This window comes from Papaver somniferum, chromosome 11 (genome assembly GCF_003573695.1).
Source record: "Papaver somniferum cultivar HN1 chromosome 11, ASM357369v1, whole genome shotgun sequence".
NCBI classification, from domain to species: Eukaryota; Viridiplantae; Streptophyta; class Magnoliopsida; order Ranunculales; family Papaveraceae; genus Papaver; species Papaver somniferum.
In genome coordinates, this window is record NC_039368.1 from 58,994,986 (window position 1) to 59,067,074 (window position 72,089).

General features: G+C 36.2%; 4 protein-coding genes across 4 annotated transcripts; 1 reads left to right on the forward strand and 3 right to left on the reverse strand.

Moving 5' to 3' along the window:
• The first annotated feature begins 27,519 nt into the window (after positions 1 to 27,519).
• On the forward strand, positions 27,520 to 30,422 carry LOC113320465 (transcription factor Pur-alpha 1-like). The gene is made up of 5 exons (XM_026568375.1): positions 27,520 to 28,001; positions 28,118 to 28,165; positions 29,301 to 29,441; positions 29,540 to 29,785; positions 29,919 to 30,422. The coding sequence occupies exons 1-5, from the start codon at positions 27,747 to 27,749 to the stop codon at positions 30,072 to 30,074; spliced, it is 846 nt and encodes a 281-aa protein (XP_026424160.1). The 5' UTR covers positions 27,520 to 27,746; the 3' UTR covers positions 30,075 to 30,422.
• Positions 30,423 to 30,864: 442 nt separating this feature from the next.
• LOC113320466 (thioredoxin-like 1-2, chloroplastic) lies at positions 30,865 to 32,394 on the reverse strand. The gene is made up of 4 exons (XM_026568376.1): positions 32,046 to 32,394; positions 31,758 to 31,952; positions 31,458 to 31,622; positions 30,865 to 31,341 (listed from the first exon to the last, which is right to left on the reverse strand). The coding sequence occupies exons 1-4, from the start codon at positions 32,244 to 32,246 to the stop codon at positions 31,078 to 31,080; spliced, it is 825 nt and encodes a 274-aa protein (XP_026424161.1). The 5' UTR covers positions 32,247 to 32,394; the 3' UTR covers positions 30,865 to 31,077.
• A 100-nt stretch (positions 32,395 to 32,494) lies between these two features.
• On the reverse strand, positions 32,495 to 34,238 carry LOC113320464 (pentatricopeptide repeat-containing protein At1g09220, mitochondrial-like). Its single transcript, XM_026568374.1, has one exon. It carries the CDS (start codon positions 33,779 to 33,781, stop codon positions 32,735 to 32,737), a length of 1,047 nt encoding a protein of 348 aa, XP_026424159.1. The 5' UTR covers positions 33,782 to 34,238; the 3' UTR covers positions 32,495 to 32,734.
• A 425-nt stretch (positions 34,239 to 34,663) lies between these two features.
• On the reverse strand, positions 34,664 to 39,726 carry LOC113320467 (U11/U12 small nuclear ribonucleoprotein 65 kDa protein-like). Its single transcript, XM_026568377.1, has 12 exons — positions 39,350 to 39,726; positions 39,176 to 39,247; positions 38,785 to 39,024; positions 38,566 to 38,647; positions 37,757 to 37,939; positions 37,134 to 37,301; positions 36,858 to 37,031; positions 36,503 to 36,590; positions 35,966 to 36,024; positions 35,535 to 35,600; positions 35,235 to 35,359; positions 34,664 to 35,097 (listed from the first exon to the last, which is right to left on the reverse strand). The coding sequence occupies exons 1-11, from the start codon at positions 39,568 to 39,570 to the stop codon at positions 35,276 to 35,278; spliced, it is 1,437 nt and encodes a 478-aa protein (XP_026424162.1). The 5' UTR covers positions 39,571 to 39,726; the 3' UTR covers positions 34,664 to 35,097; positions 35,235 to 35,275.
• Between the last annotated feature and the right edge of the window lie 32,363 nt (positions 39,727 to 72,089).

Sequence of the window (72,089 nt, forward strand, 5' to 3'; positions counted from 1 at the left end):
CCAACTTCGTATAGTTGAGACCAAGCAACTAAACCTATAGTTCACCTAGTTTCGTCTGTATTCCCACGCCTCAGACCTATGAATAAGTCATGTACTTGGAACAATTCTTTTGGTTCGCATTCCAAACAGTAAAGGAACAACAAATCCGTTTGGTATCAACTCTCTTCAACCAAGTGATGTGAGTTCGACAAAGGCTCTTCTGTTTATCTCAATAAACTCCTTCGTCAGGTTCTTAGATCTATCTTATTCTCAACTGCCGAAGATTTTGCAATCAATACTTTTAATCACAAAGAATTATATTGATGCCGATCTACACAACTAATCAATCCAATCTACCACAAGGATAAACCGATTATAGTTGGATCCTCTATAACGAAAAAAGTATTGTACACACCAAAGATTATGAACCCCAAATCAGAAATCTTCAATATCTTCTTTGTCTTCAAATCTTCTTAGATCTTCAATAAACACCTGCACATAACAACTTGAATCTCTTATGATCAATCACGCACCAGAAGGGAGTCTGTTAACAATGGGTTATCACAAGATCGTCTTTAGCACTAACAACAGTCTAAAGATCCCTGTCGAAACTTCGATCTAGTTTGAGTGAATCTTATATCAGAAGAGAAGATTCTCAAGCATAAATAAACTAGGTGCAATCAAAGTTCAACCACGTTAGTCAATCAAATCAATCGAAAACACAAGATAAACCGCAATTATCTAGTTTCCCACCAACGGTACTAATAGAGCTTCTCAATCCCAAATATGACTTTAAACTGAGCAGTCGTAAGAGATTTCTCCTAATTAGGTTATTCTCCTTTCCGAATAGGCGGATACACCAATAAAAACACAACCGAGGAAGTTTGCTGTCACGAAGGATTTGTTTGTTAGAAATGCAAACTTCAAGTATTTATAGACAAGGAAGTTTGGACACCAAGGAATTTCCAAAACCGAAAATATTCTCAAGATATTCATTAAAGCACAAATTCGGTTTCTATAATTCCTGGAAATGCTCTGTCCAAAATGATGACCAAAAATCTCTTTAACTAGTAAATGCACATTACTAATTCTCATTTTCCTAAAATAAAATTAAGACCTTAATTAAAAGATTTCTAACTTATTTATGTTTCGATCCTGGGATTTTCTTCCTTTAGCTATTAAGGAATAACTTTGAACAATTAAAGATAAACATTATTGTACGTGTTCAAAGTATGTCGACATCCTTACTTTGTAAGTCCTCTTTCATACTTACAACCTTGAAACCGATTTTCCACACTTCCAAACAAGTTTAGAATTGGTTCATCTGACTTTCAAGAACTATGTGATTGATCAAGAACACCCAATCACAAATCATGGGTTTAGCGGTTCTACCAAAACAAGTTTCAGTTCTACCTCCATGTGAGTATTGTGCATAGTCACACTAGCTTTCCAAAATTTGGTTGACTAGGTACTAAGATCGGTTCCCCACATATATATGGTATCTAACTTAGATGTGTTGCACATGTCCATAGGATCGGTTCCCCTTTGCCTAAAAACGTGTTGCACATTTCCACATGATCGGTTCCCCTTTCTGCTACAAACTTGATGCACCTCATACAAGGATCGATTCCCCTTTGTGATGTGTTGCACCTCTTACTAGGACCGGTTCCCCTTTACCCAGATTCGGTCATACACAAATCACAAACTCGATCATACCATCTCAGGTGATTACTTAAGATCGGTTTCACTAATAAAAGTCAGGCCTTTGTGAATAGTTTTCCCAACAACACAAACAAGTCATGAGCGGTTATACTAAATCACACATACTGGATGTTCACAAGATATGCAATGAATAACAATCCCAATAACGCCTGGTGATTTCCTTTTCGATTCATAAATAAGTTTATGAACTTACTTTCTTAAAACACATGTAAAAACATTGTTTCCTATGATGAAATCCTCACCTCATACCCATACATAATCACAATAGCATTTAAACGATTATGTTGATGTCTTATCCACAAAGTTTAGTGGTTAAGCAATAAACCTCGTATTGTATTCCTTAATACTATGTCTATCTAGAGTGTTCATGCTTCGCAATTTTGTTTTCAGTATGTACGACTTGAAAGATACGTTAGGGAATGAAACAGTTCAAGTAAAATATCACTAACCTCAAAAGAAAGGATGATGTTGTCGTTGTAGCTTCTTACTTCTTCAAGTCTTCGCAATACTTGTAATGTCTAATATCCTAATACTTCCAAGCTAACCTATACGAAGTTGACTCTGGTACATAATCAAGCGACTCTTAAAATGAGTTTTTATTCACTAAAATATGACAACCAAACTTGACATACCAGCGCTTGGTGGGTTCAACTGAGCTATGCTCTAACAATCTCCCCCTTTGTCAATTTTAGTGACAAAACTCTTATAATCATATTGATAAACAAATTACAAGAATTTATTACACATACGCTTGATTCCCGAATTCAACAGCACAATAACCTGCATACATTCAATCCTTAAATGTCGTTGTTGACATTATAATAACAAAGCTAATACTCCTCCTAAAGGTGAGATAGGTAGATTTCATCAATCCGCACGTCTTTGTTATACCAATTAATATGAAATGCTACTCCCCCTTAGTCTATGATTTCACTCTTTCGTTGGATAAACGTTTAAGCACAATTGTCCTTTTCCTTAGTGATACCAATAAATATAAAATCAATGCCAGTATCACTTGTTTACTCCATATATTTCTCACCATTTTTGTCACAAAATGACAAAGAAACCAAAAAATAAAGTACAACACGAAAAGAATCTTACAAATCTCAAAATAGACTTGCATAATTATCAAGCTAACCAATATCAAAACCGAAACTACAAAGTAATTTGTTTTGATATGTTATCAAGGAAATAATTTCCTGAAGAAATTTTCCCAATTTAGTTTAGCAAACCAAAAATCAACTAAGCACCTTAGTCCCTTTGCTAAACCAATTGTACAAATACAATCGCTTCGTTCGATAAGACCAAAATAAAAATAACTCTATTTTTCTCATTAGGTTCTAATTATCCATATAACTTAGACCTTTAAATTTTAAACAAGACAAGTACTAGGTTAGTTAACTAGCATTTCTTGTTAAGGCATTCGATTAGACTTGAATAACCGAAACCTCCACTTTGATAAGTCTAACTAAGATAACTTAGCTTCTCTTATCTGGAATCGAATTGGACTAAACAATCCATACCATAAACCTTTTCTTTCGATAAGCCATAAAAAATTCATACAAACCAAAATAAATCAACTTGCATAATTATTCACCTCAACCGGAAGCAATTGAAACAACATAGACATTACAGCACTGCAATTGCACCGAAATTTTATAAGCCTAAACAATTGATATCACACAATAAAGCAAGATAACAATAGTTTTTCTTAACCGGAACCAATTGAATCACATACACATCCATACACACAACATGGAATAAAACATCAATTGTACCAAAATTTTGTTAAGCAAAAGCAAAATATATATATGAAATAAAATCAGGTTTTTCTTAAACAGGAAAACAATTAACTAACAAAATTGTTACCTCAAGTTTCGCATCTACTTCTCCAATATGTTTGCATCTTCTTCCAGGGAAAATTGATATTTAAATATCATTATGTTGCCATCTTTATGCAAAACAAAAGAATAACAACAACCAACCTTTACCGGAGAAAGGTTGAAAACCGGTTTTTAACTATTGCAAGCAAAAGTTGAAAAACCACAGAAACACATATGCTTTTATGCTAAACTAAAACCGATTCAACATATTGTGACTTTTCACATATTGTTTCTACCAGAACCCCTCATGATCCTTTGATAAATCTACCAACATGGGCTAGAACTTAATCCTGCTAAAGCAAAAAGTCACCCTGTTTGAGGGTAAAAACTGGTTCTCCCGTTTTAAGTAATTTTGGGTGTGTTGATGAGGCATAAATTCAAACCCTAAACAACACACTGCACGGGAGTACTTTCAGATTCGAGAGATCAATCTATAAGACTCTGTCCTAAACCAAGAAATGGTCGTTCCAGACTCAATTTGGTCACAAAGTGAAGGAAATGGGGTTGATCTTAGGGAGGGAAGCGAAGAAGGTGTTTGACATCAAAATATTGGATTATAAAGGTTTGGCTTTTTATGACTTGTATCAGAATGTGGAACTGGCTTGCATAATGTAAGCTATCAGTTCTGGATTTTTTCTGGATCCTAGGATGACAACACTTGTTTTTTCGTCGAAATAGGTTGAAAAACCTATTTATACAAGTCACTTGAGTGCAGCCCTGATCTCGTATGAAGTGGGGGAGGCTAAGTAATGGATTTGTGTAAGGGGTAGTGATCGTTGCGTGGTCACACCTTCACCCACTACTCCATTATTGTTAACCATCCGTCCTTTCCTGACACGTTCTCGTAATGGGCGCGTTGCACGCCGCACGGTGTAAACCGCCAGACCAATACCCCAGTAAGTATCCCCAGTTTGTGACATGCTTGATGTCTTGAATAGGTGGGTCAAGTCGTGGGACTTGCCGCAAAGAATAACACATGGAGCTATTAGGTTAAATAACTAAGTTATTTATGAAGCCGATATTTATAAAACATCGTATGTGTTCGTTGCATGTAAAGCATCATTTTTAAACAAGCATCTCAAAGAAAATCCACGTGCATGAAAGATCATTGTCCTAGATATTATTAAATAAGTCTCGGATTGAGCTTCTTAAAATGGCAGCATGTCCGACCACCTCTGGGTGATTGTTTGAAGGCCGCCTGGATGAGACACCACTTGTCCGATTGCTCTCTATGACAGAGTGGCGGCCAGTGATCATTGAGGAACCTCATTGATTACCTAATATCTAATCCAAACTGTCCGGCTAAGATGGTGAAGTTGGAAGGATGAGATGGTTTGCGACAGATGTTTTCCGCTGTTGATATAATTTAGGGTTTGAAAAACGTGTGATCCACCACCCTTTGGGCGTGCGCTTCGAGGCATCGAGCTCTAGTTTGCATAGGTCGGCCCGTCACGTGTAAAGATGGGTCGATGGTGGTCACGTTAACACCTTTGGGACCACTTGAATCTAGATCTACACCGTCCGTTTAGGCTGGCGAAGATGGATGGTTGTGATCAATTTACGACAGAAGTATGTTGCCGTAAACCCAATTAGGGTTTTGAAACAGCCGCGACTTCTCTAGTTCGATCGATCAATTCGATGCATCATTGACTTCCCATGGGTAAATCTTTAGAACAGGAATAGTATTGGGTCGATGGTGAACTCGTGCGCACCTCCCTGACTGTCCAAAACGCGATCTAAGCCATCCAAACAGGATGGCTAAGTTGGATGGTTGTGATCGATTTAATACACTAATACACTTCCGCGACTCAAATTAGGGTTTAAAAGCATCGTGTTTGCCATCGTTTGGGCAAACTATTCATTTCCTTACAGACTTTTCGTGGACAGACCGATCGAGTGGGGGGAAGGCTTGGCCATCGGTGTGCATGCTGGCACTTCCTTAATCACTCGTAGGAAAATCCAAGTCATCCAACATGGCTGGCAAAGTTGGACGGTTGTAACACTTTTGAGACTGTTTTAGACAGTTTAGCTCATTCGAGCTTCATTAAATAACGCAACCACCCTGTTTAGGGTTGGCGTTTGACAACGCTAGGATGCGTTTAGGCAAGGTCTGGTTGGTTGGGACGTTGGTGGGCCCACCGGTGGTCAATACGGTAATTACCTAGTTCTGCCAGGAGTGGTCTAGGTTTGTTGAATTGCGCGGCCAAATTGTGTGGTCGTGATCGTTTCCGAGACTGACATTATCGGTCTAGATTTCCCTTAAGGAATTTAAACATGTTCGATCGAGATGACTTAAAAATGCGTCGATACGAGATTCTCGTTCTCAGAGAGTGACGTAGCCTGTGTGGGTATTTTCATGCAGATCTCAATACTGGCACTTTGGAAGATTCATGTTACTCTGCTGAGAGTGAACACTTAATCGTCATGTCATGTCAATAATGAGAGTTCGTCTGAGAACATAGCACGGAAAAAAATACTAGGAAAATCATGCACTAATTAATAATTCTGGTATAAAATAGAAATCACAGAATATTTGGGATTGCTACTACGCGCACCATTCTGGGTGCATTTCATATATATTAAATTTCTCAATGAGCGAGGAGGTTTTTTGCACTCATCACTTCCTAAATGGATTTACCCCTTGCAGAGTGGCAGCGCATTAAATATAGGTTTTAAAATTTTAGCCCTAAACTAAAAACCATCATCAACATTAAGTCCCCTGCTTAGAACATAATTATAATGCCATTGCGGGATAAGCACTAGATGGTGACAATAAAATAAATTCACAGGAAGAGTTTCGTATTACCAGGATAGAGTCTGGATTGTCTCTTGAGCAAGATACATTTCCTCTTAGCGCACGGCAGCTGTCTTCAAATATTCAGATAGATAAGCATCTATTTGATTGATATCCCGCATGTGGAGCCTTTATACTCGACCAGTAGAGACTCCTTTTCTTCCCAGGATCTTGCTGGTTTGTGAAATATAAAGAAGACGCTTTCCTCTTGTCACAGAATTGTTTTTCTTCCTTATTCCAAGTATTGTTCTTACTCCAGGTATTGCTCCATGCGATTTGGTCTCCTAATTGATGATGATTTTTTCTTATATATATATATATACCAGTTGTTGATATAATCATAACACCTTCTTGCAGTATACCATGGAGACTACTGGTGATGACCACTCTGTTACTTCCCCGGAAAAAAGCTTTGAAGTTGACAAACCAGAGGCTGATGCGTTCGAGGAGGTGATGGCTAAAATAGATCCTCCGCTTTGTGAAGCTGGTCGTGCTATACGGGGTATGTCTCTTCTGCACTTGCACATCGTTTGAGAACGTACTCAAGATTTTTTGGCTTCGATCAACATGGAGGGAAAATGGAGGCATGATGAAGCATTGCAGCTGCTGAGCGCAAGAGCTGGGAGATTTGCAGCTCGGCTAAAGAGGCAAAGGGTCGAGCATAAACAACATCCTAGCAAAGATAAGTGTGATTATCCAATCTACAACGGCGTCATAATTCTTGACTCTGATGCAGACGAACCCGAACATCCAAAGGTCGTCAGCACAATTTATGAAAAGGACGCCGAGGCGACCTTTGGGGAAAACATCGGAGCGGAAATACGTGTTGGTGCTGAAGAAGAACCCATGACGACTCCTGGAGAGGATGTGGAGGCAGTTCCTTTAGAGATTGAGGAAGATCCCGAAGATGATGAAGATATTGAAAAAGCTCCTGGTGACTGCTCCATCAAAGGCATTGTTGATCTTTCTGATGATTATACTTCCTTGTTCACCTTTCTTCTTTTTCCTCCTTTTAGTTGGGTACTCCTTCCATCTTGTAAACATTTTCTCTCTATACTCAGTGGCGGCTGAGTTCGAGTTAGACCCCCTTTTTTTTGAACTGGTTTTTATTTGTGGTATCTTGAGACCCTGACTGTCTTCCAGTTGACACCGTTTCGCAATCCTCATCATGTGGTGATGTCGTTTCATTGTTGGAGTAGACTGTTCTCCCAAACGCTTAACCTAATAACCATACGAATCCCCTTTGCCATTTTCTTCCTGCATGTAGGCCTTCAATGTTTCTCGAAATATATAAGATGTTCCTCTTTAGGGTTTTATTTTTCTGGTTTGTACTGATGGGTAATAATGAAGGTTTAATCTCGTTCAAGACTTTGTGTCATGATCAGGGGGTAAAGGGATTTCAAAAAAAGGAAATAATATTTCGATTAATTGACAAATTGGAACCCTAATAATTATGAATGCAAACAGTGCAATCATTTTGGAGGAATTACAAATAATGCATGAAAGGGGAAATTGTTGGAAGAAATACTACGGAGAACGCTGGAGGAAAAGGTAGCATAGCGTTTTAGGTATGGAGAACGCTGGAGGAAATGGTAGCACAGTGTTTTAGGTATGGAGAACGCTAGAGGAAATGGTAGCACAACGTTTTAGGTATTTTATGGCTTGAGCCATCGTGAGTGAATCGTCACGCCTTCCAGTTTGTCAGCATTTATGAGCTTGCAGTAACCGCCTAAGATAACATCTGCCACCAGGTATGGCTCGTCTTCCTTTTCTGCAGGCAAATCGGTCTGAGCGGTCATCTTCACTGTCATGTCTCCAACTCGAAACGTGGTCATCTTCACTATCAAATCTCCAATTTGAAATGGGTTTGGGCGTTGTACAACTACTTGATTCTGAGGCTCGTTGTCTTTGACTGAGGCAGCTTCTAAATTTTTGATAAAGCATTTGAAAGGACCAGCATCCCACTCATATCTCCTAGTGGCGGCAGAGTTGTTGATCGAAGCGAGTCCCGAAGCCTCAGCGTAAGGAGGAGTGACTGATTGCAAAAAGGGTTGTTCAATAAGACTTACTTGGGCTCGGAACCTTCGAAGGTATGCTGACGGGCTCTCTCCGGAAAGTTGCGTCACATTTGTGAGTGGTTGATATGGCAGCAAGTAGTCCTCGGGATTGGATGGCTTATTGTAGATCCTCTCAGGTATAGACACCGGCAAAGGGCATACTCCTAGTTTTGCCTTGTTTCTGTGTACCCACGAGTGCCCCAGGATCATATCATAGCTCAGATACTCTTTAACTATATGAAATTTAGCGTGTGTTAGAGCATCTCCCACCTTAATTTCAAGATCGATGTACCCGTAAGCATCTCGAGCTTCTCCTTCTGAATTTTTGATTATGGTTGGGCTGTGAACAGCTTCCTTCTTTGAAACCTTTACATCTCTCAGAGTCTTGATGGTGACAATGTTGAAATCAAAGGCTGCATCAATCAGCGTGTTGTCGAACTCGACATCCTTCAAACGGGCGACGGTTAAGAGTCTCGGTTGCATTTATTAGTCACGTTTTCCAAGAAGGATTGGGGCTTGGGAACGACCTATTTGACTGGAAACAAACGCTTTCCTGTTACGATATGGTTGAGGGCTGCAAATATGTCTTGACGCTGCGGTTTGTAGAAATACAGGATTTCACATAAATGCTCCATCATATACTGTACGGTTTTATGGACGGAGTCCCCAGAAATCATGCAACTCCTGACAGGAAGAGGATCTCTGTGTATGCCTTTGTTTCCTAATTGGAGTTCTCCCGCATCCACTTTTTATTTGAAAATGCGCTTCACTAGTTGGGTGATTGACGAACCTATGGTAACGATAATATTTGGGATTTTCCATTTCTTCCTCGGTTGGTGGACGCCTGAGAGGAGGTAGCTTGATTGCGTCATCTTGAATTCATGCTTCTAGGAGTTCTATGACCTCGTTCATCGAAAATGGGAAGTCAGGTGCGGCATCCCCAGTTTCTTGCGCGGGAGTCTTAGCGGCTTTCCGGGATGAGGTTGTCTGTACTGGTGCTTCACGCTTGAGTTGTTGTTCTGCCGCTGGAGCTTTCCTTTTTCTTCGTTCACCTAACACACTCACAGAAGGACCGATATTATATTTCTTGTTGATGAGACGTCTGTTTCCTCGAGTTTCACGCGCATCTTCACCCCTGGCCGGTCTGGCTCTCTTTAACAGCACTGGTGCGGTTTTAGCCGAACGCTTATCGGCTTCATGAAGTTCGGAACGTCTGGAAATGAAAGTTTTACAGTATATCACGGTAGATAGGAACCATACCATTAATGAACGATTTCACCAACTGGTGCTCAGTCACGTTTGGGTCATGACAATCTAAAGCTTGAATTCTGAATCTCTTGACGTAATCGTTCGGATGCTCGTTATTTCGTTGAAACATTCTTTCTAAGTATGAAAAGGTGATTTGCTCAGACACGAAGAAGTACTTCTTGTAGAAGGCAGTGACCATCTCACACCAGTTGGCTATGTTATTCGGTGCAATGTTGTTGTACCAGGTGTACGCTCTCCCGCTAAGTTACTTTGAAAATTATTTTAGGCGAAGAACATGGTTGTATTCGTGTCCTCCCAAGGATTCCAAAAAACGAGAGATGTGTTCACGAGCGTTACCAGTGCCATCATATAGGGAGAACTGAGGAGAGGAGTATCCCCTCGGGAGATGAACTCTTTGCACGTCATGAGGGTATGGAGGTTGATGTTGGTGCATGTCCACTGGGTTTGATTTGCCTCGATTTTGGAACAGTCGCTCCAGATCCTCACGTGTGATGAAGTTGGACAGCTGGTTCCTTTCCCATGCGCGTTCAAGAGAAATACGGGCTTCTTCATCTAGATAGGCACGTCCTGCTGAAGCACCCGCGCCAGGCGTGTTGAAGGTACTCCTTGTTGGTTCCAGGGGATGTCGTGACTCTTGTGGAAATCGTTCTGTTAATGTCTTGAGAAAAGTAAGTACCTCTTTCTAAGTTGTATCCATGTACGTTGAAGCCTTAGCAAGAACTTCTTGCCTCTCTATCAAATCAACAATGGTAATAGGGGGTTGTCCTCCTATGATTTCTCCAACCCCTCGTCCTGACGGGGGAGTGGCAGCTGCTCTGGTGACGACCGGAGGCGTTACACTTGAAGAAATGTTGGGATTTGCGGCTGCTCTGGCTCTGGTGATAGGAGGTGTCACGCCCGAGGGAATATCTCCTGCTCCGCTGGTGTTGGTGATAGAGGATGTAGTTCCACGAGATGCATTGATCGTATTGACAGGCTGTACGGTAGCGCCACTGACAGGGACATCAACGCCGAGAGTGTTGTCAGTGCTAGTTCCATCGGAATTGGTTGCCGATCCAGACCTAAGATCCACCATTTTGAAATCAGGAAAATCGAATTGGGTATTGAAAATTGACTTCACGACGAGAGATTAATCTCCCACTGTGGTCGCCAGTTGTTTGAGGGTAAAAACTGGTTCTCCTGTTTTTGGTAATTTTGGGTGTGTTGATGAGGAACAAATTCAAACCCTAAACAACGCACTGCACGGGAGTACTTTCAGATTCGAGAGATCAATCTGTAAGACTCTGGCCTAAACCAAGAAATGGCCGTTCCAGACTCAATTTCAGTCATAAAGTGAAGGAAATGGGGTTGATCTTAGGGAAGGAAGCGAAGAAGGTATTTGAGATCAAAATATTGAATTATGAGGTTTGGATTTTTATGACTTGTATCAGAATGTGGAACTGGCTTGCATAATGTAAGCTATCAGTTATGGGTGTTTTCTGGATACTAGGATGACAACACTTGTTCTGTCGTCAAAATAGGTTAAAAAACCTATTTATACAAGTCATTTGAGCGCAACCCTGATATCATAGGAATTGGAGGAGGCTAAGTAGTGGAGTAATGGAGTTGTGTAAGAGGTGGTGATCATTGTGTGGTCACACCTTCACCCACTACTCCATCATTGTTAACCGTCAGTCCTTTCCTGACACGTTCTCGTAATGGGCGCGTTGCACGCTGATCGCTGTAAACTGCCAGACCAATACCCCAGTAAGTATCCCCCAGTTTGTGACATGTTTGATGTCTCGAATAGGTGGGTCAAGTCGTGGGACTTTCCGCAAAGAATAACACATGGTGTTATTAGGTTAAATAACTAAGTTATTTATGAAGCCGATATTTATAAAACATCGTATGTGTTTGATGCATGTAAAGCCTCGTTTTAAACAAGAAGCTCAAAGACAATCGACATGCATGAAGCATCGTTGTCCTAGAGCTTATTAAATAAGTCGCGGATTGGGCATCTTAAAATGGCAGCATGTCCGACCACCTTTGGGTGATCGTTTGAAGCCGCCCGGATGAGCCACCACTTGTCCGATTGCTCCCTATAACAGAGTGGCGGCGAGTGATCATTGAGGCACCTCATTGATTACCTAGTATATAATCCAAATTGTCCGACCAAGCTGGCGAAGTTGGACGGGCAAGATGGTTTGCGGCAGATGTTTGCCGTCGTTGATATAATTTAGGGTTTGAAAAACGTGTCATCCACCACCCTTTGGGCGTGCGTTTCGAGGCATCGAGCCCTGGTTTGCATAGGCCGGCCGGTCACGTGTAAAGATGGGTTGATGGTGGTCACATTAAAACGTTTGGGACCACTTGAATCTAGATCTACACCGTCCATTTAGGCTGGCGAAGATGGATGGTTGTGATCAATTTACGACAGAAGTATGTTGCCGTAAACCCAATTAGGGTTTTGAAACAGCCGCGACTTCTCTAGTTCGATCGAGCAATTCGATGCATCATTGACTTCCCATGGATAAGTCGATCGAACAGGAATAGTGTTGGGCCGGTGGTGAACTCGTGTGCACCTCCCTGACTGTCCAAAACGCGATCTAAGCCATCCAAACAGGCTGGCTAAGTTGGATGGTCGTGATCGATTTAAGACACTAATACACTTCTGCGACCCAAATTATGGTTTAAAAGCCTCGCGTCTGCCATAGTTTGGGCAAACGATTCATTTCCCTACAGACTTGTCGTGGACAGACCGATCGAGTGTGAGGGAGGCTGAGCCGCCGGTGTGCATGCTGGCACTTCCTTAATCACTCGTAGGAAAATCCAAGCCGTCCAACCAGGATGGAAAAGTTGGATGGTTGTGACACTTTTGAGACTGTTTTAGACAGTTTAGCTCATTCGAGCTTCTTTCAATAACGCGACCACCCTGTTTAGGGTTGGCGTTTGACAACGTTGGGATGCGTTTAGGCAAGGTCCGGTTGGTTGGGACGTTGGTGGGCCCACCAGCGGTCAATGCGGTAATGACCTAGTTCTGCCAGCAGTGGTCTGGGTTTGTTGAATTGTGCGGCCAAATTATGTTGCCGTGATCGTTTCTGAGACTGAAATTATCGGTGTAGATTTTCCTTAAGGAATTTAAACACGTTCGATCGAGCTGACTTAAAAGTGCGTCGATACGAGATTCTCTTTGTCAGAGAGTGAAGTAGCCTGTGTGGGTATTTTCATGCAGATCTCAATACTGGCACTTTGGGAGATTCATGCTACTCTGCTAAGAGTGAACACTTAATCGTCATGTCATGTCAATAATGGGAGTTCGGCTGAGAACATAGCACGGAAAAATACTAGTAAAATCATGCACTAATTAATAATGCTGGTATAAAATAGAAATCACAAAATATTTGGGATTGCTACTGCGCACACCATTCTGAGTGCATTTCATATATATTGAATTGCTCAATGAGCGAGGAGGTTTTTTGTACTCATCACTTCCTAAATGGCTTTACCCCTTGCAGAGTGGCAGCGCATTAAATACAAGTTTTACAATTTTATCCCTGAACTAAAAACCACCAACAACACACCCAAACCATAAGGGTTCACAACATATGAGATCGAATATTAAGGTTATGAAAACCGAAATCAAACATCCCATAAAATCAAATGCAATACACCATAAATATTCAACAAAGAATCAAGTATTTCAATTACATCTATCTTGTAGGGAATTGAATTTCGAAACCAACTCAAAAATAATGAGGTCATTCCGAGTTCGGACGAAGAAGTTATGGGCAAAACAGTTTTACACTTCGTTGTATGGGGACTTCTCACTAGGATCGGTTCTCCATATTGCACCTGTCACTAGGATCAGTACCCCCCATTGCACTATCACTAGGATCGGTACCCCAAGAGTCACTTGTGACGCATCACAACACTAAACTGTTTTTAACATAACTTTTGCGTACGATGTCCGAATTCAGTGATTTTTGGCTCGTTTTAACCGTAAGAACAAGAGATACATATGTATAATCAGTAGAATCAACATCATAAAGTCAAAATTACCATTTCTATTAAAAACTCACATATAGATAGAGATGGTATGAGAATAGAAGACAAGAAATCTCCCTAAAGATGTTAATTAGTCATATAATAACCGAGAGATCATGTGCTCAGTTTTACGTGCTTCCTAACCCTTTATAAGATTGAGCACAAGGGTGAGCATGCACATTCCAACACAACTAGGTTGTGTTGAGTGGATCCTTGTCTTGTTCGTCACGAGTGACTAAGACCAAATCATCATTCTTAACCTCTTGCTTGGTTCGTTTTCTCTTGTTCCATCTCTTATTTTTCTTCTTTGACTTGTGATGAAGAGTGTCATTATCAGAATGTTCACTAGTACAAGATATTTCAGAGATGATGTCTTTCTTTAGTCTTTCAAGAAGACTCTTATAACTATTGTCACCGGCAGTTAACAGTTGAGAATTATTCTTGTGACTAACTTTTGGTCATTTCTTGGCTATAGAGGACTTCGGGACCCATTTAGAGTTGGGTTTCGCAGGAGAAAACTTGTCTTTCATACCATTAGGATCATTGTCCTTTTTAATATTTTACGAAACACACTTTCTCCAATTTGGAACATCAGATCTTGTTTTTGCGTTTAAGAAGTCATCTCTCTTTCTATAATTGGGTCTTTTATGAAACGACCTTGTCGAGTGATATGTTAAATTTGAAGTATCATTAAAATAATTCTTTTTCCTAAACTTAGGACAATACCGATGTGAGTTCCATTGAGAAGAAAACTTAGTCAATTCGTTTGATACAATAGAAAGTGCATCTTGCATCTTACGAACTTTGCATCCCCATTGCAAGTGTCATTTATTACCACAATAATAACAATGCTTAGTATAAATATATGAAGTATGAGTTTTAGTGTTACCTTTTTGTGGATCCTCTTGCATTGGAGCTCGAGGAGTCTTCTTCTTCTTATCCTTGTTCAACGTTGTTGCTTTCTTGACATTAGGAGAAGTGCCTTCTTTGATTACTGCTGGTTGAACACTATTCTTAGGCTTGACAGAATTTTCTTATTTACAAGAAATATGAGCATCTTTGTCATCAGTGGAAGCCTCTGGTTTAGAAGAATTTTTAGCTTTAACAAATTTTACCTCTTTGCTAATATTTGAAGCATTTATTCCCTTATAGCCCAATCCTCGTGTATCACGATGATTTCTACTTGCTTCTAACATTGAGGTGAAATTGTTTGAGCTAACATTGAACTTTTTAAGGTCCAAAATTTCTTCTTCTAACGTCCTGATTTTATCAAGAGCACTAGCTAGATCATCCTTAAGGTGTTTTTCTCGTGAGAGATATACACCTTCTTTCTCTTCAAAACTCTCTGGTTGAGAATTAACCCTTGCTTCAGATTCAGCAAGTTTCTTTTTCGACAAAAAGAGATCTCTTAGAAGAATTTCACATTCTAATTTCTTAGAATTTAGCTCGTCTGTACGATCTTTAAGAAGATAATCACCGGTGCGGTACCCTCCCCAGTTTCTTGTTCTCACGACAAAGAGGAGTCATAAAACCAAGAAAATCCGAAGTTCTCAGCTTTTCATATTTCAAAGGTTCCAGCAGTTTAGAGTATTCTGAGATATCCTCTTTTACTTCTTGTTCAAAATTTGAGTCATCATCATCGGAAATTTCATCTAACCTTTCTTGTAGACGTATTTTCCAGTCGTCATCGGTTTCTACATTATTAACAAGATTAACTTGTCTCATAGAATCTCTAGAGATGATTTTTTCAGATTGTTATAGGTTAACTGAATCATTCATTAGATTGTTAGAGATTGTTATTAATTTGATGTCTTGATTTACGTTAACTGAATCATTCATTAGATTCAATTTTTATAGGTTGGATCGCACCAAACACAGATTGTTAGATCTTTTCGTGTTTGCCTGCTCTGATACCAATTTAAAAGGAGAGGGTACCCAAATATACCTCAAGCTAAAAAATTTCCTACCTATAAGTCCTTTCTATGATACCAATTGTCTATGGACTGAGTCGAGACAATGCAACTAATCGGTTCACACTTCATGTGATCGTCTGTGAATACGAGCTCGAGAGAATACAACAACGAAGTAAGTTTACTTGATAAAAAGGTTCGGACTTGACCAAATACAATAGGATTTCTTATCAAGTAAATATGAATTAACGTTTGTGTAATTTACTTTAATTATAATAAAACAACTACAATACGGAAAATAAAAGTAAATGACACAGCAAGATTTTGTTAACGAGAAAACCGAAAATGCAGAAAAACCCCGGGACCTTGTCCAGAATTGAATACTCTCAGGATTAATCCGCTACACAAAATTAAACCAACTTCGTATAGTTGAGACCATGCAACTAAACCTATAGTTCACCTAGTTCCGTTTGTATTCCCACGCCTCCGACCTATGAATAAGTCACGTACTTGGAACAATTCCTTTGGTTCGTATTCCAAACAGTAAAGGAACAACAAATCTGTTTGGTATCAACTCTCTTCAACCAAGTGATGTGAGTTTGATAAAGGCTCTTCTGTTTATCTCAATAAACTCCTCCATCAGGTTATTAGATCTATGTTATTCTCAACTACCGAAGTAATTGTTAAGATTTTGCAATCAATACTTTTAATCACAAAGAATTGTATTGATGTCGATCTACACAACTAATCAATCCAATCTACCACAAGGATAAAACGATTATAGTTGGATCCTCTATACCGAAACAAGTATTGCGCACACCAAAGATTATGAACCCCAAATCAGAAATCTTCAATATCTTCTTTGTCTTCAAATCTTCTTAGATCTTCAATAAACACCTGCACACAACAACTTGAATCTCTTGTGATCAATCACGCGCAAAACGGAGTCTGTTAACAATGGATTACCACAAGATCGTCTTTAGCACTAACAACAGTCTAAAGATCCCTGTCGAAACTTCGATCTAGTTTGAGTGAATCTTATTTCAGAAGAGAAGATTCTCAAGCATAAACAAACTAGGTGAAATCTAAGTTCAACCACTGTTAGTCAATCAAATCAATCGAAAACACAAGATAAACCGCAATTATCTAGTTTCCCACCAACGGTACTAATAGAGCTTCTCAATCCCAAAGAAGATTTTAAACTGAGCGGCCGTAAGAGATTTCGCCTAATTAGGTTATTCTCCTCCCCGAATAGGCGACTACACCAGAAACAACACAACCCAGGAAGTTTGATGTCACGAAGGATTAGTTTTCTAGAAATGCAAACTTCAAGTATTTATAGACAAGGAAGTTTGCTAGAAATGCAAACTTCAAGTATTTAAAGCACAAATTCGGTTTCCATAATTCCTGGAAATGCTCTGTCCAAAATAATGACCAAAAATCTCTTTGGAAAATCTTTAACTAGTAAATGTACATTACTAATTCTCATTTTCCTAAAATAAAATTAAGACCTTAATTAAAATATTCTTAACTTATTTATGTTTCGATCCTGGGATTTTCTTCCTTTAGCTATTAAGGAATAACTTTGAACAATTAAAGATAAATATTACTGTACGTGTTCAAAGTATGTCGACATTCTTACTTTGTAAGTCCTCTTTCATACTTACAACCTTGAAACCTATTTTCCACACTTCCGAACAAGTTTACAATTGGTTCATCTGACTTCCAAGAACTATGTGATTGATCAAGAACACTCAATCACAAATCATGGGTTTAACGGTTCTACCAAAACAAGTTTCAGTTCTACCTCCATGTGAGTAATGTGCATATACACACTAGCTTTCCAAAATTCGGTTGACTAGGTACTAGGATCCGTTCCCCACATATATGGTATCTAATTAACTTATATGTGTTGCACAGGTCCGTAGGATCGGTTCCCCTTTCTGCTACAAACTTGCTGCACCTCATACAAGGATCGATTCCCCTTTGTGATGTGGTGCACCTCTTACGAGGATCGGTTCCCCTTTACCCAGATTCGGTCATACACAAATCACAAACTCGATCATACCATCTCAGGTAAGTTTGACTAATAAAAATCATACAAATACATAAGTCAGGCCTTTATGAATAGTTTTACCAAGAACACAAACAACTCATGAACGGTTATACTAAATCACAATATTGGATGTTCACAAGATAAGCAACGATTAACAATCCGAATAACGCCTGGCAATTTCCTTTTCGATTCATAAACAAGTTTATAACTTACTTCCTTAAAACACATGTAAAAACATTGTTTCCTATGATGAAATCCTTACCTCATACCCATACATAATCATAATAGCATTTAAACGATTATGTCAATGTCTTATCTACAAAGTTTAATGGTTAAGCAATAAACCTCGTATTGTATTCCTTAATACTATGTCTATCTAGAGTGTTCATGCTTCGCAGTTTTGTTTTCAATATGCACGACTTGAAAGATATGTTAGGGAATGAAACAGTTCAAGTCAAATATCACTAACCTCAAATGGAAGGATGATGTTGTCGTTGTAGCTTCTTACTTCTTCAAGTCTTCGCAATACTTGTAATGTATTATATCCTAATACTTTCAAGCTAACCTATGCGAAGTTGACTGTAGAACATAATCAAGCGACTCTTAAAATGAGTTTTGATTCACTAAAATATGACAACGAAACTTGACATACCAACGCTTGGCGGGTTCAACCAAGCTATGCTCTAACAATTACACAACTCTTTTGTGATCGGTCACACCAATTACTAGGATCGGTCATGCCAATTATAAATATCGATCATACCATCTCAGGTTATTACTTAAGATCAGTTACACTAATTAATGTCATACCAAATCATAAGCTAGACATTGTGATTAGTTATACCAAGATACATAACAAGTAATGATCGGTTCTACCATCTCACACATATTGGTTATCCAAATATATGCAATGAATAACAATGCCAATAAGCCTAGCGATTTCCCTTTCAATTCATAAAACAAGTTCATGAATGTACTTCCTTTAAACAAATGTAAATACATTGTTTCCTAGGATAAAATCTTAACCTTTACCCATACACATAATCACAATTGCATTCATAAGATTATGTCGATATCATATCTACGAAGTTCAAAAGATAAGCGCTATACTTCGTAGTCTAGTTCCTTAATACTATGATCATATGATCATGCCTCACCACTAGAGTAAAATATTCATTCACAGCTTCGCAGTTATGTTTTCAATATATCACGACTTGAAAGATACGTTAGGAATGAAACAGTTCAAGTCAATATTACTAACCTCAAGAGGAAGGATGTTGTCACCGTTGTAGCTCATTACTTCTTCACGTTCTTCGGGTCTTCGAGTAATACTTGTACGTCTCATATTCCTAGACTTTCTAGTCTAATATATACGAAGTTGTCTCTATTACATAATCAAGCGACTCTTAGATGAGTTTTGATTCACTAAAATATGACAACCAAACTTGACATACCAACGCTTGGTGGGTTCAACCGAGCTATGCTCTAACAAAAGGGAATTTGATTTGGATTATCCAATACAGATATGTATTGAATATATTGTATAAAAACTCAAATAACAATTGAAATCCCCGTGGAAAAAGGAAAGCAAGAAAGAAAAATAGATGAATGAATAATATGGTTAGGATTTAGCAATAAATGTTAGGATCTTGTTGTTTATCAAGAGCAAAGAAAAATCGAAGAAACAAAGATACATAAAAGAAAATAGTTAGGGTATGTTGATAGAAAATTGGATTTATTTATTTATGCAACAAAAATCGTACCTGAAAAATGAAACTAAACGAACAATATTGGATCTTAATGAACAAACAAGACAAATTTGATGAACGAATAAGTAATGTAGGAAATAAACAGACAAATAAGGACAAATAAGGAGAACAAATAGAGGAAAAGGGAGGAAGAAGATGAGGAGGAAATGGCAAACAAATGATATTTAGAATTAGGGCTTTAGAAAAACGTTTTATACGTCGGTCATAACATGGGTATTCATCACCCACGTGCTTCGCCAGGCAACAAAAACAGCCAAAACAGAAATTGAAACTTACAATTCATATTGGCCTAAATCTTCTCAGGTAAGACCACAAGCTCTAAACTTCGAGATTGATACAGCTTTTAACCACAACATGGGATGCTTTGTTAATAGAAAAAAAGAACTGTTTATAGCCATCACGAGATAAACGAGTATACTCATCCAAGCCGCAGGAACATGTACATATAGAATACGAGAATTTCCACCTTGTTGAAGATCCGGAGGTGCAATCCGAAGACTTAAATGAATAACCATCGCAATTAAGAACAACACCACTAATTAAGTAACCAGCTGCATATGGCATATGCACTTGAGTGTCGATTCTATTATCATCAGCTTTATAAACTAAAACTGTTTTTAGGTCTGCGAAAGTGAATGGACGACATTTCTTTATAGAAGACTTCAAAGTTGTGATGATATTAGGTATACAAGATTTTTTAAAATTAAGTGATTTAACTTCGGGTAGATTCATACTGACCTTATCAAGCCCCAATAATTTTTTTTTGATTATGCTTAGCATATGATCGGATTGATGAAAGTTTAATTTTAGATACTTCTTTTATTCTAATTTCGAATCGTTCTTTTCATCTCACTTCCAATCCTTATTTTCATAATAAATTCTTATAAAAAGACCTATTATAACAGCTTGTAGTAGCTTTCACCGAAATGATTGACTTTATCTTCTATTTTGTAATAGATCATTTGTCTGGGAACTTTATTTTCGTTACGATCCAATAATGGAATAACAGTCCCATGGTTAAAGTAACATCACCAATGAATTTTATATTCATATTGTAACCTATTATCACTTTCACATAATCAAAATCAATATTGTAAGCATATTTTTTGATGGGTACATTATTTATATGTCCCTACTTTTGACACCCAATAAATATATCCTTATACAAAAATAAATATGTCCCTACTTTTTAATAACCTTATCCATTTAAAATTAGATTACATTAATACCCTCACTCATATAATATTTTCTTTATTTTAAAATGAAACAAATTTTTTCCTTTACCACTTCACCACCACCATTAGCACCGCCACCACCAACATTCAACTACAGTTCCACCACCACTACCTACCAACCTCCACCACCATTAATCTTCCACCACCACTCCTTCACCACCACCATTACACCACCACCAGTCCTCCACCACCACTAGTCCGTCGCTGCCGCCACCACTGGTTCAAATATTTTTGTATCAACAATAGTAGTTGATCCAGATAAAAATAGGTACAACAGTAGAATTTGATCCAATTTAGGGGACCAACAATGGTAGTTGATCCATAAAAAAGGGATCAACAGTAGAAGTTGATCCAATTTAGGGGATCAACAATGGTAGTTGACCCCCCTAAATTGGATCAACAATGACAGTTGATCCATGTAAATGGAGTGAACTTGGCGTGATTCGAACATGCATCATCTGACATGGAGTCATTCATGCTACCATTGCACCACAGGTTCAACATTTGAAGAAATTTGCATGAGTTAAACTACAACCAAGAAAATATTGTCAACAATAGGAGTTGAAAGGATCAACAACAGTAGTTGATCCCATAAAAAATTGGGTCAACAACAGGAGTTGAACCATAAAATGGATCAACAACAGTAGTTGATCCCATAAAAAATGGGGTCAACAACAACAGTTGATCCCATAAATTGGGTCAACAATAGTAGTTGCCCCATAAAAATTGAAGTCCAAAAATATTTTTTCACAATGAAGATGGCCTCTCACTTCACGCTTCAGCCGAATAACCACAACAATGAACAAACATGCATTTTGGAAATATGGGAGATGTATTATAGCAGCAAAGTAAGATATCACCATGAGTAACTACTACCAACATGCATTATCGCCCCATAACAGCTCAGAATTCAACATATATTTCTATCCAAATTTTACCAGCTCCTAACGCTCCTTAAGCAAGGAAGACAGCAGGAGGAAGGCCAAACTTTCCTAAGTATTTTCGAACAACTTGGTGAAACAATTTACCAAGCTAGTGAACACCACACTTACTACTCCACCTAACAAACCTAGTATCAGGTACAAAAGAAGTTCTCCATAACAAAAAAAAAAACCAAGTTCTTAAACAATAAAAATCCATATCCCATACCGTCGGGAATAAGAAAGATATATTATAGATGTTCTAAGAAAGCAATGAACCAAAATGCACATTATATCGTCAGATTCTTTTACTTAGCTTGAATAACATGAAAATTTGCAAAGCAAGAATTATCACAAAGCTGCAAAGTAAGCATAAATCCAACTCAAACAAGAAACAATTCAATTTGATAATTACCATAAATCCACCACCATCACCTCTACTAGAAACAACATCCACCATCACCATTTGAACAAGCACCAATACTAGTGCTGCAAAACATCCACCACCGATGTTGCACATACTACAGACGCCACTACTACTTTCACGGCAGCCACACCTTCCACCACCATTACCACTACAACACCGATAAACCACAAATCAACTAAAATTATCGAAGATTACAAACTGATTTTGCTGAATTTGATTAAATAAAAATCAAAATTATAAGAAGTGTAAACTAGATTAAACATTAAATTGATTGTTTACCTTTCGATTTACCCTTCATGTCGATTAGCACCAGATCTAAAAATTAATGAAATCGAAATTATGAAACCTGTATCGGAAGTTTACTGGTTTAAACATAACCATTAAAATCTGAATTTTAACTCGAAATTGTGAACTCGAACCCAAAAGAACGATCTTTGAATCTGGTTTCAAATCTCGGTTGAAATCTAACATATAAATCACAATGGATCTACTGTAATTGTGGCAGTGGTAACAGAGGTTATGGTACAGGTCGTGTGGAGGATATCGAGATGGTGGTGGTGACGACGACAAAGATGGTGGGAGAGATTTGTGTCGAGTGTTTTTGATAGAAACAAAGAAGAAGGATATTTGTTAATATGTGGGGAGGGTAAATATGGAATCAAAAAATGTTAATGGACCCCTGTGGGCCCATATATGGAGAAAGATATATTTATTGTGTGATAAGGATATTTTTGAAGTCCATCAAAAGTAAGGACAATAATTCAATTTCCACTTGTTTGATCAATGAAATAAATGCTAAACTGAGAAGTTCTGTTTCCGTAGCCGCTTGTTAAGGTTCTTCAAAAGTAATTGAAGCAAAATATAATCCTGGATGAAGAATTTTAATCTTAACTTGATAAATAGTAGAATACAATCGATTCCAAAATCCATCTAATGCAGAATTAGCTACTGCATCATTTAAGACTTTTGGAGTTCCGTCTTCATTACCGCTTTTATTAGAGAAGAATTTATTCTTAGGCACATATAGTCCAGAGTTATTACCAAGAACAAATACACTCGAAAATCTAGAGTTATTACCAAGAAGAAAGACACTAGAAACCCTATCAGTTTTACCCTTCTTCTGAAATCATATACTATATCTATAAAAAAAAAGGGCTAGCTATAGCTCATCCAGTCATCCCCATTCATCAAAGGTTTTATGCGCTCCAAGAGGTCCCATGTTCGAGTCTTTGATGGTGCAATACTGCATAATTTGACATGAAAGGTAAAATTAGCTTTCCCCCCTTATGATATAACAATCTGCCCCATTATCTGTTTCGGTTCCCCTGGATGGTTCCTCATGAGACTCGCTGGTTGGATAACTCCCTTATCCGCTTCGGCTCCCTTGATTGATTCCTCATGAGACTCGATGGTAGCCTAGCATGACAACATGTTCAACTAATTAAATATGTTGTTAGAGCTCAACTTGTGGCTAGATTACCATCCAATTTCCTGTAATTTGGTGCTTTTGTGCATCAATAAAATCATCGTTATAATAATAAAAATATTTTATCGTAAACATGACTATTTCGTCGTACTCGTTAGATCAGTTCCTATGGACTCAACAAACTTGTAGTTCGTTCATTCTGCTCCCACTATGGACTCAACAAACATGAAAAACAGATGGGCAAACCAACAAAATTGTTGGTTGTTGAGTGAGGCAATAGAACAGACGTGCGCTTGATAGAAAACCGGGCGTTTGAACCAAACACGCTGGTATGTGATCCAAAACCACCAGGTTTTACTTCACACCCCAACGTCTGTGGTTAATCCTCCAGCATGTGGACCAAAACCGCCCACGGATAAATCTGGACGGCTGAAAACTCTTGTCATCCAACAGCTAGAAGTTTGAGTTCTATAAATACTCCTCATTTCAACTCCAAATTCACACATTCTAAATCTCTTAACTCTCAAATCATCTACAAAAATTCCTCCCAGAGTTCGTGGTGTTAGATTCATTCAACAAGAGGATTTGGCTATTTGTAGAGCCTTTGTTTTTTCACACACAAAATGTTTTCTTAGGAATGTTGCCGAATCAACATTGTGTTTCCGGGAGAAAGATTATACAATGTTCGCCGTTGAACCGGAAAACATTTATGGGCGTGATTCTCATGGATTGCCGCGTTTTTGTAGTGTAATTAGTCGTCATGTATCATAATTTCTAGATGTATTAGTGCACAATCACAAAAATAAACTCGACGGTGAAGTTATAAATGAAGTGGAACCCATAACACTAGCGATGTGGGAATCATCTCACGGGGGAGTCCTTTCGACTTCCAAGCTTGTTTCAACATTCTTAGGATGCTCAACAAATACGATACCTACATCGTCCTAAGAATTGCACCACCCTATGAGAATTAACGCCTATGTAGTAGTTGTTTAAATTTAATGTATTTTTTTTATTCTCATGTATGATGTAGTTGTTTAATCCAGTGCAGTATGTTTTTATTATGATATTGATGGTGCAATGTTTAATCCAAGATTTTTTTTAATTAGTTATGATATTGATGGTGCAAATGTGAAGACATCCACATGTTTGGTCTAGATGATCATGATAACACAAAATAAACACCAAACCAAATAACATAATTAATACCATGGTGAATCGATTTTTCCTTCAACTTTAATCAGCCCACTCCACCAAAAAATACCTATGACATTTCCAGAAATGCCTTCCATATGTGTCTTCTTCAGTAGAAGTGCACAAATGCATAAAAGTCATGCAACCAGGCTTTGAGTATCCACTGATTCTCTGTGGACAATGTTTGTATTCGTGATCTCCATCTCTATAATACTTGCAATGTAATAACTTCTTCTTCAATTTGGCTTTAAGTTTGAAGTTTTTGCAGAGTGTTGCAAACTTTTCTTCTTCTTTTTTAATCTTCATAGCAGATCATCTAGCATATGTGGTTCCTCTGGACAGTTGGGATCTTGACATTGCAAATACCTGAGCTTTTCTGGTTGGGATTCAATCACCATTATGATGCGTGAACAACCTTCTCGCAGACACTTTGAATACATCCAAGGGCATTGCATAAGACTGTGGTTATCAATGAAATATAATGGACAAACCTCTTTTGCTTCGACACATAATATTTGCTTTGCTCTTCCTTTATAAAACATGGTGGATTGGCTTAAATAAATCTGTTGGTGAGAATCAAACTTAGTGTTGTATTTATAAAAAAAAAAATGAATAGTCATTGGTAATTCAAACGGGCGGTTATGGTAAAACCGCGCGGTTTTACTACAAACGCCAACGGCTAAGTTTCCAATGGCTCGATTTTATTTCTCACCCTATAGATTTCATTCTTCCCATCTCCAAACTCACATCTTCTTCTTCTTTCTTTCTAAAACTCTTAATCCGTCTCACTCTGCATAAATGTCTGCTAGAATTCGTGGTCTCAAGTTTATTGAAGAAGAGGGTTTAACTATATGCAAAGCATATTTTTTCCATAGGGTAATCGTTGGTGTGGGCTATCAAGACGGTTCTTTTTGGGAGAACATTTTTATAATGTTTTTCTCACTGACGGGGAACCCGGGAAACCGAGATGCTCGTCGATTGTTTGCTCGTTTTCAATCTATTAGGCTTGCAGTCCATTTCTTGCTATGGTAAGGGAAATTGGTCGAGAAAAGTTCATCGGTGTAACTAAAACTAAAGTGATCCAAACAACTGTTGATAATTGAGAGGAAGCTCACGGTAAACCTTTACTTTACGAAGCTTGTTTCAACATTATTAAAGATGGTCCATCTCAAGCACATTTTTACTGCACTCAAATGCCTCTCCCGGTCTTTACAATGAAAGAAGATGTTACTCTTGTTCGATGTTGGTTACATCGTATGATAAGACTAATGAACAATGACTATTTCTAGGAAAGAGTATTGGAACATTTTGTACGGTCGCGGAACGAAACCATAAGAAACAGTAAGAGACTAGAACTAAGATTTTCATTCATCACTAAGGATGTCAAACATTATACAGAAGTTTTGTGGATGGTTCACCGTAGCAATTTTGATTATCCAACGAAGACCTAGTGAGTATCTTACCTTTGTCCTCACTGATTAAATGCATCATAAATATCTTAACTTGTTGTTTATCAGTTTTACAAAAAACCATCGCTCATACCAAGTTTACTGAAGAAACCGGAAGAGGGTTTAAGCATTTTGAATGCTATGAACTCTGTAGAGATAATATCGCTGGATTTGATGTAGTTTGATGTTGTTGTTGTTTATTAAAAATATAGTTTTTTGATGTTATATGCAAGTTTAAAATGTAATAAATATCGCTTAATCTGAAGTGGAAATCTATTTTAAATTCTAAATATTTTCATTCATTGATATTACTGCCAAGATATAAACTTAGAAAATAATAAAAAGTACTAAACAACTTCGAGGAAAATCAAGTACAAGCTTTGGCCTCTTGTTTATCTTCATTTGACGTATCTTCCATTCAACACGCTCTTTGACAGTTTCGCATTTGTTTTTGAATTTTTGTTGTTAACTTTCAAAACTGTAGCTCTTCTCTTCATTTAACGGAACATTTTCTTGGAGCAACTTCAAAAACTTGCACTTCCCTCTTACAATTTTCAATCTTTTTAAAACTTCCACATATCTTAGAAACAACAACTTTAAGTTTTGCATCGCAAAAAAGTGCGATCGCCTTTTCAGCCATTTCACCAACAATAAAACTAAAAAATTGAAATAGATTTAGAAGACAAAATTCAAGAGAAGTGAATGTTGGTGTGAGTGAACTGTTTGAAGATGGTGGTAATTTATAATGGTAAAAGAATGAATGTTTTTTAATTTGAAAAACTATACGTTGGCGTTTTTACTTCACACACCAGCATGTGTAGAAAGCACGCCGCACTTAACCTTCAAACGCCCGCAGCTGTGATTCGCACGCCGAGTTTCATCTTCACACGCTGGCGGATGTTGTGTGACCTGGCGCTTGATGATCAACCTCTCACTTCTTTTCTTATAGTGAAGAAACATGTTTGGCTATCCACCCGACTCAACAAAAAAATTTTGGTTATTGCCATAAAAATTGCCCTTAGCAACTTCACTTGCATAGTATAACAATTTACCGAATAATTTTTTTTAGATTTTTTTAAATTCACGGTACTTTTTACACTAATTTACCAAACATTTACTACTAGTACTTTTCACATCAGGAACACTCCACCAAACACAACTGAAAAGATATTTTCCCAAAAACTACGACACCTTTAGGTAGTGAGAGCGGTAAATTGGCATTCCCACGTGAAACAGAAAAAACACTATTGTGAAGCTGAATCAGAAAACCCACGTGGTAATTTTTAATTACTGGGTTTTTAAAAAAAAAAGTAGATGAAAAAAATAAATGTAGTAATAACGTGCCCAAAGGAGCGTCCGTAAAAACGCGATTTGTTAGGGAAGAAAGTGATAAAAAGAGAGAATGCCGATTAGATTTAGTCAAACACCACCTCCATTGCTTCAAACCCTAACCCTAATTCATACAACTTCTTCTTCTAAGACAAAGAGGAAGAAGAAAGAGAAATTTTTACCAAACATTCTTAGTTCTTTCGAATTCAGAATTCCCCTTAATTCTCAGAGTTAGAGAGGATATTTTTTTTTGATTCTGGAGTGTAACAGATAATAGGGGTTTAAGGTTTTATTTTATTTGAGTAATGGAAGGCAATTCTGGCGGTAACGATGTTGAGTTACTTTGCAAAACACTACAAGTAGAACATAAATTGTTCTACTTTGACCTAAAAGAGAATCCTCGTGGTCGTTACTTGAAGATCTCTGAGAAAACTTCTGCTACTAGATCGACTATTATTGTTCCTGTCAGTGGCATTGTTTGGTTCTTAGATCTCTTTAATTACTATGTTAGTTCTGATGAACAAGAAGGATTAAGCAAAGAATTGCAACTTGATACCAAGGTTGCTATTCTAATACTTTCAATTGTTTCTTGATTTACAGCTTTATTTGTTGTTATAAATTGTTATAAAGCGTAGTTGTTAAAGATTGTGTTTTTTTTTTTTTTTTTTTTTTATAGGTTTTCTTCTTTGATGTTGGCGAGAATAAAAGGGGGAGATTTCTTAAGGTAAGTCAATTTAGTTTCTTAAGGTATAGTTTCTTAAGGTAAATTGTCTTGCAATTTACCTATATTTGAGAGTTTGGTGCATGATTATCTGATGCTGTGCTGACTTATTGTTGCTCTCATGTTTACATGAATGAATGGGTTAGAGCCTTTTCTCTATTACAATTGCTGCACTTTGAAATAGCTGTATTTTCAAAATACCATGAAGTAATCGTGTTAATGGTGGTTTTGCATTGGTTAAGGTCGTAGTTGTTAAAGGTCGTAGTTGTTATACTTATGTTGAGGAAAGCTGGTTGGGTTACCTTTCATCATGGTCAGATGGTTATACTTGTGAAGGTACAAACAATAACTACAAATAGAATCTTGAAAATGTTTTCAGAGTTGCAGAACTACACCAATCTTTTTCCCATAAAAGTTTTTTTCTGTTTTCTGATAAAATAGAAAAAAATTGTTACAACTTACAAGAGTATTTTACTAGAAAAGCTTTATCCACTGTTGCCTACTCTCTGGACATTTGAAAGGTGTTTTAGTTTTGTAGGTAATATTATTCGTATGCGATTTTGATTTGCAATTGGGATTCCTTTGGAGTCTGTCTAGCAGTGGGGTGAAAATTTGCAGTTCTATTACATCTCTTTTTATGGCGGACTTTAACTACAAATAAATTTTAATATGAATCTCTTTAGAATTTGGCTTTTTCTTAGTTGTATCATATCACGCATCATGCTAATATACACTGCAAATCGACCACAACTTCTTCTCTTTTTCTTAATTCATGCGGCCTTCAAATACCAGTCACATGTTTGCTTACAATTACTCGGGGTTAATTTCCATAATCAAGCAACGCGTTCACTGAATATTTTTTGTAGTATTGGACCATTGATAAAGTTAATATCTGTTTTTACATAGCCATGGTAATCCTTGTTATGAATCCTGGAATGCCAAACTGAGTTAAATTTGTCTGATCACAAAAATTTCCCTTTGGTTAGTTATACACATCTGACATATCATCATTCTCAAGTCATTAACTCATTCCAAGTGTGTGGAGAAACAGATGGGCTGAATAACTTACATCGTATTCTGGTTGTCCTAGTTCACTTTTCCCATCAGACTGAGAGTTGCGTGTTTTGGTTTTTGGCAGGTTTCGGAAGCATCAGTTACCAGAAACCGTAGTACGATTATTGTTCCAGCAGGAAGTGCAAGAGATGAAGGATGGGTAGCATTTAGGAACATTTTGGGAGAAATCAATGAAGCTTCTAGGCTTTTTGTCCTACCTAATCAGGTCTGTCTCTCTTTCTCTCTCTCTCTCTCCCCGACATACAAATGCAACCATTGTCATTTCTGAGAGTCTTATGTGTTTTCCCTTTTCTCTGGAAGCAGACAAATTCTGAACCCTCAGAGCGCCTTGCAGGCCTTTCAGATGATGTGGGTGCTGGCTTCATAGCTGGCCACAGTAGTCAACCTGCTACAGCATCCAAAATCAATGTAGCAGATAGGCCAGTTGAATTAGCTCCTCAAGGTGACCTTGGAAACCTTGGGATTTCCAAGGTAATCAGAGCTGATCAAAAAAGGTTCTTCTTTGATCTTGGAAGTAACAACAGAGGCCATTTCTTGAAGATATCTGAGGTAAGTGGAAGTCCCTGTCTTGTTAGTTATACCAATTTTCATTATTATATGCATATATAATATCTGATAATTTTAATGCTTGGGGTCCAATTTTCTTACTAACAAACTAATTGATTTGAATTATGGCTTGCAGGTTGCCGGGTCTGATCGTTCATCTATTATTCTGCCTCTCTCGGGTCTGAAGCAGTTTCATGAAATGGTTGGCCATTTTGTGGAGATCACCAAAGATCAACTTGAAGGCCTGACAGGTGCAAATGTCAGGACAGTTGAGCCTCCTCCCCAGAGATGAATCAAAGCCCATATTACGAATCTGGATTTTGTGACAATTCCTGTCAAGTTGGTATATTTGGATTAGATTGCAGATTGTTCTTTGTTAGTGTTCCACTATGAAATCTTTTTTGTCTTCTTGGTTCCTCTCTTCTGCTGTTCCCACTTATTTATAAGATTTCAAAAGCTATGAAATAATTTCTCTATTGACTTGAGTGTTGGAAAAGTTGGTGTTGTGGGGTCTGCTAAGTTTATCACTGAAGGAATAACAAAATCAGAACATGCTTATAGTCCCCTTGTAATTAATTCTTGCATATTGGTATTACTGAACAATTGGATTGAAATTTATCATCTGATTGCTGTGTGATTACTCACTTGATTCACAATTGGTAGAGTTTTGCTGTACATTTTTGTTTTAACTAATTGGAAGTAGTTAATAAAAATTGGAGCTGATCGGTTCATTATAATGGACAGTGTCCAACAGAAGTGCTGTTTTGATAAAAAAAAAAAAACAGTGGCGCTGTCTGATAAATGTAGCATACATTCCTGAGGAGGCGTTTTTTACCTCGCGCTATAATTTTTCAAACGTCCATAGATTGGGATCATACAGCGTCATCGTCCATCCTACCACAAACAAAGAGATCTTCCTTATCTTACGTTTGAGAAGCAAGAAGAAAGTTAGCCGTATAAAAAGGTCAGTAGGCTTGGAATTGGTAAAGCAGAGAACAGAAGGTGGTCTTTAATACTGTTGTTTGATTGATATAGGGACGTGCGACAACGTCCTTGTTCTTTTGATTCATATTTCAGTAATATATGAATAACGTCCTTGTTCTTGTGTATTTCTTTTTTCTTTTTTTCGTTGTAATTAGAAGTGCTCTACATATTACAATAAACATCCTCGCGCAGAGGCAGTCAGGCAGGTATTATATGAACTTACACATATGGGGATTTAGTGAGATAGGGTCTATGTCTAACAAACTTACAAGGTGCCAAAAAAAAAATTTGCGGCGCTCAAAATTAGGTGGTCAAATGGATGCTTCAGTCGCTTGTTCTGCCAAATGCTTGTCCTCTGTATAAGGAAGAAGTAGCTCCGTGTCTGCAAGATTTGGTCTCTCTCTTAGTTGCTCTTCAACGGATACAGAAATTGGTTTCTGTTTCGGTACATAATTGAAGAAGAGATCTCTATTTGCAGATAGAGCTAGGAGCTCTGATTCCTCCAAGCCTTTTGCTGGTCCTAGACTGCACCTTTTTGTTGTGTGTTTGGCTAATGCATCTTTGAATTTCTTGACCTGTATGTATCATTAGAAAAGATAAATCTTAGATCAGATATAACAGGTTCTGTTTTTAATTAATTTGTTAGAAGCTGGTCAATTTTCTACATATGTGTTATAAAATGATCCCTTACAGTAGCATTCGTACAACTGAAGCTGCAGAGACGACCATTAGCTCCTCTATAAAACCGAAAAAACGGAAGAACATGCACGTTAAGAGTATAACACATTGATTTATGTTCCTCATAATTTACTTGAAGGAATAGAACATCTTTGTTCGTCTCTGCAAATTGAATAATCTGTAAACAATGAAAACATACAGAATATATTCCATTCAATAAAATCTTCTTCAGAAGAAAGTTCTATGAAATCATGAAGATACATAGAGTAAGTTTTTTTTTTTTGTTTTGTTTTATTGGTTTTGAAAAGCTTACTTTTGGATGAAGAGATCTGCAACCTCCACAACTCGGAGAAAAGAAATCTAATATCACCAAATTATCTCCTGCATTCCGCAATGAATCCACAAGATCTTGAGCAGAAGTTATTTCTTTCATGTTAGGTTCATATCTTTTCTCCCACCACTTCCGAGGAGATTTACTAAACCGTAATTTGTTTTGCAAATTCCTTCCCTAAGAACACAAATAATGAAACCAGAATCAATTTCCCAAATCTAACCTCTTAACAATATATTCAAATTCAAAGAGATTGAAATTTTCGCATACCTGTACAGGTTGGATATATCCTTTTCTAGGTTCTTTCTCCTCTAGTTGCAGAACTATTTTATTCCCAATACCATCACTTTCCATAGAAGAATTGAATCTAAGAGATGAAAATACTGGCATAGATGATGACCGTCTGTGCGAATAGGAGATACAGGAATGATTTCGAGGCGACGAGGGGGAAAAATTCACAACATCAGCCATGATGATTAAAAAAAAGTAAATGATTCAAAAGAAAAATCAAGAAAACACTTGACGATCAAACAGAAAACATCCAGTTGAGGTAATGAAATGAAAGCCCGACTCCGACTTTGCTACAGGATATAATTGTAGCAAAATCGGATTCAGAAATAATAATACAGAAAGAAGAGAATTTTTTCAAAGCCCTTTTATTGCTTTCTTTAGAAGTAAAGGAAAACAAAAAAAAGTTAGTTGAAAATTAGTTTATACCGAATTTACCGGTTTTGTTTCCTTTCTCAGAAATTGATACTGTAGCCCCACATAAAACTTGGGTCGTATGATCCGGACTTGGTAGCTTCTCCAGTGAACAGAGATATTTGCACCTTGTTACCGAGGCACATGTTCTTTTTCTAGCGAGCCCTGCACGAATAGGAATGGGATTTTGCCCATCCATTGTTTGAGAAGTGCTGTCCATGAAGTTTTATCCAAAAATTGTTCTGCATTCTTCTTCTCTAGCTTGCCAAACTCAGACTTAGACCAGGAACTTTTACAACATTTCTCTCATCCATTATTTTCCTGATCATTTTGGCATCATCGAATCTTCCGGCGCCAGAAAAGGTATTAGACAAAAGAACATAATCACCACTATAATCTTTTTCTAATTCAAATATTTTTTTCATTACTCTCTCACTCATCTCTGCATTTCCATGATAACTGCATGCACCTAAAAGTGTTCTCCATATTATTACATTAATCATCTCTGTTGGAATTTCCATGGCCATTTTTTCAGCTTCTTCCAACATTCCAACTCTTCCAAACATATCAACCATACAACCATAATGCTTAGTATCTGGATTTATCCGATATAAGTTAATCATCTTCTCGAAAAATTCTCGACCTTGTTCTATTAGTCCACCATGACTACAAGCATTCATAACACTCAAGAATGTAACCCTGTGTGGTTTTAAACCTTGTTTTTCCATTTCTTGGAAATGATTTACAGCTTCTTTTGCCTTTCCATGCATAGCTAAACCTGAAATTATGGTAGTCCATGTAATCAAATTCTTTCTCTTTGTAGGTACTTCCTGAAACACTTCGAACCCGTAGTCTATAGACCCACATTCTACGTAAGTGTCTATGAGAGAATTTGTTACTCTGACATCAGACAAAATGAATCCAGTTTTCACCAAATAAGCATGAAGCGATTGAAGTAAGTCAAAAGAACCCGTCTTCCAAACTGAAGTAAGGATTGTTAAAACTGTTACTTCAGTTGGTAAAATACCTTCAATCAAAGTCAATTGCCGGAAGAGAGTAAGAGCTTCTGTATGTCGATTCGAACGGACATATCCATCAATAATTCCAGTCCATGAGACGATATTCTTACAAGGCATATCGTCAAATATACTTCTAGCAAGATTAATGTCACCCATTTTTGTTAAACCAGTGATCATAACATTCCAAGTAACATGGTTTCTATCGGGCATTTCATCAAACACTTTAATACCTTCAGTCGGACACTCACACATACATATTAACCAGAGCTGTCTGAACATAAACATGAATTTCTAACCCAAATTTGATTACATGAGCATGAATTTGGGTTCCTATAATGGGATTATGCAGAACAATCTTTAAAGAGGAAAGAGAAAGTAAAAGTATCAGATGAAACAGAGGACGAAGGAGTGATTTCATGGAGTATTTGTTTATACAGATTAAGAGCTTCGTCTGGGAAAATAGCCTGTGAGTAGACTCTGATTAATGTGTTCCAGATGATCAACTGAGTTTCATCCATGGGACGGCGACGATGAAACCCAGATGTAATGAGTTGAGAATGGATTTGAATGGATTGATTTCTTGTCGGGTGTTTGTGTAATATAGAGATGATACGTTTTTCTTCTAGTCGACTTGGTTGGTGAGAATGAAATTGAGTACATTGTTTCAGAATTGGATGAGCAGGAAATGACTTGATTGTTCGAGTTGAAGAAGTAATCAAACTAAACCGAGGTGCTGAATTGATAAACCACAAAAACATGGTAGTATTTCAACTATCAAATTACAGTTTGAAGCAAGGCATGATAATAACAAACGGAAAATGTCCTTGTCATTACTTCCTACGTTGAGGTTAACCTCCTACGTTGGGCTGCAGTGGCATGATAATCTGGGTTCTTGTACTTTGAGGTTAACCTCCTACGTTGGGCTGTTTATGTAGCTCTTGAGCTTGCTATTGCCAATCTCTCATAGACTTTTCTTGCAATTGCCAATCTCTCATAGACTTTTCAACCTTTGCTAGCTATCACCGCTCTTTTCCATTATTTCGGTTTTGCTCCTAATAATCGAAAGCATGGTCATGACCAGCAAAAACTAGGATACAAAAGACAAAAAGATAGGAAACTCCGGTGATTGTTTAATTAAGTTGCTGCCAATTACAGAAAGATAGGAAATTCACAATTCTCAAAAAACTTGACTAGGCTCGAGATTGAACCAGAAAAGGTTATACAGTAAGCTCAATTGGGAGAAGCTGGTTCAGGCAACAAAGTAGTACAGTATGTACAATTTGAAGTAATTGATTCAGGAAACTTAACAACTCGTCTAGTAGAATCATGAAGTGTGGGAATCTCCAGCCTTCAATACTCTTCCAAGTGTTTAGTAGAGTCGCGCAGTGTGGAAATCTCCAACCTTTAAGATATATACATTTGCCTAGATTTCTCTCCAGTTATGGCTGGCACAAGGTTGAGATGAAACTTTGTAAGCCACCATTAGTTGCTTTATATCGTAGCAGAAGTTCCAGCTCTTCAGATGAAAAGGGCCAAGCAGAACTAAGTATGGGCCACCGATGGCTTCTCTTGCTACCTTCAATTTTGCAGGTAGGTCGACCCTGTAACCATCCAGGAGAAGCATATGTTTGACCTTCCAATGAGAAAAAAATTCTGCTGCATATCTAAAAGTAGATCTTGCTAATACAGCATAAAAATAGAGATAAGTAACACAGCCGATAGACTAAAGAGAACTAACCTCGGGCTTTTAGAGTGAATTCAAATTCTCTTTTGTCAGATTTAGTTTGCTTTGGCAGCTCCAGGATTACGGCCAAACTGAATGATCATAGGCTTGCCTTTGAACACGTATCCATTTGCTAAATTCTGCAATTCAAATTGTAAACTGTGTCTTCAATGCTTTTATAATCGTGAAATTGACAAATATAAAACACCATGGAACGGTAACTTATTTAAAGCGACCAATTAAAGTACAATCCAGAGGGTACTTTCAGTCAACAAAAGACGGTTCGTTCATCAAATCAGTTTGGATGTTACGTACCAAAGCGTGATTTGCAATATCAACTGTTGGAAATGTCACAAAAGCCTGACCCCTCATTCTTCCCTCCTGAAACCATAAAAGTTAGAACTGCTTTTAGGGACTTCGATTAAGGCAACTATAAGAAACGCAATCTTGATATCAACAAGTGGAAGTATCACTCATGTACTTTGGCATAATCATTCATTCAACTTTTCTGTTCAAACAACCTTCCATATGACTTAAATTCTAGAAGCACACACATATGTATGTTGCAAATCCTGGGCTTTTTCATTTTCACTAAAATTTGACTTCAGGAAGAATCAATCAGTATAATTTGAAGACTGCATTCTCATTCTGATCAGTTCTACTTAAGTTAAAAGTGTATAATAAACTAGCTGGGAATAAAGAGAAAGAGTTATATCAAGTAGAGCAATGTGAATTTAGCGATCTACCTGCATTAGCTTAATACTCAGACCAGATTTAGCTGCCTCGATACTACCAAAGAATGATCCTGCAGGTGAAACACTCAATCGGTTATCTATTCATCAGCAAAAAAAGTACCAGAGCAATCAATTGTTTTAAAATCATGGAAACAATTGAATTTCTGAAAGAAGTTGATAACAGCGCCATCTTACAAAACAAAATAAGAAAAGAAATTGGTGAAATAGTTTATTCTATTTATTTTTACAGTTGGTCTAGAGATAGAAAGAGAGAAAAGCACCTAACGTGGGGGAAAGAAACAAGCTAGAGCCTAGAGACAGGTAAAGAAGAAATGAGATTTGGTCGTTACTCAGTTGGTGATGCTTTTTCCTAATTATGATTTATCAATGGTTTTACGAGACAGACAAACCCCACATCAGTGACCGACTCTTCATTTGAAAATATAAAATGCACCTCAAATCTTCTTCCTTTAGCAAGGGAATAAATAAAGAGAATCGCCACATTGGTAACATAGGCAAACAAGACACACTAATAGTTTATAGGCATACCAAATATGAAGTAGAAGTCATCCACAACCACATCTTTAGCCAAGTTTTTGATGTACAACACCGTAGCAGGAACTCCAGCTGAGTAGTTCTGCACAAATGAAAAGTACATTACTAAGACTGACAAGTAACAACACCCAAGAATTCCCCTTGATGACAAAGACATCATGGTAAAAAAGCACAGTCCGTTTCCTTCGCTGTATCATTTTGTGATTGTTACAGCACTTCCCACTTGACATGTTTGAAGAAAAACAGCAAGTAGCAATTAAAATGGAACAGACTAAGCCAAATAGAACGGGGCAAATACAATCAACGGGACAACTTTTACAGCATAATGTAAGACTTTCACTTTTGATACCTTAAACATAGGAAGTGAAAGGATCTCTTCCGGTGGCAACTTTCCAGTCTGGATGTCTTCTGGTGTGGCATACTGTTGTAAGTCAAAATCCTCTTTGTTTGGTTCAGCCAATTCTGTCATGCTGTCATCATCATCTTTGACATCATTCTGTACAGGTTTGGGGGCAATTTTGATCTACCACAAGGTCCACAACAAACAAACAATATAGACAATCAATTCTTCTGTAAGAAAAGAAGCATGCTGCTGAAAAATGATCTTCAAGGGTGAGAGCTTTACTTGTAGCAATGGGTTTTTCTTCCTTATGATGGGAATCTCCTTTGGAACTAATGTGGACGTTTTAGGTCCAACAGCCTCATGAGCCACATCTTTATCAACAGCTGGGCCTACAATAGCTTCTCTTCTGGGACGCTTTCGACTACGCTTTGATGCTGTTGGAGGCCCAAAGTAGCTCTTCTTATCATTACGACCATCATCCTAGTAGTATCAGTCAGGTAAGGCAGCATTTTAGCAAAATATATTGCAGAAACTGCTGAGGGTGAAAAACTATCAAATTCTATTTCAGGTTTTGACAAATCTTGAGTTTGTATCGACTTTTGGCAGCGTACTCATACCATAGCTTTATGTCTTCTTAGAAACATTCACATGGCAAAAAGTGAACGCCTAGAGGCTAGAATCATGTACTTTAAGCATGTAAGATACTGAATTCAAGTATGGTCCTCTATATACTGACCACTTTGCTGTGCACAATACTCAAAGTTCTTAAATTTGTTCTAGTGATCAGCTTGGAACACAGATAATATGAGATAATCATGCCAAATCTCTGATATGTACATCCTATGAAACACTAAGGGGCGGGAAAAAAAGGTTTTAAGGGAACCCAACAAAAATATTATAGAAATCATCTCTTCGGAGGACTCCATCTCGGACTCATCACTTGACAGATCAGCCAAATGAGGCTTTGCAGCTACAGGCACAGGTGGTGGTGGCGGTGGAGGTGCAGGAACTGAAGTGGGTAAAGGTGGAGTTGGCAAAGCCATGCGAAAAGGAGCTGGAATGTTCATTTTGTTCATCAAATGTAGCACCTACAACCAAATGTTCCAAATTAAGAGAAGATAGTATGGTAAGGATTGCTTACTAATCTTTCTTTATAATTAGAGACCCCAAATCGTCACATGGCGTTCTCACAATTAATCTTGATTCTGATGAAGCCACATCAGCAATAACTTTCCATGTCATTGGAATCTTATTGGCTATCCAACAGTTACTGCAAATTGGGCAGTCCAGTTGGCAACTTCAAAGGTCACTATCAAAATTTGAAACAAACCATCCTTTCGCAATTGCAACAGCACACCAAATTGCATCTGTTCACCAATTGAAATACGAGCATTATGTATCCGTACCAATCAGCATTTGTACCAGATTCATTAGAGTATATATTGTTAAGTACCCGATTCACATCAACATTTGTTCGGAAGAATCCAAACGAAACACCCCTTGGTGGTTATACGTGTGAGATAACTACAGATCGTGTTTCTCTCAATATTCTCTATCACCAAATCAACAAACCGTCACAATCCTTCATTCTCTATTATCGAATCAACAAATCGTCACAATCCTATGGAATTAAGTGAAGAAGCTAGTTTCTTATAGAAACCCACTACAGAGAAAGATGTTATTGTTACCCTTTGGAGTAGATAATGAATATCACCTGTGTATAAAAGCGAGGTACAGCAATAAGAGCATTCACAATGTTGGTTAGTATGTTCCCATCAGGAGGCGGATAGGCATACCTGTAACAGGAACAATGTTACAGTCCAGATATGGTGACAAAAGTATGCACTGGACTACAACTCTACAAGCTTCTAAACCCTGAACAAGTCCACAAAAATCAGAAAACCAGTGATGCACATGAATAAGATTTACTTACTCGAGATGAGGAGGAAATGGGTATTCCACACCGAATCTTGCAGCTATAGGTTCTCCAGTAGGTAGAGAGCCTAAACTAGCACCTTTAGTCACATTTCCAGTAAGGTTGACATCCTTCAGCAAAGACGCTGGAGAAATACTTGAGTCCTTCCCAAATTGTGTTTCGTTTTGTGGATTCTTATTACCCAATGTCGGCTTGTTAGCTCTTTCAACTGATAAAACTTTCCCTAGAAACCGCAGCCTGAGATTCACATTATCACGAAGGTCTAGTTAGTTGAACATCATTAGAATTTCTAACTTCCATTTAACAACCAGATTGCCTAGGCATGATGAAATGGGTCATAACCAAAATGACAAAATAAAACTTAGTTGCAAGCAAGATAGATGAGTACTTATTGAGTTGACGTTGTGCTTGACATGCCAAAGTTTCATCCTTGAAATCCACAAATGCACAATTTCTTAGCCTACAGAGAAATTGAATGTTGGCAAAGAATTAATTTTAGCAGACCCATTTGAAGAACTATGTAATTTGAGCAGGATTTATTCTAAATATTGCATAAAATTACCTCCCACTGGAGCAAGGACGCACAGAGGAAGCACCATAGTAAGAGAAGAGTCGAGAGAGTGTTTCGTGAGGTATAGCCTCGGGAAGATTTCGAACTAAAAGGGTTCCTAAGACCGACTCTTCTTCTAGGTTTTGAAGGTTTGGTGTTTGCATCTGAGGAATGTAATGTTGTTGTTGATGCTGCTCCTGCTGATGTTGTTGTTGATGAAAACCAGCTTCCATTTCTCTGAGTCGTATTGAACTTGGGAGAGAGGGAAAACCCTAAATTTTAAATTGAACCAAGTCAAATTCTTCGTAAAACCTATGATCAATTTATTCTGATTCTGAATTACTTTGGTGCCCCTATAACCACAATTGAGATGGCTTTAGCTGACGAATTTCGAACTCACCGAGACTTCTAAAAAAAATGTCGCACGAAGATAATATTACTTCGCTGTTCGAAGATAGAGCGAGTCCTTGATTTTCTCCGATCAGTCTCACAGTCTCACGTTGTGAAGCACCGACACGTCGATATTGGTGGACAAGCATTGTCCATGTTAAACATGTGTTGGACAAGGAACGTGCATGAGATGCGGATATGTGGCATGTATAAATATTATATTCAATTTTTTTTACTAGTCGGAGTAGGAAATATCATATGGTCCTAGAAATAATATAGTAGAAATTAACGTTTAATCCCATTTTTGTTGGGCTTTAGACATTTTAGTCCATCCATCTCAAACCTAGTACTAGAAAGTCCAAACTTATAGAATCTGAAACGGATTAATCCTTTAATGAACGATTCAGTCCAAATCGTTTTTCTTTGTTGTCAAAAATGTCCCTCGTAGAAAACTTATTTCAATTTGTTCACATTTTATTTCTTCACTTCAATGTCCTATCAGCAGAGCTCTGCATCGACAATGAAATGGTTTTAGATCTTCATCTTTTTTTCCCCTCAATTACTCTCAAATCGCGAGGATTCATCTCTTGTTCTTCTCGGTCTGGTTTGTCTCTAAAATCCTAAGACATATTGCAACTAATCAGTGGTGAGGTTTATGTACAGATCAGATATGAAGGAGGAGATTCAAAACTTCTATACATGAGAATCAATGTTTATATGATCTATTTGGTTTCAGGTGATTATTTGGACTTTGATTGCTCTTTATTCATTCATCTCTCCTTCAACTGTGTTTTCTATTTGATTTTTTATAGATTTCGGATGCCTGCTTTTTTGATCGATCAGAAATATGTTCGACCTTTTCTCGTTATTTTAAATATAATTCAACAAAACGTTGATTGGTCTTTGTATCTTGATGATTAAGCTGTTTTGTATTTCTAGGTTTTTGATTTGATAAAACTTTGATTTTGTTTTTGTTTAATTTTGATTTTCAGCTTAATTCGATAAATAGAGATTGAGAACTTATATATGATTTAGATTTCTTTTGTTTTTTAGTAGTGTGTTGGTTGATTTTTTATATGTATATATGTTTTTTTCTTCATGTGGAGCTCGAAGATTAATATCATGTAAATTTCAATCTGATTTCTTTTTCTTTGTTTTTTTACTTTTAATAAAGGGAAAATTAGGCGCAGGCCCAAAAAAAATAATATTTTCATTGTCAATCTCACAATTAATTTTAGGTACCGTGACACCCATAATTATTTCCGTGACACCCATAATTATATGAAATTATTGAAAATATTTGCATGACGGATTATGCATCCGCATGACGAGTTATGCATCAGGGGTATAATTGGCAACGCAATTTGGATATCCGCGCCTTGGAATTTTACAAATTTTATATCGTTGGAAATATTTTTAAGACGGCTACGCAACGAGTACAAACAAGAATATCAAATTTTTGTTTTTCACGAAAAAAATCGGAGGTGATCATCATTTTAGGCAAAATTTTCGAAAACTTGATACATAACTATTATGCAGCCACCAAAAAAGATGCATAACACATTCTGCAGACGCATAACGAATTATGCAACCATTTTCTCCATTGCATAACATATTATGCGTTTGGATAACAAAGTTATGCATCTATAACAAGTTATGTAACCATTGTTTTGGTTGATTTTAGTGTGTACATAAAAAAATTGATGCATAATGCAGTATGCATCCATATTTACGGATGCATATCAGGTTATGCATCTATTTTCTCGATGCATAAAAGATTGTGCAACAATTTTCTCGATGCATAATGCATTATGCAGTCATATTTTCGGATGCATAACAGGTTATGCATCCATTTTCACGACTTCATAACATGTTATGTAGATATTATTGTAGGTGCATGACAAGTTATGAAGCCTTATTTTTTGTTGGTTTCAATACTAAGAAAAAAGTAGCTGCATAATGTGTTATGGAACCGTTTTCTGGACTGCATAACAAGTTATGCAAAAAAAAAAAAAAAAAAAAAACTGCAGAACGTGTTATGCAACCAATTTCGAGAATACATAACAAGTTATGCAACAAATTTGTAGCTGCATAACCTGTTATGCATCACTATTCACACCTCCGTTTTCTTTTAAATGCAAGTCACACGCACACCAAACCCATTTGCACTTCCATCTCCTTTTCCTTTCCACTGCAGCATCCTTTTAGCTCAATTTTCTTTTAAATGCATAAACCATTAAAACCAACATCAAACCACCATTGACTAATTTCAGAAGAAGTCATTTTATCGAACAACTGGTGTGTGTCTGGAAAACTGATGATGGTTAGTTGTTGATTGTATGTGGTCTCCTACCAATTATCTCCTTCCCTGCAATTCATACATAACCCATGAACCATGGCAGATACAGGTTCACAAACTCTGAGACATTCATCACAAAACCAACAAGCCATTGTCCAACTGATTTCACGGAATGAACCTGTACAACACCAACTCCTGAGTCGATTGAGAGTTCAAATTTAGTAAAACCCATTCATGCTAACCCAGTAACAGACTCGAATATCTTCTAACTCTCAGTTTATCATCCATTTCATATCAATGGCAGCATATCGGTTCTCTTCTGTGTATTCTCGGATTATAACTAAACCCAAAAACCTTGTCCATCCTCGTAAATCTGGAAGAAACTTTAGAACTGGGCACACGAGAAAATACATTACCAGAAAAGAGTCCATGCGAAGTTGAGTGCTAAACATCGCCTCCTCATCTCTGTGTCATCATCATTTTCTCGGAAACCTTCCAACTGATCGCACATTATGATTCTAAGATTTCGAAGATTACATTTGCTTCCACGTATCAAAGAAAGACCAAACATATTAATTTTACCAGTAGTTCAATCTAGCAGTTGTGCGGCACTATTCACAAGTCTCGTGTAAATATCTACAGCAAATACAAATCCAAGTAGACCCATATAAAATTTTCTGAGCAAGCTATTTTTCTGGTGAGGTTGAAACAACAAATGCTAGTGGTCAAGCAAATAAAACTCCTGCTATGTTTGTTTGAGAACCAAACATTAGCCTAATTGTCTTACAAATTATGAGCAAAACTCTTCTCTTTAATCTTTCCTTTGGAGTAAAAAGAATTTTGTCAGCGGGAATAGGTCCTTGTAATAGGTTCCATCTATGAATATGTGTGATGAGGTTTCAGTAAAAGATACAAAAGTTATGTGTCTCTCATTCACAAATTTTTGTACTGTAGAGATTGAGCTCCAAAGGAGAAAAAAACTTATTCCCGTCCCTAGAAAATCACCTATTCTCCCTAGATGTAAGAAAAACAAAAATGTATACTCGTAACAGTCGCAGATCATAGTGATGAAATGGTAAGGACGAAGGGATTATATACAAGGAGAGATGGAAAAAGACACCAAAAAATTGAGAGTGGTGCCGTATCAATCTTAGAGCAGCAAAAAGACACCAAAAAATTGTAATTCACAAGATTAACTGAAAAGTTATACCTGCACCCTTACATACTGGACAATCGATCAAGCTTATTTCCTTGCATACTGGACAATTGATCAAGCTTGTTTCTTGTTTCAGCTTTCACCGTTACACAGAACCCTAGTTCCCAGAATCATAATCACAGTATCAAACGAAAAACAAATTCTTACACAATCTATCTATTTTCCTATACCGTCTATCTGTATTGTTCATCGGGATTACTATTGAGAGGAAGACGAAAAGGAATCGAAGAAGAAGAAAGATAGTTTGTCGGGAGTAGTAGAAGAAGAAAAAGACGGGAACATAATTTTATAAATTCTGGGTTTGTGAGAAATTTTCTCACGAAAAATGGGTGCGCGCCTGAGTTTTTTTGGGTGTGGGTTTCACAGTGGAGAAAAACTGAAAAATGGGTCTTCCTGTAGTTTTCACTTTGATAAAACACTGATACTTGTTCATTAGATGAATTAATAGATGGAATTATAATCTTTAATATTTATAGAATGTGAAGTTAATTGTACACTGCATACAAATATGTTTTTGCAATTTGTTTTGTATATAGCATGTGCCCTATTTTTTGCACAATATATATTTGATGGTGGTTCTAGATGTCAATGGAAAGACGTCTATCATTTTGTATAAATTCAAGCTTGTAAAGATTATATCTATAATTCATGTAGGAGATGTCTCGAATCCTTTGGGAGTGCATATATGTGACATCATTAAGTGAGATTCTTTAGAGAAATTTGCAGTTAGTGGATAAATTGGCGTACGGAGCTCTTCGAAGTGGTTCAAAGATATAAATTTTTGATTGTATTGCTTGAACTTAATAAATCCATATATATCAAATTATTTTGATAACATTTTTAAAATAGTATAGATTTGTTATTGCAAGAGCTCCTCTCTTCAAAAGTATAAATCTATATATGTAATTATGCTGTAGAATTTGATAATTATACCTTATGAAAGTAATTCATTGGCTATTGGTTTAATAGTGTACAACAGTTCATGTTTTAATCATAAGTAATTTACTTTATAATGAGATGAAATATGATGTTATTGTGTTAGAATCTTGGTAAAGGTGGGAATTGGGAAGCGTAAGGCATTCTACAGGATCCAAAAACACGAAGTAAGGTGACTTCACTCTCTTTTAGTACTTCTAAATTTGGTTTCCTATGATCCAGTATTAGTTTCATTGATACGGTTAATTTCATGAAAAATATTTTTTATTTTGTTAATTTTTTAATACCTTTGAAGTAGATCACATCAGCCCTTCAAGTGCTTCTTATTTACCAAGTAAGTGGTTTCAGTGTAGGAAATGCTTAGTTGTAATTTTAGTTTTAAGAAAATAACACATTTGAGATGGCATTGGATGATGATTTCGTTTGCCTTCTACTGCTGTGTTAACATCATATATGTTTTGCTATTAAAAATGGGGTGTAACAGAAGGTATACATGTTGATGTTTAATGTGTACACAATTGTACACATGTTGATCTTTAAAGTGTACATATTTTTACACATGCTGATGGTTAAGGTGCACAAAATTGTACATCCATTGATCGTTATTGTGCACGTATTTTTCCACCCTGTTGATGCATATAATTTTTCCTATTTAGTAATTGGTTGCATCGTCGTGGTATTTCTTTTTCCAGCTTATTTGGTTTGCTATTTCAAAATTTTCAGAAGAATTGTCTTTGAAACTTCTTAGATGGATTCCTAGAAGTTAGTTGTTGTTGTTGATATTTCTTCTTATGCATGTCCCTCTTTTTGTAATAATGAATTTTTTGGTCATGACAATAAGCTTTGTAAGTGTTTTGTTTAGCTAGATATACTGCAAAATAGCCGTTTAGATCGGTAAAAGACTTATAGGAGATATCAGTTAATGAACTTATAAATGCATCTTGTTAGGAGTCAGTGACGTGTTTCCTGTAGAATAAATTGAGTGTGAGATGTATTAGCTCTAGACGCGCTCTAACTTAGAAAACAAGGCATATTTTGTGGTACTTAATGTGAACATAGTTGTAAACACGTAGATTCTTAATGTGTATAAAATTATATACCTATTTATTTGTCATTATATACATTATTGCTCGCTACGCATTTATGTACCAGCTGTACGCAGTGTACATAAAAGTGCACTTTTTTTTGTCCTTGTTATAAGAGGTGTATATGCTTGTACACCACTTATATGACTTCTTATATATTCCACATGGACTATTTTTAGTTTTACATATGAAAAACTTGGCCTTCCTCGTGATGAAATGGGTATCGTAACGATCTTTATGACTTCTTGCAGATATATTACCTCAGGTTATTGTATGCTTGCATTAATTGGGATAAATAGGGGTAGATTCATTTATTCATTATTTCTTTTCTTTTTTTCTTCCAGAAATGGCAGAGAACAAAGGTCATGACTGCTCATTTGGATGGTGGGAATTCTTTTTTGGGTTCCACAATTCGAAGACGAGACGCAAAACGAAACATTTAAAAGGTATTAATTAAGAATTTCCACCCTTCTATTTGTTTCTTTTATTTTGTGTCCTGGTTATTCTATTTGTTTGTTGATAAGTAGATAAGTATATAAAAACAATCCAGATTCCTGCACCTTTAGTATTATCGCGTTCCTATTCTACTCAAAACTAGAGGCTCTCAATGTGTGATGCGATGTGTACATAGTTGTACACATGCTGAAGATTAATGTGTACATAATTATACACATGTTTATTGGGTGCGATTTCTAGGTGCTGATTGGCGATTCAGGAATAAGCTTTGGTTAATGTTTAATCTAAGTAATTTCACATGAAACTTCTCAACGGGAGTTGCAAGTAGAGAGTTTAGTGGAAAAATATTTCTTTACACCATAAATGTATAAGAAGTTCTCGAGTTTAGTTATCCAGAGCTAAGACTAAATGAATAATTAAAAAGAACAAAAGCCAAGCTGGTACTGACCTCATAACAATTTGTGAATTGTGATCCAACGATAGTGTTTCACTCGTTGATATAAATTCCAGTCAACCATTATCAAATTTGCTTGTCGAATTAAAATTTGGAAATCAAAACAAAAGTATACGAGTTGCTTGTTTAGGATATGCCCAATTTTGTGTTTGTTGTGGACTTTTAATGTGTAGACGATTCAAGTTGTTTATGTGTATAAACTTCTGCATTTTGTTCCGTCTCATGAATATACGACATGTTTTCTGTATGCGGATGTTAGATTTTCTAGATTTTGTACATGTGTACATGGTGTACACTACTATCCTGTCTCATTGATATATGACATTTTTTATGGGCATGGATGCTGGATTTTCATGATTTTTGTAGATGTGTACATGGTGGTACACCACCATGTGTACATATTTGTACACTTATAATATAACTATTGTTGTTGGCCGAGCAATTACAGGGTATGGATGAGCTGCAGCTGGCTATGAAGCAATTGCAGGTGATGCTATGGGAAATTTGGAAGAATGGGTTTGCTTCTATATTGCAGTACAAAGAATGGTGCGGCTGAGTAACTGATGCTATTGAGATGGTAGAACTCTGAAGTGGTGATATGGTGAATAAATATGAAATGCTGATGGAATTGCAAAGATGAAATCTGAAATGTGTGATGTTGGTGGTACCGAGGAACAAGAATTTATGTTGTTGTTGGATGGGTAGTGTTGTTGTAGAGAAGTGCAGCTAAGATTGGAAAGGTACAGAAATGGATAAAATATTTGAGTTGAATGGTTGAGGTGATGTAGTTGTTTGCACTAGCAAGGTTAAGAGTGGCTGAGTGTTGGAGCTGGTGTTGGTAAAGAGTTTTTTGTAGATGTGTATATGTTTGTACACCAATGTATACTAAGTTTTTTAAAAACTGAGAATTATATAGTCATATGGGTACTCTTTTTGTAGCTCTCGGAAAGAGCTTTCCGAATATATAAAATTTGCGAATTTTGGACAAACGGTTCAAAAGATAAATTGATTTTATTTATTTTTATATTATTTAAAAATGCTGACATCATCATGAGTCATTTTGGACTAAACTGGAAATTTTTGAACTAAATTGTAAACCAGGAAGGTTATTTGTGTACTTTTCATACAAAAGGACTAATTTGTACCTAGTTGAATGGGTTAGGACTAACTAGTATATTTTGACGGGATTTTGGATTAAACCGTATTTTTCCCAATAATATATTAGAGAGAGTTTGGTCCAGTTGACTCAGTCAACTGTCTATTTGGTCCTTTTTGGGAAAATATATTATAATTTGGTTCTAGAAATTATAGTTTGGTCCTAGGGTGATGTCATGGATGATGTAATTGTCATCTTGTAGTGGCAGAAATACCCTTTTAGATTAGGACCACATATATAGTCAAAAAGTAAGAGAGAAGAAATCATTCTCAGATTTACTTTCACTCTCCTATATTTTCAAATCTAGAATTTCTATTTTTTTTTTTATAATTTTCTTCCTGCTACTGTTTGAAGATGTAAACAATTTTTTTGAAGATTTGATCTGCTGCTGCATCTTTTAAAGATGTTGAAGATGAACTCGTCGTTGTTGAAGATGAAGACGACGACGTTTGTTTGAAGATTTTTTAGATTTGAACTCGTGTTTGTTTGTTGTTTAAGATGAAGACGACGTTTGAAGATGACGAACTCAAATCTGCTGATGAAGACGGCGATGAACTTGTGTGTTGTTGAAGATGAACTCATCAAATATGATTCTCTGCCGGTATTTGTTGTTGAAGATGAACCCTAGCAATATGTTGATGTTGAAGATGAACTCGTCAAACCCTAGAAATCTGCTGCTGATGTTTGAAGATGAAGATTTATGTGTTTTGTTGTTGCTGCTGCTTAAGATGAAATCGATGAAGATGATGAAAATTTGTGTGTTTAGGTTTTTATATGGAGTTCATTTCTGGAATGAACTCTGTTTTTTTAGGTTTTTATATGGAGTTCATTTCTGGAATGAACTCTGTTTTTTTAGGTTTTTATATGGAGTTCATTTCTGGAATGAACTCTGGTTTTTTTAGGTATTTATATGGAGTTCATTTCTGGAATGAACTCTGTTTTTTTAGGTTTTTATATGGAGTTCATTTATGGAATGAACTCTGATTTTTTTAGGTTTTTATATGGTGTTCATTTCTGGAATGAACTCTGGTTTATATGTTTTCTGAAAAAATAAGTAGAAATTAACAGGAGTTCATTTTGACGAATGAAATGCTACAAGAAAATAAGTAAAAATTAACACGGAAGGGTAATTTTGTCTGTTATATATTTTAAATTATTATGGACCAAACAGTAAAGGTGTTTTCCCAAAGGACTAAACAGACATGGAGCCACCTAAAAAAGGACCAAACGATATTTTTCCATTGGATAATCTAGTGTGTCATAGAAATTAGTATAATAGTTAATTTTTTTACATGTGGACTAACCTAACGACATAAAATTGAATTTTTTTTATGTATTTGTGTGATCAAAGCATTTGATGTACCATAACACTATGATTTTAGCATATAAAAATTACTTAAGTAATATATACACCGTATAAACATACTGTGTCCTGATGATTTTGAATTTTACCGGTCCCTGTATTTGTGTCGCGTTGTGTCCATGTCAATGCTTCCCAGCTCCCAGGTATTATCCCTAGCTTGGCCAACTCATTCATTAGGAGGAAGGTATTGTTGGGGGTGCAAGGATTTGAGTTCAGGACTACATAGAAATTAAAATGTCCCAAATGTGGATAAGGGGAACCTAATCTGAAGTAAAAAGAGGAAGGTATTATTAGGGGTGCAAGGATTTGGGTTCACGGACTGCATAGAAATTAAAATGTCCTAAATGTGGATAATGGGACCTTATCTGAAGTAAAAAGTCAAAATATTCTTTGATTTGTCTTATCACCTTACCACCCTTCCTTAATAACCTAGATTTTAATTCAAATCTTAAAAAAAAAAAAAAAAAAAAAAAAAAAAAAAAAAAAAAACTAAATCAAACTATTCCTTTTCTCTTTTCTTTTTCTCAATCTCAAAACCTAAACCTAAACCTAAACCTAAACTCAAACCTCTCTTTTTCACCGACCCAAAAAATAAAATAAAAATCAAATTGATTATCAAGATGACAAGGTCAAAAATGACATGATTAGATCGACTTGGTTTGAATCCACCATCAACAGATTATGAACATGCCAAGTTGTTAATCGTAAAAATGAAGATTTGGTGAATGAAGAAGTTCAAACACCAGCGAATACTCCAGAAGTGGCTCTATTAGGTAATAATAGAAAATTCCACCATTTGATTGAATAAATATGTTAGATTGATGAGTTAGGGTTTCGAAATTGGTTTTTTCAGAAACGATTATGGCTGGGAGTTCTTATCAACCTAGTCGTAAACCATGAATTACAATTCAGAAGATACGAACTCCCAACCGTAATATCTCTTTATGGTTAAAAAATTCCAAATCTCAATTGCAAGTTTTCCACTACGGTTGGGACTTTCCTAACTGTAAGTAGTTATGAGTTGGCAAAAAGCTTGAGATTTTCCTATTCTTTTGGCTAGGAATTTCCCAACCGTAAACATAACTTCCCAAATCGTAACCAGTGTTTCCTAGCCGTAAATTGCTCTTACGATTAGGTCTTATAATGTTTTCTAGTCATATACCAGTTTTATGGTTTGGTCGTATAATGTTTCTTGGCCGTAGCTGTGGTCGGTTGTCAGGCAAGCAAAATTATTTTAAGTTCTTTCACTTCCAAATTATAAATAAGAGTATAGTTATAAGAACAGACTTGGTCCACAGGAGGATATGGGTTGTTATTCGTAGTTGAAAACTTATGTAAACAGATGGGATTTTATGATTTAAGTCTAAGATAATTAAACTAATTATACTAGCAAAGAATGAATAAAGAGAACCAATAAGTTGAGAATATTAGTTAACGGTTCATCATTAATCATAAAACATGCACTTTGACTAATAACTAAAGTTGTCACTTAATCATTCTATATCAAGAGTCCCATAGTACCTCATTGAGAGCATACTCAGGTAAAATCCTTCTATCATCACATACCATAACGATGAACAAGCGATTACTACTCAAAGAATTACCTAATGCAACATGCTAATAAGTTTAGTCCTCTAAAAGAATTAAGTTCTATGAATTAAACTAATCAATGCGATAGAAATACTACGAGCAACCTATTTAAAATAGGTTAACCTTCTACTTGCAATCGCACAAAGGTTTTAAATACGATTGGTAATCACAATATGCTACTCATGACAAGGTTCGTCAACAATTATGTATCTAAAAACCCTAGTCTAACTATATATATGCATTCATGATCATTTAGTAGCGCTTTTAAACAACCAATTATGGTAGAACAAGAAAATAATGATTTGATTAAGATAACAAAACCAATATATTGATTTAGTGACATGTTCATGATATCCGACTACATCCTTAACCAATATGAAAGGGTTAGCTACTCGTGGATTTCTCAAAACCCATGAAATATAATAAGAATAAATCAAACAAGCAAACCCTAGAAATCGTGATGATCAATCGCAACTCCAAGCCCTAGCTCTTGTCTCATCTTCCAAAGTATGATAAAAGAAATAGATAAATATATGTGTGGAAGTATTTCTTTTAAAAGTATCCAAGCGTATAAATCTCGTGCATAAAATCTCGATCAAATAGATTGCCAAATTCACCAAAACACCAAAGTAAGTGACGAGCAAAGTCTGGTCACGTGAATGGAACGGCTTAACAGCCAAGTGAGCCGTGTTAGACTGAAGTATAGCCCAGTCCATTTAGATCATCTTAATGTCAGTTCAAACATCTGAGTTATAGTTTTTCCATACAAGAATCCCTAGGTTATACATCCCTCAGTGAAAACCTGAAACATTTGAGTTTTCATATTTCCAATGAGAAAACCCGTAGGTGAAAATCAAAACGTCTGAGTTTCTATGCTTGGGTCATACAATCCTCGGTTAGTTCACTCTTCATGAGAATATATTTCCATGGTTTTTTCTTTCCCAACTCGAACCCAACAACGACAGCTTCCACAATTCTCTACTTAATTTGTGCACATACTAATCACCCACCGCTCCATCTAACAACTAACAATGTTAGCATCCATCGAGATCAAACCCCATCATCCGTCATAGTCACTGCAGCCAACTCCATCACTATCACGTAGGCATCACTCCTTCTTCATCCATTATCACATACAATCATGAGAATAACTGTTCTTTGATCTTAAACCATGACACCTCTCTATTGAGAGTATTAGTCCCACCTCTCTATTGAGATTGTTCTCTGATCTTAAACTATGACACTTCTTTATTGTTTGGGTTATCTAAGATCATGCGGTTTATAGTCCTTATGGCCACTTTACTCATTGCCAATTGATTTTGAGTTGGATGCCCATATTCTAAAATGGTATAAAAGCATGATATTTGTGTCGAGTCATTTGACTGCACCTTTTGAAAAAGCGGAAATCTAACAACCTCACCCAATTTTTCGCTTAGCAATCTGTATGGACTAACTCCAATATACTTTTAAGAGAATCGACTAGACAGTCATACTCAATCTTACTAAAAATTATATCAAAGAGTTATATCTCAATTTCTCAATTCAATCCGCAATCAAGCAAATAAGGATTTGCGAGCCTGATTGAATATAAGAGAAATAACTTGAACGGTACCAAAGATCAATGTTCAAGGATCAATCAATTTCAATCAACAACCAAATATTGGATTTACCAATTTATCGATTCAACGCACAACCTGTGATATTTCAATTATATAACAAAATATAATGCGGAAAATAAATAACACAAACACCAGAAGTTTTGTTAACAAGGAAACCGCAAATGCATAAAAACCCCGGGACCTAATCCAGATTTGAACACCATACCGTATTAATCCGCTACATACACTAGCCTACTACAAAGCTAACTTCGGTCTGGAATGTAGTTGAGCCCTAATTAATCTCACGTTGATCAAGGTACAGTCGCGTTCCTTACGTTTCTGATCCCAGCAGGATACTACGCACTTGATTCCCTTAGCTGATTTCACCCACAACTAAGAGTTTCTACGACCCAAAGTCGAAGACTTGATAAACAAATCTGTATCACAAAGAAAAGTATATTGAATAGATAAATCTGTCTCCCACAGATATACCTACGAGTTTTTGTTTCGTCTTTTGATAAATCAAGGTGAACAGGAAGCAATTGATAACCCGGACTTATAATCCCGAAGAACAGCCTAGTATTATCAATCACCTCACAATAATCTTAATCGATTAATGAAACAAGATATTGTTGAATCACAAACGATGAGACGAAGATGTTTGTGAATACTTTTCTATCTTTCCTATTGGAGATATAAATCTCAAGCCAATCTTACGATTGTACTCAATCACGATAGAAAACATCAATATCAGATCACGCAATTGCAGAGAAAATAGTTGGGTCTGGCTTCACAATCCCAATGAAGTCTTTAAGTCGTTAACCTACACGGTTTCGTGAAAAACCTAAAGTTAAAGGAGAATCTACTCTAGCTATGCAAATAGTATCACACAAGAGGTGTGGGGATTAGGTTTCCCAGTTGTTAGAGTTCTCTTTTATATAGATTTCAAATCAGGGTTTGCAATCTAAGTTACCTTGGTAACGAAGCATTCAATATTCACTGTTGGATGAAAACCTGATTAGATTCAAGCTAATATCTTTCAACCGTTAGATCGAACTTAGCTTGTTATACACAAATGAAGTATACCTTCATTTAGGTTTGAGTAACCGTACCTAAACGTGTTTACTTAGTCGGTTCAACAATAGTTAACCAATCGTTATCCATATGAGCACTTTCATATCAACCTTATTCATCTTTACCATAACTAGTTTAAATGACTCAAATGAACTAGTTTGAGAGTTGTTCAATTGCTTAGATTTCATAGAAGTATACAAGATACAATTGAAGCAAAATCGATTTTGATTCGATCGAATGGATTCATGAACATTATAGCCACGGTTTTCAAAGATTGCATACCTTATTATATAAATATTTTAGTTCATGAACAAACCGATTTATGAAAGTAACCTACTTAAGTATGCAAACAGGTATGCATACCTAAGTAGCCGGATCGAGTTTGGTTACGCCAGTACGCGTACGGGTACGCATACCACTTCACACTTCCAAACTCCGGCAGAAATTCACGGACGTGAAACTTCCGCCAGTATGCGTACGGGTACGCATACTTGCCCGGGTTTCCAACAACCGCCGGTACGCATACGGGTACGCATACTTCAGTTTCTCGGTTTTGGACTTTTACACAAATGTGAGAACACACTATGTTTATATCCAAACATGGTTACTTGTTCTAAACTCTCATTTCAATCATTGAAACTTTCTTAGAGGATGTTAAAATAGTTGTTATTCACAAACTATTAGCATCAAAGCGATTTTCAAGTTATTGAAATAATCAACATGACTTTCGTCACGAGTAAAGATGAACTTGGCTAAAGCGAAAGCTTACCAACACATATTTTGAGAAATAAATAAGCGGTTTAAAATCGTCTCGAAATAGCAATTGTGTATACTTGAAGTCTATATACCAATACGACTTTTTGTCTCAAATAAGAGATAAAGTAGATAGACTTTTGAGCGACAAATAAGTTCAAGTCTCCACATATCTTTTGTTGATGAAGTTATACAAGTTCCCTTGAGTAGTTCTTTGTCTTCATTCGATGAACGTCGTGGAGTCTAAAGCTCAACTACACTTACTATCATAATCCGAGATTTAGCTATAAGTAGACTAGAAATCAAGACTTATAGTTTTGGCAACTAAACTTGAAAAACAAGCTTGAGATAGTAACGCTTGCGAGTTCGACCGAGCAGTGCTCTAACAATCTCCCCCTTTGTCAATTTTACTGACAAAACTATCAATACATATGGAATACAAAATAGATAAAATTTGTAGCTTCTCATCCAAATGCTTGATTTCCTTGGTTCTTCAACATTACTCGAAATCTTCGTCACTTCCAAGTACTCCAGTGATTCTGAACGTGTTCAACTCAACATCATAGTTGTTGAATATCCGTATCCATAACAATATATAAAAACAAGATGTTTTCGTATTGTTATACAGTGTCACAATATTATTACACATTATCAAAGTTCAATTGTATCACAACTTTGACAATAGTACTATGGTGATATGTATCACCCCTCCTTAGTCAATACTTCATCTCACAATGAAAACTACTCCCCTTTACAAAATGATCTGTAAACCATATGTATTTGTGGTGTGAACTACATAATAATTCTCCTCCTTTTTATCAATATAAGTTGGCAAAGGTACGAAAACTAGCGGGTTCATAATGAAATTCTCAAAGAGATACTTCATGACTAAAAGAGAACATATCAACTTTGTTTCGATGATTTCACATAGTCGAAACTTAGTGTATTCATCAAGGAGTTTATAAAGATGTAAGATAACTCCTAAAATATTCCACTGTTGCACTCCCCATAAAGATTTGGCAATTAATCACAAGTTCAATTAAGAACTCTCCCCCATAAAATGTTATTCCTGAAAGAACAACAAGAGCGACCTTACTTTTACAGGAAAATAAGGGTTTCTTTGGACATTAACAAATCACATGAAACATGAATTTGTATCCAGAAAACTCAATTAAATTAACCACAAAGGAACCTCAATGATTAGTTTTATCGGAAATGCTCAACATAAGAAAACTTACTGAGCCATACAGTACTTTCACATAAAAGTGGATCAGGGAAAGATCAGTACTGCGGAATATTCAAAGATTCATTCTATTTTTCATCAATATTTGCATAATGACACCATAGACATAATCTTTGACATCAAAAGTTCATTCTATTTTCCATCAATATTTGCATAATGACATAATAGACTTAACTTTTGACATATATGGGACAATCATAGTTCACGGACGTAAGCACACATATCCCATAACATTATTTGCATTATATGAAACCAATAAAGATTAGTACTGCAAAATTGTCTTCCAGATAAATTTTAGAATTTAAATAAATAAATCTAAAAACATTGCAAGATGAAAGTCGTTGGCAATAGTTATGTGTAATCACAATAATTGCTATTCCAAACCCTAGTTATCCTTCTTAAAAACACAAAAATAAATCTCATAAGAAGTTTCCTAGACAAAATAAAAACCAACAAGCTAAATACAAAAAAAAAAGACTCCTAAACCATCAAAACCGACCATGAACTGAAATCAAAGAGCTTTTCCGGAACCCACACGAGTCTTGAAACCTTTGAGCTTGTGATTGACAACATCCACTGCTTCTTCAAAGAAGATATCCTCATTAAGAAGATCTTTAACATGTGTCTTCATGAGAACAAGGTCAGAGTTAACCTTTTCCAACTTAGTTCTTAACACATCGAGACCCTTCATAGTATCAACGAGCTGCAGTTTTGCTTCCTCAAAGTATTTAAGAAAATCATGAACCACTTCGTCCGAAACCATCTCATCATTCTCAACATCTTGATGAGTATAAGCATAGTATCATGAGACATCAGAATATTTGATATTATCAACAACTACTAGGGTTCTTTTCTTCTTCCCTTTGGACCTGAAACCAATACTTATGTCAACAAAACCTTTTGCAAAATCACAGGTGCGAGAAGGAGATGACATTCTTGACACAAAAGAATAACCTGTAGTACGCGTACGTGACTCAATAGGATTGGTATTTAAATGGTTTCTTAGGGAATAACTTTTAGGGTTTCTAAAAATTGGTTCATGACAAGCCAATGTGGTTACCCGTACGAAAACCAATATGGTCCCAAAAACACAAACTTAAAAACTGTAAAGTACCTCTTTACAAGGTAAAAAGAATACATCACGATTTTTGCTACGTGAAAAATTTTCTTTCACAATTTTTGGCCCAATATATTTTATATTTCCATAGAAGGAAAAAATTTAGAGCGTAAAAGTAGCTCATAACTCAATTGTAAAAAGAAAACTTTTTAATATTAAAAAGTAGACAATCAAAGTGACTCTCGAGACAAGACAATACTTAGGCAAAGCTGTCTGTAGACAATAGTTTAGCTATGGACGATAATAAAATAGCTCAACTAATCAGAAAATTTTTTACCAATAAGTATACCTGATTATTAGCAAACCTTACTCAACAGGATTTTTATGAGTAAGCATTCAACCTTTGTGATTAATTAGCACAAGTATGAGTTTTATGCTCATCAAATGAATATTCTTTATGATTAATCCTCTTTCTTCTTATAATTTTTGGAGGTAACTCTTTTTGATGTGAAAAAGTATCATAAAACTTATTGTCATCAAAGTATGAGACCAAGTTTGAATCCTTACCAGAAGAAATTTGTATGGAGGATTTTTGACAGCCTGTTGATAAGATCCTTGTGTCCTTCAGTTATCAGATTAAGGTTGTCCATCATATCTCCACTGTTGTTTCCACCTACCGGTACCTTTCTCACAACTTGAACATCATCCTTCACTTTAGGTTGAGAAGGACCTTTCTGAAATCTCCTTGACCGATTTGTATTAATGCTACAATTTGTTCGAACGTTCGATGAGCATACTGAATTTCCTGGAAGAATTCACATTGAGAGTACTAAAACCGTTAGGTTTAGCCATCTGAATGTCAGTTACACCTTTGAGTATTAAATCTAAGGTGTGCTGAAGTCGACCAAAGTAATTGTTATTCAGCTTTAGTTTGCTCTTCCGTTGAACATGTACTTTTGAATCACAAAAAAGACATACTTTCTGATCACCGAAGTGATTAGAGTGCGTAGCATAAGAAACATCGTTAGAAGATTTCTTCCTTCCATGAATTGTGGTAAATCCATGATCAGTGGAGGAACCAAGAACTTCTTTAGTAATAGGAATGGTTTGTGGTTTAGCTTCTGAAGCTGTTTTCATTAGAGAAACATGATTAGAACTAGTCACGTTTTATAATATCATAGCATGGTCATAAGTACTTGGTATGACAGACTCCCCAAAACGTCCATTATCTTGAACAGAGAGATTACTCAATACTCGTTCAATTTCACGGGCATCTTCCTTGAGTTTAGCCTCGAGTAAGGTTTCGGATGAACAACCTACAACATTTTCCTCACGTAGAACCCTTAATTAGGAATCACGATCTTTTACCATACCAACCATTGTATTGACCTTGTGTTTCAGCCAATTGATTTCAACTTCCTGGATTCTAATAAGTTTGAGAATCGCTGCACTCTCTTCGGCTGCTTCCCTTTCTACTTCAGAATCAGATTCATCAGTAAGATAATTAGGGTAACACGTATCAATACTTATTTGTTTCGTAGGAACAGATTGTTCATCTATATGTGAGATCGACAAGTCTTTCTCTTTAATACATTTCATTGAAACAAAACTTTTGTTTTTGGTGATGCATTTGTCAGAGATAACACTACTGTCCATAGAGTCACATTGCTACAAACACATACTTATGAGGTCTTAAACGTGTTTGCATGCTCTGATACCAATTGAAAAAGCGGGGGCCTAACAACCACACCCAATATTTCGTTTCAACAATATATATGGACTAACTCCAATATATTTCTAAGAGAATCAACTAGACAGTCAGAATCCATCAATGAAAATACATCCAAGAGTTATATCTCTGTCTCTCAATGTTATCAACAAATCAAACAGATAGAAATCCGCGAGCCTGATTATTATGATAAACAAATTAAACGGTACCAAAGACCAATGTTCAAGTGTCAATCAATTTATATCAACAACCAAAGGTTGGATTATTTAATTGTTTGAACTACGCATGACCTGTGATATTTCAATTATATAAATAAATATAATGCGGAAAAGAAATAACACAGACACCAGAAATTTTGTTAACGACGAAACCGCAAATGTAGAAAACCCCCAGGACCTAGTCCAGATTTGAACACTACATTGTATTAAGCCGCTACAAACTCTAGCCTACTACAAGTTAGCTTCGGACTGGAATGTAGTTGAGCCCTAACCAATCTCACATTGGTTAAGGTACAGTCGCGTTCCTTACGCCTTTGAATCCCAACAGGACTCTATGCACTTGATTTCCTTAGCTGATCACACCCACAACTAAGAGTTGCTACGACCCAAAGTCGAAGACTTGATAAACAAAGCTGTCTCACACAGAAAAGTTTATTGAATATATAAATCCGTCTCCCGCAGAAATACCTATGAGTTTTTGTTCCATCTTTTCATAAATCAAGGTGAACAGAAACCAATTGATATACCAGACTTATATTCCCGAAGAACAGCCTAGTAATATCAATAACCTCACAATAACTTAACTGTATGGTAGTGGAACAAGATATTGTAGGATCACAAAGAATGAGACGAAGAGCTTTGTGATTACTTTTTATATCTTACCTATCGGAGATTAAATCTCGAGAAAATCTTAGAGAAGATAATACTCAATACGATAGAACAAAGTAAGATCGGAACACGCAACTACAGAGAAAATAGTTGGGTCTGGATTCAGAATCCCAATGAAGTCTTTAAGTCGTTAACCTATAATGGTTCTAAAAAAACCTAGGTTAAAGGAGAATCGACTCTAGTCGCAACTAGTATTACACATGAGGTGTGGGGATTAGTTTTCCCAGTTGCTAGAGTTCTCCCTTATATGGTCTTCAAATAGGGGTTTGCAATCAATGTTACCTTGGTAACAAAGCATTCAATATTCACCGTTAGATGAAACCTGATTTAAGATTCAAACTAATATCTTATAACCGTTGGATTGAACTTAGCTTGTTACACACAAATGAAATGTACCTTTATTTAGATATGGGTAACCGTACCTAAACGTGTACACTTGGTTGGCTCAACAATGGTAAACCGAGGTTAGCCATATGAACACTTTCATATCAACTTTGTTCATCTTAATCACAACTAGTTCAAATAACTCAAATTGAACTAATTATAGAGTTGTTCAATTGTTATATTCTCATAGAAGTATACAAGACACAACTGAAGCAAAATCAGTTTTGATTCACTCGAATCAATTCATGAAAATTATAGCCATGGTTTGCAAAGATTGCATTCCTTATTATATAAATATATTTATTCATGAGTATGTAAACATACTTAACCGATTTTAGAACTTAACCCACTCAAGTATGCAAACGGGTACGCATACCTAAGTTCACGGACTTTCTTGTTCGCCAGTATGCAAACAGGTATGCATATTGTCGTTCATGACCGAACTCAGTTGAAACCAGTACACATACGGGTATGCATACTATAGTTCTCGGACTCCAATTGTTGAATCAGTACGCATACGGGTATGCATACTAAATTCCCGGACTTGGAATACACTTGTAACAGTTAGCATATAAGTACGCATACTATGCTATATCCAATAAAAGGTTAATTATTCTAAACTCCCATTTTAATCATTGAAACATTCTTAGAAAACGAGAATAGTTGTCTCAAACAAACTATTAGCTTCAAATCAAATTTCAAGTGATCAAATGATCAATACGAAACATTCCGAGTCTACATCAAATGATTGTCTCACACAAATCATATAAGATGTTACCAGGCGATTTTCACATGATCATCTTTTGACTTTCGTCAAGAATAAAAGATGAACTTGGTTAAAGCAAAAGCTTACTAATACATATTTCCAAAAATATGTAAGCAAGTTAAACTCAGCTCGAAATATCAAATGTGTATAAAGTAAAGTCTATATAGCTATATGACTTTTGTCTCAATAGGAGATAGAATAGAAATAGACTTCTGAGTGATAGATGAGTTCAAGTCTCCATATACCTTTTGTTGATGAAGTTCCACAAGCCCCTCTTAGTAGTTCTTCGTCTTCAATCGATGAACGACGTGAAGTCGAAAGCTCAACTACACATTCTATCCTAATCCGAGACATAGTTATAAGTCGACTAGAAATCAAAAATTATAGCTTTGAAAATTGAACTTGACAAACAAGCTTGAGATAGCAACGCATGCGAGTTCGACCGAGTAGTGCTCTAACGAAATCAATCATTATGCAAGGATGGGAATGCTTACTTACATTCTCACCCGATCTACAATCAGCACCACTCTCACAGCTAGTAGAATGTATTTGTCTTCATCTCCGGATTCAATTATTGATGATAAATAAACTTCTGAACTTCGTAATTTTGACAAACTTATACCCATTTTTCTTCTTCATAGGTTTATTATTTTCCATGGACTTAACTAATGAAATAAAAAACTAACTATCAAATTCATACCTTTTCGTTTTTGTTGTTGTTGGTGTTCTTGAATACAAAAATGTAACAATTACAATCATAAAATTGATATTGTCATGGTCATGGGAAAGGACTTAAGTACTCGGTTCTTCATAACTTGTATTTCCTTGGTATCGTATAAACTTCAAAAACTTATTTTTTTGCATTTCTTTCATTTTCATTATTTCTTTTGATATAAAATTTTGCTCCTCTTTTTGTTGCTTGCAAACCTTGAATGTCTTCAACTTTCTTAGTGAATTTGATGTTGCTTCACTTGTTGTTGATGATGTGTTTCTATTGATATTTCTTCGAGACAATGATGCCAACTGCAAATAAGACTACAACATAAAGTTAGTAATTCTGATGATACCCTCATGATTGATAGAATTAGCACTCAAGAGATCAAACAATGCTTATGGGGTGGGAAGCTGGGTAGATCATGATTCTACTCCGAGTTGGCACGCATGAGACACACACACACACTTAACAAACAATTATTTAACCATGTCCAAAAAGTGAAGGTCTGGTGCCTCGCTTGATGTTACATGAAAAGACAAGGGTACCCAAATACACCACAATCTTTTAAATATCAACCTATAAGTCCTTTACTGAATGTGATCGTCTATGTAAAGAGTCGAGACAATAAAACAAATCTAGTTCACACTTTGTCTGATCGTCTATGGATACGAGATCCAAACAATACAACAACAAGATCATTTGTGTGATTGACTATGGATACAAGATCGAGACGAAACAACAAAAAAGTGTGCACTTGATAATAGGTATGACATAAAACCGAAACTCTATAGGATCAATATCAAGTGTTACGGAGTTAACGTATGTGTGTAATTTACTTAATTATAATAAAAATTATAATGCGGAAAACAAAGTAAATGACACAACAAGATTTTTTTAACAATGAAACCGCAAACGCAGAAAAACCCCGGGACCTTGTCCAGTTTTGAATACTATCATAATTAAGACGTTGTACAAAATTTAATACCAACTTCGTATAGTTGAGACCAAGCAGACTACCCCTAGCTACTTAGTTTCGTCAGTATCCCTGCGCCTTCGACTTCTAGAATCACACACATGAATAACAAGTCCTTTGGATCATATTCCAAACATCAAAGGAAGAATCTGTTTGGTAACCACTCTAATCAATCTTGCTAGATACAATAATGAGTCGTTTTTTTCTGGTTAGATCAATCTATATTTTGATAACTGAAATAATCAAACTATAGATTTGAAATAAATCAATATAGATCTCAAATAGAAATTATAAAGTGATGGCGATCTCACGCAACAAATCAATCAAGTCTATCAAAGACAAACCGATTCTAGTTGGATCCCAGCCAATCAAGGTTTGTGCACTAAATCCACAAGATACGAAAACTAATAAGAATTTCTTTTCGTCTTCAAATCTTCTATTGCCTTCAATAACCTGCACAACAACACTTGAATCCTCTTGTGATCAATCACGCACAGAACGAAGTCTGTTAACAATGGATTATCACAAGATGTATTTAGATCCGAAGATGGTTCTAAAGATCCCGTCAATACTTTGATCTAGTTTGAGTGACCCTTATATCAAAAGGGAAGGTTCTCAAGAATAAACAAACTAGGTGCAATCAAAGTTTCAACAACCGTTAGTCAATCAAATCAATAACCGAAAACTAATAACAATGCAATTATCTAGATTCCCACTAATAGTACTCGCGGAGCTTCTTGATCCCACGGAAGTATTTAAATGAGCGGTCTAAGAGATTTCGCCTAATTATGGTAAGCTTTCCTCTCCGAACAGACAGCTCCACCAGAAACAACAAGAAATGAAGTTTCCCTGGATCTTAGGATAATTTGCAAGAAATGTAAACTCAAGTATTTATAGACCAAGGTTGTTTGGACAACAAGGAAATTCCAAAACCGAAAATATTCTCAAGATATGCATTAAAGTACCTAAATTCGGTTTTTCTATTTCTAATTAGTGTTAACCAATATTTCTGAAAACTCTCATGGAGAAACTTCTATTAATAGTCTAGCATATTCACTAATAATATTTTCCATAGGATATGCTTTAATTGCTGGTAATTAAAACATATATGGTGAAAATCATAATTAAATGCTTTTCCATATTTCGGACCAGGATCACCTTGAGCATCAAGGAATATCGTTGAACAATAAATGATAATATTTATGTACATGTTCAAATATGTCGACATCTAGAAGTTTCTTAGCAAAACCTAATTCCAAACTTCACATAAAACATAAAGTGATATGTGAATATTGGAAGCTCGGTTTTTCTCTTTGGGATCTGTTCTACCAACCTTAGAATGTAAGTTGTGATCGGTTATACCATGTTTTCCAAACCAGGTTGTAACCGGTTATACCTTTCTTCCCAGAGGTAGCTTGTGATCGATTACACCTTATTTCCTGATTTAGCTTGTGATCGATTACACCTTGCTTCCCAAAGGTAGCTTGTGATCGATTACAACTAACTTCCCAATTCATCTTGTGACCGGTTATACCTTGGTTCCGAAAGTAACTTGTGACATGTTACAACTTGCATTCCAATATAGCTTGTGATCGGTTATACCTTGAATTCCAAACTTACTTATGACCGATTCCAACTAGCTATATGTCATCGGCTATAAACGGTTATACCTCAAGTCTCAACAAAGTTAAGATAGTCTCTACCATAGTCATCTTCCATTGGTCATCCAAAAGATATTCAATGAATAACAAGACCAATCATGATTTCCTTTTCGATTATGAAAATAAGTTCATACATCTACTTCCTTAAATTAATGTAAAGATACATAGTATATTAGGATGAAATCACACCTATATAATGCACACATAATCAAATAACTATATACAATAGACTATATCGACGTCGTATTTACGAAGTTCCAAAAGATGTGTTTATACTTCGTAATATGTTTCCTTGATACTTTGACCATACTATTATGACAAAGTCTCATCACTAGAGTATTATATACAATATACACGGCTTCGCATGTTATGTTTTCAATATATCACGACTTGAAAGATACATTAGGAATGTAAACCAGATCAAGTCAATATTACTAACCTCAAGTGGAAGGATGACGTCGTCGTTATAGTCGTTACTTTTTCTCATTCTTCGGGTCTTTGGAGTAATACTTGTATGTCTCAACATTCCTAGACTTTCTAGTCTAACCTAAACGAATTTGACTCTAGTATTCAATCAAGCGACTATAGATGAGTTTTGATACTAAAATATGACAGCCAATCTTGACATACCAACGATTGGTGATTTCAAGCGAGCTATGCTCTAACATTACATGGAAGTCTCCACTAATAATTACACAACTCCCTAATACTGCATTCAGTCCGTACCTAGTTTGCCACCGTCACAGTTAGGTTCATCACGTTTACCCTCTAAACGATTAAGCACCTCAAAATAAGTTCTCTATGAATTATAATTTCAGTTATTGTGTAAGAACTCCACATATAATCGTAGCAACATGTATACACATGACACTAAAATATCTATAAGTAAGAGGTTTATGCAAATATGTGTACAATCTTTTTATTTTTATTTTTGAAATTATACCGAAAAAGTACAAATTCTAACTAAAGACTAAAATTTCAAAATGCAAAAGATATAAATACTCCCCCACACTTAAACTTTACATTGTCCTCAATCTAATTGACTCATCTAAAGTAGAAATCATGGTGATAAATATCAATATGATATGCAAAATACAAAAATTTAGAATAAATGAAATAAATTAAAAAATTTAAAGACAAAATTACACAACCAATGAGTTTTCTCTCATTCAATGCTTAGTTTATCATCGTCACCCCGACTATAAACTCTTTGGCTATTCCTTAGCTTGCGTCCAACATATTAGTATGATTACCCGAATGAACATCACTAAGATATCATATTTCTTCAAAAATGTTGAAGCAAATATTTTCATTATCAAACTTTATAGTGAGATTATCCGCATCAATATCGGTTTTCACCATTTTTATAAAAGGCCTCTCCAGTAAAAACAATATAGATGCATCAGACCCGCTATCCATTTCCAATATACAAAAATCGACTGAAAATACTATCTTATTCACTTGCACAAGCAAATCTTCAAGAATAACACTCGGATAAACATTAGTACAATCAGTTATTTCAAAAAGAATATAGGTTTCTTTCATAGGACCCAAACTCAAAGATTCATAAATGAATGCAGGCATAATACTAACTGATGCTCCTAATTCAAGCATAGGTTTTCTAATCCTTTTATTGCCATTCACAACAGTTATATTAAAACTACTGGGATCGTTACACTTTGGTGGAAGTTTCTTTTGGAGGATGTCAACAACTTTTCCCCCCCACACTCATCATCTTGTCACTGGTTGATCGTTGCTTGTTGGTGCATAAGTCTTTAAAAACTTTCGCGTACTTAGGAATATTCCTAACTGCATATACACATGAATCTTTTTGAATATATCTAAAATCTCATTATCTTGTTTCATCTTATTAACATTAGCGAACCTGCGAGGAAAAGATAAAGAAGGAACATAACTATAAATAGGAGGTTTAGATTTTTTTTAAGTACCTCCGCGGTTTGGGAAGAGTCGGTAATATTATCTTTCTTTAAAACTGGCCCCTTAGGGTCTTTGATTTTCTTAGCATCTTATGGTTACACATTTTGTATACCGCTTCTCAATAATACAACATGAACAGTTTTTCTAGGATTAAGAGGTTGAGAAGGGAGTTTCCTACTTTTCTGTTTATTTAGATGATTAATCTGACTTGCCATGGTGCCCACTTGAGCTTGTAATTATTTGATTGCATTATAAGTTTTTTGCTCATTCTTCTACATCAACAATGTCATATTCTTCATCATGGAAAGATGATTCTTAATTCTAAACTGGTTGTGGTTGTTTTTATTGCTGTTGTAAACCGCTAGGACGATTGAAAACCATTCATGGAGATGCATCTTGCTTGTTTGCATAGCTGAAATTGGGATGATCTCTCCATCCTGCATTATAAATTATTTAAAAGAGATCATAACTTTGCCTCTGTTGATCATAATAAATAATATTTTCTTTCTCCACATTCTCTAAAGCTTAGACAGATGGTTGAACCACCATGGCAGTAATTTGTTGCATCATAGTTGCCATATTACCCATTTGTTAACGAAGCTCAGTAATGTTACTAACTTTGTTGTCTCTTCTGACGAATGGTTCTGAGCCACAACTTTGAAAACTATTGAGAATTTCTTCCATGTTCTCAGTTGACTTTTTAGAATGAGCTATTATTTTGGTCACTAATGCTCCGCCACCTGCATTGTCGACAATATTTTTGTCACTTGCTTGACCCCTGTAGAAGTATTGACTGATCAATAAATCACTGAATTGGTGTTACGGACAGTTATCCACTAATATCTTGTACATTATCTGTTAGAGCATTTCTCGGTCAAACTCGCATACGTTGCTATCTCAAGCATGTTGTCAATCTTAGTGATCAAGACTATAAGTCTTGATTTCTAGCCTATTTGTAGATGTCTCAGACTAGGATATAGATAGTATGGTTGAGCTTAAATATCTCGATATTCATCTCTTGAAGACGAAGAACTACTAAGGGGAGCTTGTGGAACTTCTTCGACAAAAGGTATGTGGAGACTTGAACTTATATATCACTTGGAAGTCTATTACTAGTATCTCATATATTGAGACATAAGTCGCGTTACAATATAGTTTTCTCTATACACATTTGAGATTTCGAGCTGAGTATATCTCGCTTACATATTTATCGAAATATGTGTTGGTAAGCTTTCGCTTCAACCAAGTTCATCTTATATCATGAGAAAATTTCCGAGTAATATCTTACATGGTTTGTGTGATACAATCATTTGGTGTAAGACTTGGAAGGTTTCAATAATGATTATTTCAATATCTTGAAAATTGCTTTGATGCTAATAGTGTGTGAAAACGGCTATTGACATTATAGAAGAATGTTTCAATGATTGAAATAAAGAGTTGATGATGTAACCATCTTTAGATATAAGCATGTATAGTGTGTTAGAACATTAGTGTATAAGTCCATAAACCAGAAGCCAAGAGTGTGCATATGTTTGTATACAGAATTGGTGAAGGAGATAGGTTAAGTATGCGCACCCGTACGCATACTAGCGGAAGTTTTTGAACCGAAAATTTCTACTGAGTTTGGAAACTTTACAAACTCAAATTCGGTTGCTTAAGTATGCATACTGATAGACACATTTTTGTGTCTAATTTGTCCTCAATGTCCGTATTGTTGGAACTCTATTTTTGTACTAATATTGTGTTTTTTAGGAAATAAACATTTTTGGAAAATTCGGCTCGAAAAGTTGATTTTGGCACCCCCGGAGGACAAGTGTTATTCAGACTCTCGCTTTTTGATAAGGGGTAACCTAATTACTAAGGGGCACCCCCAGATCACCCCCAAGGCAGCTTCTATTCGTACTCCAGTTCTGGTTAGGGGGAGGACATCTTCTTCCCAAATTCAAAAACCAAAAATTGGCGGGAAAAATTGTTCTTGAACTGCTGTGACTAGGGTTGAGGATTTGAAGGTGTTCCAGTGAGATTCAATGGCCCAAATTAAATGGGTTTGTTCCTAGGGCCTAGATAGAGCTGGTATGGGTGTTGGATTCGGTCAAAATTGGTTAGATAACCGGTGGTAATCAAATCAGGGAAGATATTCTAAAATAGGAAAAATATTATATTCTTGGAATTCTTGGATGGAAGAGACGTGCATGGGTTGATTCTATTGGCTGGAAACAATCCCTACAGCTCAAGGATGACGCGTGAAGAGATAAAACAGGGAACAATCCGTAACAAATCAGAGAATTAAAGAAAAAAAGATATCGGGAATATTTTCATTCACTGCCGAGTAATGGGAAGATTTTTTGGATTAATGAGAAGTTATTCTTGGTCCAAAGGTGTACAAATATAACTCTTGGGTTAGCATAGAGGGGTGTCGAGAGTTTGGGGTCGAGAGGAGGTCCAGAGAAGCAGAAATCAAGAGTTGATGAAACTCTGTTTCTGCTGCTGCTGATGATGAAGAACACCAAGAACACGAAGAACGGACCTGCAACATCAGTCGTTTTTCTACAGTAGTAACGACTCACGCCTGTGGGTCGTATATCAGGCAGTCTTATTTTCCACAGCGTTTGCGACACAGCGGCAACAGTCTTATTTTGTCACTGAGGGTCGTAGGTCTCTGGTTTTATTGTATTTCTCATATTCTCATCATTTGTAAACCATTTTTGAGCCATAATAAATTATTTTGAGAGCATTTTTACTATGATGAGTTAAACCCCAACACTGGGACGACGGAGGAGGTCGAGCTTCATACATGGGTAATTTTATTAATTCTTTTTAAGACTTTTGCATTAAAAATTAATTGAAATATGATTTGATTAAATTGGGTGTTATTTGATTAGATGGGTCATGCTTAGCTTAGGTGATTTGATGTTCCATGCTTAACATTTACAATCAATGTTTTGAGAATCTACTTTGGCAAAATAAGAGTCCATATAACTTATGTTTTGAGCGATTATTGTCGAGAATAATTCATTGAGCCCTATTTTATGAAGATTGGCCAAATCATTAGTCCCAGTTCCTCTCTACCAATTTGTCAATATTTTTGTATATAATTTTTATAAATCTAAAAATCCTTCACCTTTGCAAGTCTTAGAGTTCGAACCTTCATTACTACAAACCCCATCAAAAAATATTAATCATTTTGGCGCCGCCGACACGGAGTTGTGCTTAGGTAGAATTTTTTGGGTTTTTATTATTTTTTTTACTATTATTTGTTCCTTTTTACGTTTCTTTTTGTGTCTTTGATTTACAGGTTCGAAGTGGAATACTAAGGACTTGGGAACAAAAAGCTTAAAGCTAAAAGAGAAGAAAAAAAAAGACATAATTTTTTTTAGGATTTAATTTTTTTTTTTATTATTTTTTTTGTATATAGCTTTTATTTATTTATTTTTTAGAATTTGTAAATAGGCTTTATTTTTCATAATTTTTGTAATTTTTGGACTTTATTCTGGACAATTGGACTTTATTCTTTTTTTAACCCTACGGAAGGGTATTATTAAAAAAAAAAATTATATAAACTGTGTGCAGGGAAGGACGACGATTACAATATCGTCTCGGCCCCTCGGGTTCGTACATGACATAGGAGTCGTGGCCCGAGTCGACTTCAACGGTTCATCCCCCGTCTGGTACGGGAGGTAAGTCCATCGAAACACTTGCGAATCTCCTGTCAGCGGGTTTACTGTATTCCTTAAGGTGATTCATTGATTGAGGACGAATTTGGACTGTTTTTAAATTCCTAGTAAAGGGCAAGGCCTGGACAATACAAGATAAGGGTTCGGATTTCATCACCGCTCCCTTCTTGCCCGCCTTAGGAAAACGAAACCTAACGTGAACTCAAGCTTTAAAATTTGGAATAGAACGAGACCGATAGGGTAACGAGCTTAATAGGAAAATCGTTCGAAAAATATTGGTTGCTCTTTAAGCACACTCTAAAGTTCATGATTGTTTCTGTGAGTTGAATGCGTGACTGCGCCGCCTTGTGATAGCGGTGAGGCCCTGGGTATCAAAGCTCCACTGAGCTTCCCTCGCCTCAATTTAACTTACTTTGACTCGGATTGATTCCAGAAGCTGGTCTAGAAACAATCTAAGTGGAGCCATCATGCTTTTTGTTTGCTAGATTGTATAGGTTTGATTTGGTCGAGTCAGCCTTGTTTGTGATTGTGTAGAATTCCCTTGCAATTAAGTATGTCGAGCTGGTATGAGAGAAGCCAATACAATGAATATCGACCTGAATTTGAATATGGACATCATCAATTTTATTACCATGGTGGGAATAGTGGTTGGGAACGCCAAACTTTTCAAGGTTATGGTTCATACCATGGTGAGCCCAATCACTATCCTCACAACCATCAGTCATAAGAGAAAAATTCTGCTAATTCCTCTTTACTTGAGTCGACACGTAAGTTAGCTGAGATAACACGTAAGTTCGCTGAAATGAATAACTTAGTTATGGACGAAAATAATGCAATGAGTGAACTTTCTTTACCTGATTTCCTAGATTACGTCAGGAATTCATGTGAGTCGACCCAAAAGCTTTTGTTAGAGACCCAGAATAGAACTTCTCTAAAAGATCTAAATTTCCAAAATAGTGTTTCCAATTTTACCCTTGATGTAAATAGTGAATATTTGCCTAATCTAGAGGACGAGGTTAGAATAAAAGACACTACTTATTTAGATAAGGTTCAATCATCTTCGTACTATGATGATGAGGATAGCAGTAATGAAGAATCTGAAATATGTAGGCATAGTGATCAGGAGTCTAGTAATCCAATTGAGCTGTATAGTGATTATATTATTTCTAGTTCAAATCCAAATAATTTTTATGATTATTCACCTATTCAAAAGGACGAGGATTTGATTAGGGATACCACCGTTTTAGACGATGTAGTTTTTCCTTTTGATTACGAAGCCGATAGTGGTTTAGAGGAACGGGTTCATTTCGAAAATACTGTTTTAGAGTCTAGCGACTTAGAAACAATAGTCTTGGAAGAAGAATATAGACCCGTAGAGATGAGTAAAGATGCACTACCTGATAATAACTTAGAAGAATCTCTTGAATATTTTAAGGACTCTGAAGATACGGAAATTCAAGAAATAATTAGAGGTCTATCTATGGACACTGAAAACTCTAAGTTTGGGGGTGATTATCACTTTCCTTGCCTTACCTTTAACTCTCAGAAAGTCCCCACACTTAGGACTTGATATCTCTGCCTCGACCATTTTGCAAGATTACCTTCATACTCGTTTTCCCGAACCTAATGATGTCCAGGAAGAAGTTCAGTCGTTAGAAACCCATCCTCTGATTGATATGGTTTGCCCAGGCTATGATACCCAGATTGACTTAGTTTTCCCACCAAATAGTTTTCTTCCAAATGTGGGAACGTTTATATTTCAAATGTGTCGAATATTAAGTTGTGAGACTAAACCTAAATGCTTTAGGAAATTAGAATCGACACATTTGCTTAAGAATGACCACTACTCTCATTTTGGTCAATATTGTAAGTCAAATCTTATTAACTTAGAGGATCCTCAGTTATTTAGGTTATTATTGTGCGCTTCTAAGATCATATCTGAGTTTTTCCAGACTCTAGGACCTAATGATTCGGATCCCACCTATGAAGAAACACAACCTATGGAAATATTTTATTTAGACCCTTTCTTAGAACCTGAACCACAATTAGATATAAATATCTTAATCAGGAAATTAGATAAGGGCATGTTATCCTTTTTCACTTTCTTGGGTTATTGTAGTTTCCTTTGGTCAGCTCTTTTTGGTTTTGAAGACCCACAGTTATTTCGGCTGTTACTTTTTGATTCTATGAGGTGACTAATTCCTTCCGATGTCTGGCTGAAGACTTTAAACTTAACACTTCTTGGGAGGTAACCCAATCTCATGCAACACGGTAATATCTTTCCTTATCTCTTTTGCTTCAAATGGTAACAGTTTCTCCTTGTTCATGCTTTTAATTTTATCTTTAGAACATTGAAGACAATGTTAGATTTAAGTTTGGGGGTATGGGAGAAACTTTTTAGTTGCAGTATGAATAAATAAACTCCAGAGCCTAGAAATTTATGCGTATTTAGGATGGCATTAACCAATCTAAGTGGATGGAAGCATTTTGGTTGTAGGAGTTGAGGAACCAATCTGAATAGATGGAAACATCTAAAGAGTGTATTCATAAAAGCACAGAGCTCAGGTGTTAGAAATAACATGATAGTTTCACCATATCTCGTTGAGTCCTTTTCACTTCTATTTTTATTTTATTTTATTTTTAAACCATGTTTCTCTAAGTGATAGGTGGGGCCCACGATTCAAGTTGTTACCAATGCTAGGATGAATTAGAGTGATTGAGTTACAAAAAAAAAAGTTGAAAAAAAAAAAAGTTGAAAAAAAAAGTGGAAAAAAAAAAGTTGAAAAAAATAAAATAAAATTGAGACCAGACCATTCGACCAAAAGGAAAATTCAATAAAGTCGACCACTGGTACCCTTGTATATGCCAGTTGTGTTGACCTAGAGTTAGGTTATCGACCACTGGTACCCTTGTATATGCCAGTGTGTTGATATTAGTCAGACTAGTATCTCAATCCATTAGGATAGGTTCATTTTGGCGGAGGCCTTCAGACAGATATGGGAAACGCCGTTCACTTAGTAAACATCAAAACCATCTATGTTTTTCTATATCCATCTCTTAATCTTTCCATGTGATTAGTTTGACTCCGAATATGATGTCCATAGTGCAATTATCTGAGTAGATCTCTGTTACTTATATATGAATTTTAATACGCTTGAGTGCAAACTCGTGTACATCAATTGAAATTTCGCATCAGGGTACTTCCTCTTGTAGTCAATAAGTATGCCAACCAAGGAGATTCTTTAGTGCCTTCCAAGGTTCGTTGTAGATAGCTAGGGTCTGGAATATAAAGGTTTTGTGGGTACACCTCTGGTAAACCCTCCGGAGACAACACTCCGCCACTAGGGCCACCTAG

Bases quoted from the DNA above. Each gene is read 5' to 3' on its own strand.
- LOC113320467 (XM_026568377.1), bottom strand. From the start codon at position 39,570: ATGGAAGCTGGTTTTCATCAACAACAACATCAGCAGGAGCAGCATCAA. The intron at 38,648-38,784 runs GTAAGTAAATCT...TTCCTGTTACAG, and splicing joins CCATTTCCTCCTCATCTCGA to GTATGCCTATCCGCCTCCTG. The intron at 37,940-38,565 runs GTGATATTCATT...ATTTGGTTGTAG, and splicing joins TACCTCGCTTTTATACACAG to GTGCTACATTTGATGAACAA.
- LOC113320466 (XM_026568376.1), bottom strand. From the start codon at position 32,246: ATGGCTGATGTTGTGAATTTTTCCCCCTCGTCGCCTCGAAATCATTCC. The intron at 31,953-32,045 runs GTATGCGAAAAT...TTGTGTTCTTAG, and splicing joins GATATATCCAACCTGTACAG to GGAAGGAATTTGCAAAACAA. The intron at 31,342-31,457 runs GTAAGGGATCAT...TGATACATACAG, and splicing joins TCAGTTGTACGAATGCTACT to GTCAAGAAATTCAAAGATGC.
- LOC113320464 (XM_026568374.1), bottom strand. From the start codon at position 33,781: ATGTTTATGTTCAGACAGCTCTGGTTAATATGTATGTGTGAGTGTCCG.
- LOC113320465 (XM_026568375.1), top strand. From the start codon at position 27,747: ATGGAAGGCAATTCTGGCGGTAACGATGTTGAGTTACTTTGCAAAACA. The intron at 29,442-29,539 runs GTCTGTCTCTCT...CTCTGGAAGCAG, and splicing joins TTTTTGTCCTACCTAATCAG to ACAAATTCTGAACCCTCAGA. The intron at 29,786-29,918 runs GTAAGTGGAAGT...TATGGCTTGCAG, and splicing joins ATTTCTTGAAGATATCTGAG to GTTGCCGGGTCTGATCGTTC.